A 72,089-nucleotide genomic window follows, 5' to 3' on the forward strand; every position below is an offset into this window, starting at 1 on the left:
TTATCCTGGTGTTTCCCATGTAGCTGTAGAGCCTCCCAACTCCGCCCACCGGCATCCAGCGTCTGTGTCCCAAATTGACACAGCCTCTGCGTCCCAAATTGACACAACCTTTGCGTCCCAAATTGATGAGGGGTTACGTGTTCACACTTCCAATTTGCCCCAGCCAACCTCCTCCTCCCCAGACAAATGTTTCAATTGAAATGTTTCAATTTAAAGGCAATGCTACCAAATACTAATTGAGTGTATGTAAAATTCTGACCCACTGGGAATGTGATGAAGTAAATAATTCTCTCTACTATTATTCTGACATTTCACGTTCTTAAAGTAGAGTGGTGATCCTAACTGACCTAAGACAGGGAATTTTTACTAGGATTAAATGTCAGGAATTGTGACACTGATTTTAAATGTATTTGGCTAAGGTGTATGTAAACTTCCGACTTCAACTGTATATGTTTAGCTAAAGTTTGTAACACAAAGTTGTCAAATAACTCCAAAAGTAGCCTATAGGCCAAAGACCCTTGGAACATGGTTGGAGAGCCCATAGCCTACAGAGCCTAGTGAAACGTGTTTTTATAAACCCAGTCATTGCGCAATCACGTGTGAAAACAGTTTTGACTGCCCACTATTTAAAAGCGGATCTCAGCTTTCTCGTGCTGCTATGTTTATTGGTAAATTCTTAAAAAATAAGCATAAGCACATTAATCCACTTTACAAACGATGTAGCCTACCTGGCATATTAAAAAAGTAACTGCACACAACCTCCATTAGCTATTTTGCAGCCTATGAATGTTTTTATTTTTTGTGTGGGCCATTCTAAATCAAAAATAATAGTAGGCTATATGTAAAGACCAGATTAAATTGAGAATACGGTTTGAGAATATTAAGTGTCAAATTGTGAATGAAAGACTGATTAAGCTGGTGCAGCCTGTGCAAGAAGAGCAGAGCGCTTTCCTTTCATGCAACTTAAAAAAAAATCATTTGTAGCATCATGCAGTGTAGAATGTATAAGAAATCCAAACATATAGCCTAAAGTTTGAATCACAACTAAAGTTGCATGAATAACTCTAAATTAAGCATGTAGGAGGACCTGTTTTTTTGTTGACCACTCAAAAAAATAGTCGCCTTTGCGCACTCCCTCAAATGGTTTGGGGAAAAATATCCTTTCTATTTTATTCAGCTCAATTGTATTGTTCTTACTATAAAATAATGCCACCGGAATTATAAGCAAATCTTGCTTGCTAAATAAACTAGTGTAGCCCACAGCCATATGGCATAGCCAGATCAGGGCCTAACAAAAGGATAACTCAGAATATGCTATTCTGTTCATCTGAAATAGGCTACATTTTCTTCATATCATGTTTCTTTAGACCTGCCTAAAATAAGTAATGGATTTATTGTGATGGTGTAGGCTATATTACATTTATTTATTACACTACATTTATTACACAAATGTAGATGTTCCAAAGTTTCACATCATTGGCTTGTAGGCTATGTATGGGAGCCTGAGATGCTAAACGTGTTTACGCTAATTAATGGTTAATTACCATGAAACGAGCAGTTATTTCAAATCAAAGTTTATTTGTCACGTGCGCAGAATACAACAGGTGTAGTAGACCTTACAGTGAAATGCTTACTTACAGGCTCTAACCAATAGTGCAAAAAAGGTATTAGGTGAACAATGGGTAGGTAAAGAAATAAAACAACAGTAAAAAGTCAGGCTATAAAAGTAGCAAGGCTACATACAGACACCGGTTAGTCAGGCTGATTGAGGTAGTATGTACATGTAGATATGGTTAAAGTGACTATGCATATATGATAAACAGAGTAGCAGCAGTGTAAAAAGAGGGGTTGGGGGGGCACACAATGCAAATAGTCCGGGTAGCTATTTGATTACCAATTCAGGAGTCTTATGGCGTGGGGGTAAAAACTGTTGAGAAGCCTTTTTGTCCTAGACTTGGCACTCCGGTACCGCTTGCCATGTGGTAGTAGAGAGAACAGTCTATGACTGGGTTGGCTGGGGTCTTTGACAATTTTTAGGGCCTTCCTCTGACACCGCCTGGTGGAGAGGTCCTGGATGGCAGGCAGGTTAGCCCCAGTGATGTACTGGGCCGTACGCAATACCCTCTGTAGTGCTTTGCGGTCAGAGGCCGAGCAATTGCCGTACCAGGCAGTGATGCAACCAGTCAGGATGCTCTCGATGTTGCAGCTATAGAACCTTTTGAGGATCTCAGGACCCATGCCAAATCTTTTTAGTTTCCTGAGGGGGAATAGGCATTGTCGTGCCCTCTTCACAACTGTCTTGGTGTGTTTGGACCATTCTAGTTTGTTGTTGATGTGGACACCGAGGAACTTGAAGCTCTCAACCTGCTCCACTACAGCCCCGTCGTTATCGGTGATCAGGCCTACCACTGTTGTGTTGTCTGCAAACTTAATGATGGTGTTGGAGTCGTGCCTGGCCATGCAGTCGTGGGGCTCCATTGTTGAGGATCAGCATGGCAAACGTGTTGCTGCCTACCCTCACCACCTGGGGGTGGCCCGTCAGGAAGTCCAGGATCCAGTTGCAGAGGGAGGTGTTTAGTCCCAGGATCCTTAGCTTAGTGATGAGCTTTGAGGGTACTATGGTGTTGAACGCTGAGCTGCAGTCAATGAATAGCATTCTCACAAGTGTTCCTTTTGTCCAGCTGGGAAAGGGCAGTGTGGAGTGCAATAGAGATTGCATCATCTGTGGATCTGTTTGGGCGGTATGCAAATTGGAGTGGGTTTAGGGTTTCTGGGATAATGGGATAATGGTGTTGATGTGATGTGAGCCATTACCAACCTTTCAAAGCAGTTCATGGCTACGGACGTGAGTGCTACGGGTCTGTAGTCATTTAGGCAGGTTGCCTTTGTGTTCTTGGGCACAGGGACTATGGTGGTCTGCTTGAAACATGTTGGTATTACAGACTCAATCACGGACATGTTGAAAATGTCAGTGAAGACCCCTGCCAGTTGGTCAGCACATGCCCGGAGCACACGTCCTGGTATTCCGTCTGGCCCCGCAGCCTTGTGTATGTTGACCTGTTTAAAGGTCTTATACACGTCGGCTACGGAGAGCGTGATCACACAGTCGACCGGAACAGCTGATGCTCTCATGCATGCCTCAATGTTGCTTGCCTCGAAGTGAGCATAGAAGTGATTTAGCTCGTCTGGTATGCTTGTGACACTGGGCACCTATCGGCTGTGCTTCCCTTTGTAGTATGTAAAAGTTTGCAATCCCTGCCACATAAGACGAGCGTCGGAGCCGGTGTAGTATGATTCAATCTTAGCCCTGTATTGACGCTTTGCCTGTTTGATGGTTTGTCGCAGGGCATAGCAGGATTTCATGTAAGCTTCCGGGTTAGAGTTCCGCACCTTGAAAGCGGCAGCTCTACCCTTTAGCTCAGTGCGAATGTTGCCTGTAATCCATGGCTTGTGGTTGGGGTATGTACGTATAGCCACTGTGGGGACGACGTCCTCGATACACTTATTGATAAAGCCAGTGACTGATGTGGTGTACTCCTCAATGCCATCGGAAGAATCACGGAACATGTTCCAGTCTCTGATAGCAAAACAGTCCTGTAGTTTAGCATCTGCTTCATCTGACCACTTTTTTATAGACCGAGTCACTGGTGCTTCCTGATTTTAATTTTTGCTTGTAAGCAGGAATCAGGAGGATAGAGTTGTGGTTGGATTTACCAAATGGAGGGCGATGGAGAGCTTTGTACGCATCTCTGTGTGGAGTACAGGTGATCTAGAATTTTTTCCCCCTCTGGTTGCACATTTAACATTTAAATTTGGTAGAACTGATTTAAGTTTCCCTGCATTAAAGTCTCCGGCCACTAGGAGCACCGCCTCTGGGTGAGTGGTTTCCTGTTTGCTTATTTCCTTATACAGCTGACTGAGTGCAGTCTTAGTGCCAGCATCTGTCTCTGGTGGTAAATAAACAGCCACGAAAAGTATAGCTGAAAACTCTAGTAGTGTGGCCTGCAATTTATCACAATATACTCTACTTCTGGTGAGCAAAATCTAGAGACTTCCTTAGATTTCGTGCACCAGCTGCTTACAAATATGCACAGACCGCCCCCCCCCCTCATCGGAGTGTGCTGTTCCATCTTGCTGGTGCAGCGTAATATCCCGCTAGCTGATTATCCATGTCGTCATTCAGCCACGATTCCGTGAAACATAGGATATTACAGTTTTTGATGTCCCGTTGGTAGGATATTCGTGATCGTACCTCGTCTAGTTTATTGTCCAATGATTGCACGTTGGCGAGTAGCACTGACGGTAATGGCAGCTTTCCCACCCACCTTTTCCGGGTTCTGACCAGGCATCCGGCTCTTTGTCCTCTGTACCTGCGTCGCTTCCTCTTGCAAATAACGGGGATGTTGGCCCTGTCGGATGTTTGGAGAATATCTTGTGCGTTGAAGAAAAAAATATTTGTCTAATCCGAGGTGAGTGATCACTGTTCTGATATCCAGAAGCAATTTTTTTCCGTAAGATACGGTTGCAGAAACATTACGTACAAAATAATTTACAAATAACGTGAAAAAACACAATAGCACAATTGGTTGGGCGCCCGTAAAACTGCGGCCATTTCTTCCGGCGCCATTTTGTTTCATTTGAGTGACAATCACCATCTGACAAAATTTCATGACACCCACAGCCCTAGCAACAATCAGATAAATACATAGCAAGATTCACTCTCCATTATCCCATACTGCCAGTGCCAGCACATAGCCAAATGTTTAGCTAGCTAGCAAGCTAATGTTAACATATTTGCTAGTTAGCACAACACAGCTAGCTAGTTAAGGACACTGCACTAACCAGGTTAACGTAAACTTACTCACTTTTGTACATCGCCTTGGTCCGTACAATTGACCTTATTTTAGCGCCCCAAAAACGTAATCCTTCCAGATCAACTGTAATGTCAATACCATTGTAAGCACAATTTCTCCCCTTTCCAACAGAATCAATTACATGACCCCCACGCTGCCTAATTCTGCATGATTCAAGAAGGCAATGAGCCCCGTCTGCTCTTTTTAAAAATGGCGGGTGGGGAAGCGAAACGAATGCATGATAGTGAGAAGGAGAGTGGGAAAATTGCTTTTTTCTCACTCGATCTGTCCAACTTATCACCTTATCTCCTCTAAAATGTAAATAAAACACTATAAAGAGTTTATATAATGTGTGATTACATACCTATTTGAATCGGGTTTTTAGGGCGGTGCTAAAGTGATCTTAGAAGTAAACAGCGGCTTTGAGAATGATGATCGCATGCAGTGATGACGCAAAAAATGACTAGGTATCCCCCCTTACCCCCGTCACTGTCCATTTCTTGTTTTCAAATGATGAGGGAAGTGCTACAGCTGGTGGAGAGAGATTGTAAGACAGAAATAGTTGCTTTATGCGTGTTGTACGTTACGGTATGACACGTCACGATGTAATGGAGGGTCAGTTTTTTTCAACTTTTCTCCAATACTATAGAGCCATTACCATGTCGATCAACGCTTGAATAGAAACGTAGTTCACACCCCTAATTTTGAAGTCAACACAGTCGCTACAGTCTCATTTGTTTTCTTTGTAGCTTCGTTTGAATGTTGCGGTTGCACACATTTGTACGGAATGTGGTGATTTTACGTTAGCTGTTTCATGGAAACTGATCCATTGTGATTTAATTATAGTGTCAATACTAGCTACAGTGGTTAGCTAGCTTGGAGGAAGTAGCCTAGTGTTGTGTGAATTGCATCTGTGCACTACCATCCCATAGCTTACATTCCATATGAAGTGTGACTGGCTCATGACATTTAACATGGATTTACTGGGAGAATGCCCTCTTTTTCCTTTTTGTTGTCACTCCTGTTGGCTCCCCCAAGTAGAGGCTCGTGCTCTCTGATTGGCTCAAAGTCAAGTTGTTGGCCACTGAGGAGCATTGCCATTCTACAAGTAGAAAGATCAGGTTCGTCGCTACCGGGTCGGCATGCAGCAGGTACTGCTTTTGTTCTAGCAAAAGAAGGAACGGTCTGCCACTATGATAAGTACCTATCGGCAGTGAGATTCTCGGTGTGTTTCATGCTAAGACTCCATAATGTAGGTGTTATTGAGCCGTAGTTGGTGTCATATGAAGCTTTACTTGCTCTGTAATATGAGTAGTATTTTGATTTCAATAGCCTAACACATTTCTTACAAACATTTATTAATATAAAAAAAAAACATGTTATTGAAATCAAAGTACTACTCATATTTCAGAGAAAGCGGTAAAGCTTCATATGACACCAACTTTTGCTTTGTAGCACGTACAAATTAATTAATTACGTTGTCTTAAAGGAGGCCTGGGTAAGGCCAAAATGTCACAAATACTCTAACTTCAATTAATGATTTCTCAATTATACTTTAAGCTAAACATTTTAAATATATGTTGAAAATTATTTTTCCAAAAGACCTTTCTATGGATGAAATTTAGTGAAAATCCCCAAATTGTATTTTTTTGATCTAGTTTCGTGAGGAATCATCTGATACAATATAGGTATTAAACCAATTATTTAGAGTAGAGTAGCACTCTATAGCTGCTTTCAGTGAATACTAAAGTGATGACAACTTCAAATGGATTAAACAATGTGTCACTCTGAGGATTAAAACATATAAGAAATACATGATCAAATAAGAGTTTATCTAAACCTTGTAAGATGGCTTTGTCCCATCACAGTACACAGTGTTGGTTACATCCCAGTGGGTTTGGTGTGCCGAGTCATTTCCACCTGTGCTATGTCACTGTTATAATTAACAACAACATAATGTTCCATCCAATAACTTGTGACTCTCTGCCAGACCAGGATTTGTTTACAGACAGCTTTCGTCAGTGGTGTAGTAGTGCCTGGAGAAGTGGATATACTCAAATTTTTCCAACAAATTTACAAACGCACCACCCAGCGAAGGAAAGGTGCCCTGTGTGAAAAATGATATGACAGTCACATACACTCTGAATGACCAAAAATGATAAATCCCATATTGGTCTTTCACAGGCAGGCCAACCCAAGCTGTACTGTGGAAGTAGACTAATAGTAGGCCTACAGTTGAAACAGATAAACGTAAAAGAAATCACAGGTTTCAGACTTTTCCTCATTCTTCAGGAATTTATCCTCAAAGTCACACTTTCTTAACAGAAAAACAACAAAAGTGTATGTTTTAAGTCCATAACAATGCTTAAACCACATCAGGAGACAACTTTTGAGGTCTGAGAAATATCTAAGACATTGTGATTTTTGAGTGTATTTACCTTTGATTTTAAGTGTGCAGGCATCTTTTTAGTTACAGTGGCTTGCGAAAGTATTCTCCCCCTTGGCATTTTTCCTATTTTGTTGCCTTACAACCTGGAATTAAAATAGATTTTTCGGGGGGGGGTTGTATCATTTGATTTACACAACATGCCGACCACTTTGAAGATGCAACATTTTTTATTGTGAAACAAACAAGAAATTAGTCAAACTGAAAACTTGTGCTTTCATAACTATTCACCCCCCCCCCCAAAGTCAATACTTGTAGAGCCACCTTTTGCAGCAATTACAGCTGCAAGTATCTTGGGGTATGTCTCTATAAGCTTGGCACATCTAGCCACTGGGATTTTTGCCCATTCTTCAAGGCAAAACTGCTCCAGCTCCTTCAAGTTGGATGGGTTCTGCTGGTGTACAGAAATATTTAAGTCCTACCACAGATTCTCAATTGGATTGAGGTCTGGGCTTTGACTAGGCCATTCCAAGACATTTAAATGTTTCCCTTAAACCACTCAAGTTTTGCTCTTAGCAGTATGCTTACGGTCATTGTCCTGCTGGAAGGTGAACCTCCGTCCCAGTCTCAAATCTCTGGAAGACTGAAACAGGTTTCCCTCAAGAATTTCCCTGTATTTAGCGCCATCCATCATTCCTTCAATTCTGACCAGTTTCCCAGTCCCTGCCAATGAAAAACATCCCCACGGCATGATGCTGCCACCACCATGCTTCACTGTGGGGATGGTGTCCACGGGGTAATGAGAGTTGTTGGGTGTGCGCCAGACATAGCGTTTTCCTTGATGGCCAAAAAGCTCAATTTTAGTCTCATCTGACCAGAGTACCTTCTTCCATATGTTTGGGGAGTCTACCACATGCCAAACATGTTTGCTTATTTCTTTCTTTAAGCAATGGCTTTTTTTCTGCTCACTCTTCTATAATGCCCAGCTCTGTGGAGTGTATGGCTTAAAGTGGTCTATGAACAGATACTTCAGTCTCCGCTGTGGAGCTTTGCAGCTCCTTCAGGGTTATCTTTGGTCTCTTTGTTGCCTCTCTAGTTAATGCCCTCCTTGCCTGGTCCATGAGTTTTGGTGGGCGGCCCTCTCTTGGCAGGTTTGTTGTGGTGCCATATTCTTTCCATTTTGTAATAATGGATTTAATGGTGCTCCGTGGGATGTTCAAAGTTTCTGATATTTTTTTTTATATGTACTTCTCCACAACTTTGTCCCTGACCTGTTTGGAGAGCTCCTTGGTCTTCATGGTGCTGCTTGCTTGGTGGTGCCCCTTGCTTAGTGGTGTTACAGACTCTGGGGCCTTTCAGAACAGGTGTATATAAACTCAGCAAAAAAATAAACATCAATTTTTCAGGACCCTGTCTTTCAAAGATAATTCGTAAAATCCAAATAACTTCACAGATCTTCATTGTAAAGGGTTTAAACACTGTTTCCCATGCTTGTTCAATGAACCATAAACAATTAATGAACATGCACCTGTGGAACAGTCGTTAAGACATTAACAGCTTACAGACGGTAGGCAATTAAGGTCAGTTATGAAAACTTAGGACACTAAACAGGCCTTTCTCCTGCCTCTGAAAAACACCAAAAGAAAGATGCCCTGGGTACCTGCTCATCTGCGTGAAAGTGCATGCTAAGGCATGCTGCAAGGAGGCATGAGGACTGCAGATGTGGCCAGGGCAATAAATTGCAATGTCCGTACTGTGAGACACCTAAGACAGCTCTACAGGGAGACAGGACGGACAGCTGATCGTCCTCACAGTGGCAGACCACGTGTAACAACACATGCACAGGATCGGTACGTCCGAACATCACACCTGCGGGACAGGTACAGGATGGCAACAACAACTGCCAGAGTTACACCAGGAACGCACAATCCCTCCATCAGTGCTCAGACTGTCCGCAATAGTCTGAGAGAGGCTGGACTGAGGGCTTGTAGGCCTGTTGTAAGGCAGGTCCTCACTAGACAGCACCGGCAACAACGTCGCCTATGGGCACAAACCCACCGTCGCTGGACCAGACAGGACTGGCAAAAAGTGCTCTTCACTGACGACTCGCGGTTTTGTCTCACCAGGTGTGATGGTCGGATTTGCGTTTATCGTCGAAGGAATGAGTGTTACACCGAGGCCTGTACTCTGGAGCGGGATCGATTTGGAGGTGGAGGGTCCGTCATGGTCTGGGGCGGTGTGCCACAGCATCATCGGACTGAGCTTGTTGTCATTGCAGGCAATCTCAATGCTGTGAGTTACAGGGAAGACATCCTCCTCCGACTTCATCTGTATATATTGAGATCATGTGACAGATCATGTGACCACTTAGATTGCACACAGGTGGACTTTATTTAACTAATTATGTGACTTCTGAAGGTAATTGGTTGCACCAGATCTTATTTAGTGGCTTCATAGCAAAGGGGGTGAATACACATGCACGCACCACTTAATTTTTTTGAATTTTTTGAAAGAAGTAGTTTTTTTCATTTCACTTCACCAATTTGAACTATTTTGTGTCTGTCCATTACATGAAAACCAAATTAAAAATGATTTAAATTACAGGTTGTAATGCAACAAAATAGGAAAAACGCCAAGGGGGGTGAATACTTTTGCAAGGCACTGTAGCTTATATATTTTACATATATTTAGCCTTTATATTTCATCCATACTGAGGCTTAGGTCTATAAGGCCTAGGCCATAGCCTAAAAGTATGTTATGTCCTAACCTCCAGTAGCCTTGTAAACATTTGCCAAATGTTGCCCAAATGATGAAGACCATTTCTATGTAGGGTTTTTTAACTAATGTTTAACATGGTATTGTTTTCTTATATCGTTATTGCATTGTTTGTCCCCTCTTTAGAAACACAATAAGTGAATCACAGCCCTTTTGGTTGTTTTCCAATTATGTGTGCCCTGTTAAATATATTTATTGCTGATCACAATTGGCCTTTTTAAGGATGAGATCATTGTTTCAATTTGCCTAAATGCTGATAAGCAGGACTCTAGGGATCAACAAAATATTAGTCTAATATGGAAAAATTTGAATTAATCACTATGTTCCTCAAGTATTATAACAACATGTCTGAACCAATGTTTTATAAACAAATGTCTTATAGATGAATTGCCTTACACTGTCTTTTAGGAAAACCCACATAATAGAGCCCATTACCAGAGAGAACTCCAATACATTATTAGAAGTGAAATAAGTAGGCTGTTTGAGGAACTACAGAATGACCTGTGATTCAACTGTAACTGGCAGAGGACATTTGTTGCTAGTTTATACTGCATGTATGTCATGTAGGTAAATTATAGTATATATCATGTCAGGTTTTCCTCAACTAGGCTATATAATCCAATTAAACATAAATAATTTCAGGTGTGATTTAAAGGTATATATCACCTTAACTTCATAATTTGTGAATCTTGTCTTTCGGAGTTCCAAAAAATATGGTCCTGCCAATGTTTAGTGTCCAGTCCTTAGTGAAATAGGAAGTTGAGGATGTGTATATTGTCTAAGTATAGGATTCCAGTTGCTATAATCCACAGGCAGTTCTTGGTTTGCCTCGGGGCACTCTGAACAAGAACGTTTCCAATTGAATTCGGACCCGCAGCCTCCCTGAAAAAGAAACCGTTTCTGTGATGGTTTACAAAGGGAGGAAAATGGCACTATACTATGAATTGATATGGCTATAGCTAAATAACATACCTCCATGCTTTCAAGTAACAGTTGAACAACAATAGAAATCAAAACTGGGTGGTGTTCAGAGATGTGGGAGGGGTTGTGTGAAGCTGAAGGATGGGACTTAAAACAAACAAAAGATAACTATTGTAAAATATACTGTGTCCATAAAATGTATATAGTATGTATAACCTGGAAGTAGAAGCCTAAGTGTTGTCCATTAGTTTACTCCAATTAGGGGAGGGGTGGCAGGGTTAGGGGTAAAATATATACTGTATATATTTCTTTAAAAAAAAAAATATTTTATTTATTTACTGTATATATTTACAAATAATATATGGGGTATTGGAAATGATGCAGACAATTACATTGATGGAAGCCACAATCTTTTTGCAATATTAAAGGTGATCTTACCCCCTAAAAAAAAGTGTACATCACTTGAGAGGGAAATTCTTGCACGAGATAATGCTATATGGCCTCACACCCCTGACATTGCCAAAGGTCAATGAGCTGCTATCCTGCTGCTTGGAGTTTAGCCTACATACACATCGCTTTCCCTATCAGATTCATGTCATGGGAATTTTATAAAATACAAAATAACACACAGTAATTCCCATACATGACATTGACCCTTTCATAAGAGTTTTGTTTCACTTTGTAACCATTGGCCTGTTAATCACATTACATTGTCATTTGAATATGACGTAGTTACTGTGTTATTAGTGTTAATAGTGCTATTTAGCATCAATACACAATTCAGCAATGCCTGTGTAATTTAGCTTAATTCTACACTGGTGGTGACGAAAGCCAGTAGTGTAGTGGAGGGTATACGCAGGTATACGCGTTATTCCCACTTATTTTTCCATGGGCATTGCGTATACTCACTTCTTAATCTCCACTGATATGTACCAGAATAGTGTAGTGGAAGTATAGGCAGTTTCAATTAATAAAGCTGGATGAACAGATCAGAATGTTTAGCTTAAAATGTTGATAAACTATTATTTCTTCACATTTTAAGTGCAGCAATGTACAGACGGCGGTAGGCCTTCGTGTGAATGTTATAAAATGCAACAACTATCATGGCTAGGATAATGCCTTTGGCTGCTAGACAATGAAATAAAGTTGAAAGAAAATCAATAGAACAGGAGAAAGCGTATGAGTAAGTCTTTATAAAAATAACTGCCTCCTTGTTTCTATGGTGGGATTTTGGCTATAGGCTACTTTCAAGTAAGGTAAGACATGCCTCAAAATGTGAAGTAAAATGCCAGGTTACAAACAATTAAGGAATAGATGCTAATGGTAGGCCTAACCATCTCCTGGTAGATTGAAAGGCTTTCCCAAAAACATTCTCTATTAAATGTTAACTAAAGTAGCTACAAAGTGGCCTATGCCTTCCCGTCAGAATGATAACATGATTATTTGCATCAATCCAGTAGCCATTTATTTTTGCAAACTCCATCTCATGTTCTACAGAAACACTGCTAACCAAACAGTGCTAGAGAGGATGCTCCCGAGTGGCGCAGCGGTCTAAGGCACTGCATCTCAGTGCTAGAGGCGTCACTACAGACACTCAGGTTCAAATCCAGGCTGTATCACAACCGGCTGTGATTGGGAGTCCCATAGGGCGGCGCACAATTGGCCCAGCGTCGTCTCGGTTTGGCTGGTGTAGGCCGTCATTGTAAATAAGAATTTACAGTGCCTTGCAAAAGTAACCTGTAATTTAAATGGATTTTAATTTGGATTCCATGTAATGGACATACACAAAATAGTCCAAATTGGTGATTTTTTTTTAAATAACGGAAAGGTAACGGCATATGTATTCACCCCCTTTGCTAAGAAGCTAAATAAGATCTGGTGCAACCAATTACCTTCAGAAGTCCCATAATTAGTTAGATTGCACACAGGTGGACTCTATTTAAGTGTCACATGATCTGTCACATGATCTCAATATATACAGATGAAGTCGGAAGTTTACATTCACTTAGGTGGGAGTCATTAAAACTCGTTTTTCAACCACTCCACAAATTTCTTGTTAACAAACTATAGTTTTGGCAAGTCTGTTAGGACATCTACTTTGTGCATGACACAAGTAATTTCTCCAACAATTGTTCACAGACAGATTATTTCACTTATAATTCACTGTATCACAATTCCAGTGGTTCAGAAGTTTAAACAGCTTGGAAAATTCTGGAAAATGTCATGGCTTTAGAAGCTTCTGATAGGCTAATTGACATAATTTGAGTCAATTGGAGGTGTACCTGTGGATGTATTTCAAGGCCTACCTTCAAACTCAGTGCCTCTTTGCTTAACATCATGGGAAAATCAAAAGAAATCAGCCAAGACCTCAGAAAAAAATTGTAGACCTCCACAAGTCTGGTTGATCCTTGGGATCAATTTCCACATGCCTGAAGGTACCACGTTCATCTGTACCAACAATAGTACGCAAGTATAAACACCATGGGACCACGCAGCCGTCATACCGCTCAGGAAGGAGATCTTCTAGAGATGAATGTACTTTGGTGCGGAAAGTGCAAATCATTCCCAGAACAACAGCAAAGGACCTTGTGAAGATGCTGGAGGAAAAAGGTACAAAAGTATCAATATCCACAGTAAAACGAATCCTACATCGACAACCTGAAAGGCCGCTCAGCAAGGAAGAAGCCACTGCTCTAAAACCGCCATAAAAAAGCCAGACTACGGTTCGCAACTGCACATGGGGACAAAGATCTGACTTTTTGGAGAAATGTCCTCTGATGAAACAAAAATAGAACTGTCTGGCCATAATGACCATCGTTATGTTTGGAGGAAAAAGGGGGAGGCTTGCAAGCCGAAGAAAACCATCCCAACTGCGAAGCATGGGGGTGGCAGCATCATGTTGTGAGGGTGCTTTGCTGCAGGAGGGACTGGTGCACTTCACAAAATAGATGGCATCATGAGACAGGAAAATTGTGGATATATTAAAGCAACATATCAAGACATCAGTCAGAAAGTTAAAGCTTGGTTGCAAATGGGTCTTCCAAATGGACAATCACCCCAAGCATACTTCCAAAGTTGTGGCAAAATGGCTTAAGGACAACAAGGTCAAGGTATTGGAGTGGCCATCACAAAGCCCTGACCTCTATCCTATAGAACATTTGTGGGCAGAACTGAAAAAGCGTGTGCGAGCAAGGAGGCCGACAAACCTGACTCAGTTACACCAGCTCTGTCAGGAGGAATGGGCCAAAATTCACCTAACTTATTGTGGGAAGTTTGTGGAAAGCTACCCGACACGTTTGACCCAAGTTAAACAATTTAACGGCAATGTAAACTTCTGACCCACTGGGAATGTGATGAAAGAAATAAAAGCTGAAATAAATAATTCTCTCTACTATTATTCTGGGCTCTACAAGTATTGACTTTGGGGGGGGGGGGGTGAATAGTTATGCACGCTCAAGTTTTCTGTTTTTTTGTCTTATTTCTTGTTTCACAATAAGAAGTATTTTGCATCTTCAAAGTGGTAGGAATGTTAGGTAAATCAAATGATACAAACTCCCAAAAAATCAATTTTCATTCCAGGTTGTAAGGCAACAAAATATGACAAATGCCAATGGGGGTGAATACTTTCACAAGCCACTGTAAATACAGTGCATTCAGGAAAAGCAAATTGTGTTATGTTACAGCCTTATTGTAAAATGGATTAAATATATTTTTGTTCCTCATCAATCTACACACAATATGCCATAATGACAAAGCGAAAAGATGTTTGTAGAATTATTCTTTTTTTAATTAAAAATAAACAGAAATACCTTATTTACATACAGTACCAGTCAAAAGTTTGGACACCTACTCATTCAAGGGTTTTTCTTTATTTTTGCTATTTTATACATTGTAGAATAATAGTGAAGACATCAACTATAAAATAACAAATATGGAATCATGTAGTAACCAAAAACGTGTTCAACAAATCAAAATATATTTTATAATTTAGATCCTTCACAACAGTCACCCATTGCCTTGATGACAGCTTTCCACACTCTTGGCATTCTCTCAACCAGCTTTACCTGGTCTTGAAGGTGTTCCCACATATGCTGAGCACTTGTTGGCTGTTTACCCTTGTCTCTGCCATCCAACTCATCCCAAACCATCTCAATTGGGTTGAGGTCGGGTGATTGCGGACGCCAGGATATCTGATGCAGCACTCCATCACTCTCCTTCTTGGTCAAATAGCCCTCACACAGCCTGGAGGTGTGTTGAGTCATTGTCCTGTTGAAAAACAAATTATAGTCCCATTAAGCGCAAACCAGATGGGATTGCGTATTGCTCCAGAATGCTGTTGTAGCCATGCTGGTTAAGTGTGCCTTGAATTTGAAATAAATCACAGACAGCGTCACCAGCAAGGCACCTCCACATCATTATACCTCCCCCCCATGCTTCACGGTGGGAATCACACATGCAGAGATCATCAGTTCACCTACTCTGCATCTCACAAAGACACTGCAGTTGAAACAAAAAATCTCAAATTTGGACTCATCATACCAAAGGACAGATTTCCACCGGTCTAATGTCCACTGCTTGTGTTTCTTGGCCCAAGCAAGTCTCTTCTTATTATTGGTGTCCTTTAGTACTGGTTTCTTTGCAGCAATTTGACCATGAAGGCCTGTTTCACGCAGTCTCCTCTGAACAGTTGATGTGTCTGTTACTTGAACTCTGCATTTATTTGGGCTGCAATCTGAGGTGCAGTTAACTCTAATGGACTTATCCTCTGCAGCAGAGGTAACTCTGGGTCTTCCTTTCCTGTAGCGGTCCTCATGGGAGCCAGTTTCATCATAGCCCTTGATGGTTTTTGCGACTGCAGTTGAAGAAACTTTCAAAGTTCTTAAAATTTTCCAGATTGACTGACCTTCATGTCTTAAAGTAATGATGGACTGTCATTTCTCCTTGCTTATTTGAGTTGTTTTTGCCATAATATGGACTTGGTCTTTAACCAAATAGGGCTATCGTCTGTATACCACTTCTACCTTGTCACAACACAACTGACTGGCTCAAACGCATTAAGGAGGAAAGAAATTCCACAAATTAACTTTTAACAAGGCACACCTATCAAGGCACAAGGCGAGACCCAAATTCAGACACAGGAGGCAGATGGTTGGAGTCTTACAATGTTTATTAATCCAAAGGGGTAGACAAGAGAATGGTCATGGACAGGCAAAAAGGTCAAAACCAGATCGGAGTTGAGGAGGTACAGAGTGGCAGACAGGCTCGTGGTCAAGGCAGGCAGAATGGTCAGGCAGGCGGGTACAAAGTCAAGAAACTGGCAAGGGTCATAACCGGGAGGACTAGGAAAAGGAGAATGCAAAAAGCAGGAGAAAGGGAAAAACGCTGGTTGACTTGGAAACATACAAGACGAACTGGCACAAAGAGACAGGAAACACAGAGATAAATACACTGGGGGAAATAAGCGACACCAGGAGGGGGTGGAGACAATCACAAGGACAGGTGAAACAGATCAGGGCGTGACACCTGTTCATTAAAATGCATTCCAGGTGACTAACTCATGAAGCTGGTTGAGAGAATGCCAAAGGTGTGCCTAGGTGTCATCAAGGAAAAGGGTGGCTTCTTTGAAGAATCTCAAATATAAAATATATTTTGATTTGTTTAACACTTTGTTACTCCATGATTCCATATGTGCTATTTCATAGTTTTGATGTCTTCACTACTATTCTACAATGTAGAAAATAGTACAAAAAAAGCAAAACCCTTGAATGAGTAGATGTGTCCAAACTTTTGACTGGTACTGTAAGTATTCAGACCCTTTGCTATGAGTGTCGAAATTGAGCTCCGGTGCATCCTTTTTCCATTGATCACCCATGAGATGTTTCTACAACTTGATTGGAGTCCACCTGTGGTAAATTCAATTGATTGGACATGATTTGGAAAGACACACACCTGTCTAAGGTTCCACATTTGACAGTTCATGTCACAGCATAAACCAATCCGTAAGGTCGAAGGAATTGTCCGTAGAGCTCTGAGACAGGATTGTGTCAAGGCATATATCTGGGGAAGGGTACCAAGACACTTCCTAGAGCTGTCTGCCCGGCCAAAGTGAGCAATCGCGGGAGAAGGGCCTTGGTCAGGAAGGTGACCAAGAACCAGATGGCCACTCTGACAGATCTCCAGAGTTCCTCTGTGGAGATGGAAGAACCTTTCAGAAGGACAACCATCTCTGCAGCACTCCACCAATCAGGCCTTTATGGTAGAGTGGCCAGACGGAAGCCACTCCTTAGTAAAAGGCACATGACAGCCCGCTTGGAGTTTGCCAAAAGGCACGTATTCACTCTCAGACCATGAGAAACAAGATTCTCTGGTCTGATGAAACCAAGATGGAACTCTTTGGCCTGAATGCCAAGCGCCACGTCTGGAGAAAACCTGGCACCATCCCTATGGTGAAGCATGGTGGTGGCAGCATCATGCTGTGGGGAGGTTTTTCAACTGCAAAAAATGGGAGACTAGTCAGGATCGAGGGAAAGATGAACAGAGAAAAGTACAGAGAGATCTTTGATGAAAACCTGCTCCAGATTGCTCAAGGCCTCCGACTGAGGCGAAGGTTCACCTTCCAACAGGACAACGACCCTAAGCACACAGCCAAGACAACGCAGGAGTGGCTTCAGGACAAGTCTCTGAATGTCCTTGAGTGGCCCAGCCAGAGCCTGGACTTGAACCTGATCGAACATCTCTTGAGAGATCTGAAAATGGCTGTGCATTCAACCTGACAGACATTGAGAGGATCTGCAGAGAAAAATGGGAGAAACTCCCCAAATACAGGTGTGCCAAGCTTGTAGCATCATACCCAAGAAGACTCAAAGCTGTAATCGCTGCCAACGGTGCTTCAACAAAGTACTGAGTAAATGGTTTGAATACTTATGTAAATGTGACATTTCAGGTTTGTATTTTTAATACATTTGCAAAAAAAATCTAAACCTGTTTTTGCTTTGTCATTATTGGGTATTGTGTGTAGATTGATGGGGGAAAATACTATTTAATCCATTTTAGAATAAGGCTGTACATAACAAAATGTGGAAAAAGCCAAGGTGTCTCTGTACTTTCTGAATGCACTGTGTAGGTTAAATCCCCCCAAGTATTGAAAGGTTGTTCACACAGGCCTACCTGAAATAGATACAATCTACTGCATGTAATTGAGTAGGTATTCATTGACGAGAACCAAAGTTAATGTACACAACACAGGGAACACAGTGACATCTACTTTTCCAATTTCCAACTTGGCACTGATGAGGTACATGATGGAATATATCATAAACTAACATAACATAATTGTCCTGCTCATTGAGGACTAGGCCTACTTCCAAAAACAGATGTATATGTCAGTCTCCTTGTACAACACAGAAGGAAGTGTAAATATAGATGTTATTCACACTCATGGCTGCTCAAGTGTAATAGCTTTAAGAACTTATGTTGTTGATAGTTAATTTGAAAAATAAAATGCCCATTACAAGCATTTAATGCATTGCATGTAGTATGCATGTTTTACAATGTGTAATTGTATCCATTTCACAGGCTATTACAGTAGGCTTATACTACACGTAATCCTTACCGATGACAACCTATAGGATTGGTGGTATGTTGTGACCTGAAAGCTTAAGTAACATACATCATGTCCCTGAGAGAGCTATTGAGCCTGATTTGATAGCGTCAATGTGTATCCTTGAAATATAAGAAAAACATCAACAACATACACTAGCATAAAGGCCTAGTTTTTAGCCTAGGGCCTATAACATATTGTGCATTAGGCTACACCACACTTGGTAAAACTGCCAATCTTGGTTTATGAAACAAAAATAGGACTATATGATTGGAGCACTGAGGTAAACTAACTAGAAATGTTATATATTATTCATATTTTGGTACATTTGATTGTTATTAGTCCAAAACATGGTCTACACAAAGGCCCTTGATTATGAGGCCTAAATATGACTGGATTCTGCTTTGTAAAAAAAAAGAAAAAAGAAATTAGTCTAAAAAGAAACCCCCCCAAATACATTTTCAATCTGTCAAATCTTATAATAAATGTCTCGTGCTTGATTAATCTAATTAATTGTGGCTGACAATCAATGCTCCAAATAGCCTGCTTGTTGTTATGATGATCAAGATGTGAAAATTACTATTTAAATATTATTCACCCCCCAAAATGATTTAATTTAGCCAACATAGCAAATTGAATGACATTTAATTCCACATCTCATTATTAACCTAGGCAGCCAGTATGTTACTTGATAAATTATTCCATTAAATATGACGTAGCTTAACTATCTGTCCTCCAGTAAAGCATTGAACACTTCTGAAACGCAAAGTTCAACTGTGTACTTACTGTTCCGTTTATTGGAGCTGAGCTGTTCTCGAGGACAGAGTGAGTACACTGCTGTACAGGCTGTTCCTGGTAATTGCGCTGCGCGAGCTGCGGCGGCGCTCGGAACAGAACGGGTTACAGGGTCAGGGTGTCTGCTAGAACAGTGTGTCCTCATCAGAGCGCAGCTACAGTACAGCCGGAACATTGTGTTACTTTGTGGCTACTTTCCAAGACCTGTTCGTATTTTTTACACTAAACCGCCCGCCCCCTCGCAGTTCCCCCCGCCTTCTTCCTAGTGTAATTTCAATTCTCCTCTCCTTAGGGCTCACACTCGCGTTTTGATCTTCACTAATGTCGGGGGTTTTGAGTGTAAAAAACTGCCGGCAGAACATTCAGTACCCTGTTTTGTTATGAGAGGGTGGGTTTGAAATCAGCAGCATAGCGTGCTTACTTGCGTTGCAGAGCTAGCGGTGATATACCGGCTGAAGTTAGCACGAAAGCAGCACACGAGCAATCAATAGAGAAAAGAGAAAAGATAAATAGGTAAGTTACAGCTTTATTTCTTAGTCTTGTATGGACATAGGATAACTGGTTTGCTGTCTTCTGAAAGGCTTTATTGGGCATGTTTCATCTAGCGAGACCAATGAGTATTGAGTTACATTGTATACAATTGTAGCCTAGTGTTGTATATACAATTGTAGCCTCAGAATAAGATGAAAAAGTAGATCATAAGCTATATGTTTTTAATAAGTCCAGTTTTTAAAACGTATGCTTCCGGTAATTTGGCTAATGTGTAGAATCAGTGTTCAGTGCTATTAAGTTCTGCTCTATGGTTCTTTTCCAGATACATGTAGGCTAGATCTCATGTTCTATTCCTTCATTTATCACGTGTCAATGTTTTTAATGCGAGTGAGATGAATTTACATCCATTGAAGGCTGTAATTCAATGCTACTACAACCGATTTACTATTTTTATGATTTTTCTTTCTTTCTCATACTCTCTTCACACACACACACACACACACACACACACACACACACACACACACACACACACACACACACACACACACACACACACACACACAGACACAGACAGACACACACACACACACACACACACACACACACACACACACACACACACACACACACACACACACACACACACACACACACACACACACAGCGAGAGAGAATAATATATTTAATGTCTCACTCACAATTACAATTTCTATTTAATTCAAGGAAAATCTATAATTTACCTAAAATGAATATGTAGCCCTATGTCTTAATACAGGCTTAATTCAGATAGTTTAAGAAATAGCAATATAGCAGATTTTGTATGCTAGATGTTTACATTTATTCAACATGTTTCTCCAGAACTGTTGTTTATGCAGTGAAGCATAGTATAATAAGTGTGACTATTGTTAAAAACAGTGATTTTATCCAATCATTGTTTCAGTCTAATTACTGACTAGAAGACTGGGCAGAACAGATAGAAAACTAGGACACTGTTAAAAATATGTTCATCTGTAATTTCCTTTGCATTGCGATTGCTGGATTAAATTTCAGGTTGCAGGTTGAAAGCAACCAAAGCATTTATTGCAGCACACGTTCAAGGCTTGTTATGTGTGGGGGATTAGGTGTACATACTGTACCCTCTATTATCAGACCAAGGTTTCCTCCCAAGGTCTGCTTGGCCACACAATGGTTTACTGCATGTTTATATGTGGATTAGTGTGTAGCATTGACTTGTGATAGAGAGCTTGGAGGCACAGTATGCATCTGTGTAGTGACTGTGCTGCTGGAGCTCTCAGGACTGAATGTTCTCTGCTTTGTTGTGTTCCGTCCGTGCATTTATCCACAGGGTCTCTGTTCCACTCTCTCTCTGAATAACCTTTTACTGCAGTGTGCTAAATCGGGGTCACACAGAGTGTTTCTTGATAGTCTTAAACAAATCTACTTTGAAACAAAAGTATACACCTCACAGATGGTTATGGGCTTAAAAAAGAAGACATGTACCATGTCAGAGTTGAAATGTATTACATTTTGAGTTTGCATCCCAATATTACACTTTATATACATCACAGAAGACAGAAATATAACAACATTGTTTGACATAGAAACACTGGATAAAAAAAGAAAAAAATAGTTAATTATGAAAAAAATAACATTCCACCCATGAGGCCACTAGGTCATTTGACTGCAGGCAATGGCTACGAGACGAACTAACGCACTACCGGCTGTAACACAGCTGTAACTTATATTGATAATAACATACCGAGATGGTTTATATTTCTTCATCATAAATATGAATTTAAAGACAAATTCACAAGGATTCTGAATGAATGATGTTTGGATTAAATACTGTGGTACATAATTAATAACAGTTACATTATACATCCCGCTATTAATGTTCCGTAGCCTGTTACCAAACATTTTAACACCCTCCAAACTCAGATTTGACATTTCAGCAATTCAAATAATATATATTTTTTAGTACATCTGCGTCAATCCCTGCATTTCCCCCATTAAAAGAAGATGGAATGTGTGTTAGGCTCCCCGCAACACAAATAGAGACTATTTGGATATCGCCACCCGAAGCTGATGCTGTGCTGTGACTGAGTGGGTTTCAGATTGGTGAACACCATCAGATTGTGCCAGGAATTTGGAACGGAAGAGACATAGTGTTCCCCCCCCCCCCCCCACACACCCTTAAACCTGACCTTAACCCCTAACCCTGAACCTAACCTCTAACACTAACCTGAATTGTAACTCTAAACCTAACCCCTAAACCTAAAATAGCCTTTTTCCTTGTGGGTACTGGGGAAATATTCCCACACATCGGAATTTTCCTTGTTTTACTAATTTCTGGTTCCCACAAGGATAGTAAAACCAAACACACACACACAAACAAACAAACAAACAAACTGCACAGACACATAGACAGACATACCCACACAGATGGAAACACACACTACTGCGCAGGTGGACACAAACAGAGATCGACAGAGGCAGACAGACAGAGGTGGACATAGTCAGACAGACTATTAGACAGGTTTATTTCATAATTATATTACTAGATCATTAAATCAACTAATTGTTCTTACATGTTAGTTGTGTGTATGTTTATGCATTTGGCTCTGTCAATGTGGAAACTACACATTTACAGCTCCCAGAACATGATGTTCCGTTCCAACATTTCTTAGAAGTGATATCCATATGAGGAAAGGCAGAGTCACAGAAAATAATAATAATTTGAAGATTTATTACTATGGTTATTGTTGTTTACGTTAACAATGGCAAGTGATCACAGGCTCCTTATATCATTCTGACATACTGTATGTGGGAAAAATGTGAGATTCTTACAGATCTAAATTAAGCATCAAATGTGTGTGTGAGTATGAGAGCGAGAGTGCGTGTCAGTGGAGGCAGGTGGAAGAAGCTATAGGAGGATGGGCTCATTGTAATGTCTGAAATGGAATAAATGGAACGTAGTCAAATGTGGTTTCCATATGTTTGATACCATTCCATGAATTCCATTCCAGACATTACAATGAGCCCGTCCTCCTTTAGCTCCTCCCACCAGCCTCCTGTGTGTGTGCGCGCTCTCTGTACAATATGCACCAGTATACCAATAGGTACTCTCCACCTGAGCCATGGCCTGTTTACCCCGCTACCATCTAGAAGGCGGAGACAGTACAGATTAGAGGTCGACCGATTATGATTTTTCAACGCCGATACCGATTATTGGAGGACCAAAAAAGCCGATACCGATTAATCGGACAATTTTTTTATTTGTTTGTTTGTTTGTGTTTGTTTGTTTTTTGTTTAGGAAAACCTGCAAAATCGGCAGTGTATCAAATACTTGTTCTCCCCACTGTATCATCATATCGCCCAGCCCTAGTTCACGGGCAAACTAAAGCTATAAATAGATATAGACATTCCAAAATCAACATTGACATAGTACACGTTAACTTGGCAAATATGACAGCAAAGCAGCATTTTAATACCATAGCGTTCTTTAGGTAGTCACATAGCGTCATGGTGGACTGAACTCAAATCTGGAGTTAAGATGAATGACGATGACTTTAACCCTGATTGCGTCTACCTAATTTTCTTATGTCCTAAGGTAGGGGACCAGGCCCTAATCTTATTGCCCTGAGGGGAAAATTAAGTTGTATCTTATCTCTAAAGATGCAACAGGCACTAGCGTAGCACACCCACCTGCAGCCCCCTGTCTTTTTTTGTGTGTGGAATTTTCATTAAATTAATGTGAGGAGTTTTTACAGTTAGTTCTAAACTATGTGCACTGCACAGTTGATGCTAGTATTATGGTATGACAGCAACACATTCCATGAGTTAACATGATGCATTGTGGTTTGAGAGATACAACTCATGAAGGCTCCCATTGAAAGACATCAGGATAATATTATGTTAGCTCATCATCAGAAAGCTCTTTTGGCTCTTCAACGGTGTCCCAAGAACGCACTGTGCAGCATCACAAACATTGACTGCACTGTTGCACCATCATCTCTCATATTTCATCCATCAGGGGCCAGTTTTCAGAATGAAGTAGGAACAACAATAATTTTATTTGGCCATGGAAGAAAAAGAGCTACTGTGTAAATCGCTTACCACATTGCAGTTTTGATTGAATTTAACATTTTGGCACGGTCAATAGTGAATGTGGGCATAGTATACTGCAATGAAACAGCATAGATACTGTACATGAAGACCTACAGATGTAAGATCTTAATTTGATCACCTTGTTGCAGGAGAACTTTCCTGCAATGCAGGATTTTTAACTTGTAGTGTATTTGAGGTTTAAAAAGGCATCTGGAGTTTGTAATTTCCACTTTGAAATTTCAGACTTGATTTTCCCTTATGAAAAAAGGTATAATCCCCTACAATTAATTATAATCCACATAATAATTTTGCATTTCCTGTTGCTGCCGGATTATTTCCCTGATGTAGTAAACTGACTCAAATTAAGATGCTACATGTATACGTTTTCTGGTGTCTTGACATTAGTGTGATGGTATGACTGCAGCAAGTTAACACGATGTACCATGAGTTAACACGATGTACTGTGGGCTGGGAGATAAGGCAGCCATTGAGGCACTTTCTATAGCTCATCATCAGAAAACATGTTTGGCTCTTCAATGACAACAGTCTACCAAGAACGTCTACCAAGAACGTACTGTGCTGCATGCCTCACAAAGAGGGATGGCGCAGAGTTTATTTTTCGTTAGTCAGCACCTTTATATACATTTTTGGGTGTGCGTCAGCTCATGCATTTTATCAGAATGAAGAAGAAACACAGTTGAGATGTTAGAAGCGCCATTCCCTGGCTCACATGATGTCAGAGATACTGTATAATATAGTTAACAATGTACCTACCTAAAGGTCATATGAATATCATTGATTACAGTTAAAGTGAGATTCAAGTGGTTCTGAAAGGCCTTTCTACTGGTGGCTTTGTGTGTTGGTGGGGTTTTGCGAGTGTGTTATTACATTGGTGCGTATCCCAGTTATAACAATGTTTGTGTGTGTGACTCTTTTGTGCAGGGTTAGAGTGGCATTCCCAGGTGCAGATATGACCACAGACAAGGACCAGTCCATGGATGACCAGTCTCCTGCTGTGGTCTTTGCCGTTAAGGGCATTGACGTCACTCCTAACAAAGACGAGGGAGTTCGCAAGGTAGGCTTTAACCTCATCCCACCATCCTCTGTAAAGGACCAACTCTGATTTGACATAAATTCAAATTATTATTAGGATTCAGCTCTACTTTTCATACTCTGCGTTGCTTATCATTCCATAAACATGCGTTGTTGGTTATGAAAGGGGATCTATTCAGTGTTAGGATGTGTTCTACTGTTGACATCCTCTTTTAAGCCAGGCCTGAAGCACACACACAATGTGTTCCCTTTGGCATGTTATTCAGAGAGACTTCAGAGATACTCTTCTTTCATGATTCTGCCACCACTCAAGTGTTCCTTTGTTTTGAGCACATCCTCCTGTCCAGGAGTTACCTCTAAATGTGGCAGGAAGAACAGAGCACGGCAACAAATGCATAACTGTTAGGGTTAAAAATACTAGTAGGGGTACATGAAATAAAGTCATATCGTATAAAAAACAATCACTACAGCTGTGATGGAAACAGGACGTTTCGGTACAATTTTATGAATGCCAACAGATAATTTGTTAATTTGACATTGTGTGATCATTTTGTGTCTGTAAAATCAGTTATGCGAGAAATGGTGGTGGGAACGCTTTTATGCACAAATATTGATATAATAACAATCATATGGAAGTAAACTTGGAGTCACGCGATGCTATGGTGTGTGGTCCTCCCACTACAACTCGGGACACCTTGCAGTTTATTAGGCTACAGATAAAATAAGTTATGATGAACTTCAGTGTGGTGAAAGTGCACAGTGATCTTGATGCTCCATTCCAATAAATATCAAGGGTCTTATTCTGGTGACATGATGATCGATGCTTGACTGCCCTATTGGAAGGAGAAGCACTGAGACGGTTCAGAAAAATTCAGGGCCGTCACAATTTGACAAATAAAAATATTCTTGCTCTTATCCATAATAATCTCATCATGCAGCCTACCCGCTCTGTTGGCTAGAGAGCATGTGCCAAGACCAGAGCAACATTAGGCATATTTGCTATTTAACGCAACAATTTTTATGACAAAACTATCGGTAGAGTTGAAAATGATATGGAAACACATTGAACTTTAGATTTGTATTCGGTACATGAAAACTTATGCAAAATGACGTAGTGTCCTCAAAATGACATCACACAGTGATTTTTATCCGCAACAAATCCAATTGGTGGAAACACACCACGTGAGAAAATGCACATATTTTCTTTATGCGGATTCTAGAATATATGCATGAAAATCTTTCGCCAATTGGATGTAAACCTAGCTACTGTCTAGCTATAGAAAACAAGTACTAACTAGCATGCTGAGCTGATCTTAGGGCTGACATCTGTTCTTTGTACAGGTGGTGAAAAAACAGGGAGAGGATGGGGACAGACCCATGATCGGGGACAAGGTAGCAGTGCACTACACTGGCAAACTACTCAATGGGAAGAAGTTTGACTCCAGTATGGACCGCAAGAAACCCTTCATCTTCAATCTGGGAAAAGGTATGTTCGAGTCTGCCTCTTGTTTCTGTACATCTCAGTACCTTTTAGCTGAAGATGACCGTTATCAGGATCTACAGATGTACATAGCTTTTACATCAGGTAATACTTTATATTAAGGTCCCTTAATAAACCATTTATAAACAGTTTGCAAAGTGTTTATTTGCCATTTATTAATCATTGTTCCTACATTTGTAAATGTCAATATGCAATCTCTAAATAGTCATTTACGCATTTATAAACACTATTTTTAATTATTTATTAAATTTTAATAAGATAATGAATAAGGTGTTTGATCACAGCATGTTCACAATTTGTTCATGATCAATAATGTACTACTAATGTACTTATAAACCAGTTATAAAGGCGTTATTGTGGCTCAGTTGGTTGAGCATGGCGCTTGCTACGCCAAGGTTTTTGGGCTTGATTCCCACGGGGGCCCTGTAAAAAATAAAATAAAAAATGATGCACTCTACTGTAAGTCGCTCTGGATAAGAGCGTCTGCTAAATTACTAAAATGAAAAAAATCTAATCTCTAACTCACAAGACTATTTATAAGGAATTTATTAATGATTGATTAATGTTTTTTAAAGACAAGATGGTGCCGACAGAGGGTCGCCTCACTTCTAGTCCTTAGGAAACTATGCAGTATTTCGTTTTTTTAATTTATTATTTCTTACATTGTTAGCCCATAAAATCTTATTACATACAGCCGGGAAGAAATATTGGATATCAGATTGACAACAACTTACCAACATTACGACCAGGAATACGACTTTCATGAAGCGGATCCTTTTTTCGCACCACCACCCAGGACATTTGATCTGATTCCAGAGGCCGACCCAAAACAACATCGCCGCAGAAGAGGTAGATGGAGCGGCCTTCTGGTCAGACTTCAGAGGCGTGGACACCACCCACCGCTTCTGAGTATATAACAAGGTAGACTAAATTAGGGCAAGGGTTGCTTTCCAGAGAGACATCGGGGATTGTAACATACTCTGTTTCACGGAAACATGGCTTTCTCGGGATATGTTGTCGGAGTCGGAACAGCCACCGGAATTCTTTGTGTCGGCGCCAACAGAAATAAACATCTCTCTGGGAAGAAGGGCGGGGGTGTATGCTTCATGATTAACAAATCATGGTATAATCTTAAAAACATACAAGTCCTTTTGTTCACCTGACCTAGAATAACTCTTGTTGGTTATTGTCACACCGTGTATATCCCCCCCTTAAGCCGATACCACGACGACCCTCAAGGAACTTTACTGGAAACCATATATCCTGAGGCTGCATTTATTGTAGCTGGGGATTTTAACAAAGCAAATTTGAGAACAAGGCTACCTAAATTCTAACAGCATATTGACTGTAGCACTTGTGCGGGCAATATACTGGATCACTGTTACTCTAACTTCTGCGATGCATACAAGTCTCTCCCCCGCCCTCCTTTCGGCAAATCTGACCACGACTCCATTTTACTTCTCCTGTCTATAGGCAGAAATTCAAACAGGATGTACCTGTGACAATAACTTTTCAATGCTGGTCTGACCAATCGGAATGCACACTTCAAGATTGTTTTGATCACGTGGACTGGGACATGATCCGGATAGCCTCAGAGAATAATATTGATTTGTATGCTGATTCGGTGAGTGAATTTATAAGGAAGTGCATTGGAGATGTGGATAGATGGCGGCACTTGCACAAAACTGAAAGCGTGAACCACCGCATTTAACCATGGAAAGATGACTGGGAATATGGCCGAATAAAAACAGTGTAGTTATTCCCTCCGCAAGGAAATCAAAGAAGCGAAATGTCGGTATAGAGACAAAGTGGAGTCGCAATTCAACGGCTCAGACACGACGTATGTGGCAGGGTCTACAGGCAATCACGGACTACAAAAAGGAAAAACCAGCCACGTCACGGACACTGACGTCTTGCTTCCAGACAAACTAAACACCTTCTTTACCTACTTTGAGGATAATACAGTGCAACCGACATGGCCCGCAACTGCGGCCTCTCCCTCTCCTTCTCCGTGGCCGATGTGAGTAAGACATTTAAAACCTGTTAACCCTCGCAAGGCTGCCGGCCCAGACGGCATCCCTAGCCGGGTCCTCAGAGCATGCGCAGACCAGCTGGCTGGTGTGTTTAAGGGCATATTCAATTTCTCCCTATCCCAGTCTGCTGTCCCCACATGCTTCAAGATGGCCACCATTGTTTCTGTACCCAAGAAGGCAAAGGTAAACTGATCTAAATGACTATCGCCCCGTAGCACTCATCATGAAGTGCTTTGAGAGGCTAGTCCAGGATCATATCACCTACACCTTACCTGCCACCCTAGACCAACTTCAATTTGCACCCACCCCAATAGGTCCACAGACGATGCAATCGCCATCACACTGCACACTGCACACTGCAGTCACACTGCCATCACACTGCACACTGCTATCCCATCTGGACAAGAGGAATACCTATGTAAGAATGCTGTTCATTGACTACAGCTCAGCATTCAACACCATAGTACCCTCCAAGCTCATCATTAAGCTTGAGGCCCTGGGTCTCAACGCCGCCTTGTGCAATTGGATCCTGGACTTCCTGACGGGCCACCCCCACTTCGCTGATCCTCAACACTAGGGCCCCACAATGGTGCGTGCTCAGCCCCCTCCTGTACTCCCTGTTCACCCATGACTGCATGGTCATGCATGCCTCCAACTCAATCATCAAGTTTGCAGATGAAACAACAGTAGTAGGCTTGATCACCAACAACGAGACAGCCTATAGGGAGGAGGTGAGGGCACTCGGATTATGGTGTCAGCTAAACAACCTCTCACTCAACGTCAACAAAACAAAGGAGATGATCGTGGACTTCAGGAAACAGCAGAGGGAGCACCCCCCAATCCACATCGACGGGAGAGCAGTGGAGAGGATGGAAAGTTAAGTTCCTCAGCGTACACATCACTGACAAACTGAAATGGTCCACCCACACAGACAGTGTGGTGAAGAAGGCGCAACAGCGCCTCTTTAACCACAGGAGGCTGAAGAAATTTGGCTTGTCACCCTCAAACTTTTACAGATGCACAATTGAGAGCATCCTGTCGGGCTGTATCACCGCCTGGTACGGCAACAACGCATCCCCGGGGGCAAACTACCTGCCCTCCAGGACACCTACAGCACCCGTTGTCACAAGAAGGCCAAAAAGATCATCAAGGACAACAACCACCCGAGCCACTGCCTGTTCACCCCGCTTACCATCCAGAAGGTGAGGCCAGTACAGGTGCATCAAAGCTGGGCCCGAGAGATTGAAAAACAGCTTCTATCTCAAGGCCATCAGACTGTTAAACAGCCGTCACTAACACAGAGAGGCTGCTGCCTACATACAGACTTGAAATCATTGGCCACTCTAATAAATAGATCACTAGTCACTTTAATAATGTTAACATATCTAGCATTACTCATCCCATATGTATATACACTGTATGTTTATACCATCTATTGCATCTTGCCTATGCCGCTCAGTCATCGCTCATCCATATATTTATATGTATATATTCTTATTCCACCCCTTTACTTAGATTTGTGTGTATTAGGTAGCTGTGGAATTGTTAGATTACTTGTTAGGTATTACTGCACTGTCAGGACTAGAAACACAAACATTTCGCTACACTCGCAATAACATCTGTGTATGTGACCAATAAAATTTGATTTGATGGTTTGTCTCCCCATTTATATACAGTGCATTCAGAAAGTATGCATACTCCTTGACTTATTCCACATTGTGTTGTGTTACAGCCTGAATTCAAAACCCATCTACACACAACATCCCAGAATGACAAAGTGAAAACGTGTTTAAAAAAAAACATTTTTGCAAATTTATTGAAAATGAAATACAGAAGAAAAAAAACGAATTTACATATGTATTCTCACCCGAGACAAAACGTTGTAGAAGCGCCTGTGGTATCGATTGCAACTGTGAGTCTTTCTGGATTTGTCTCTAAGAGCTTTCCTCACCTGGATTTTGCAAAATTTGCAAAAAAATTAAATACATTTGTTGAACATTGCTCGACAACCATTTGCAGATCTTGCCATAGATGCTTAAAAATATGGAGCGTGGTACGCAGTAATTTTTTCAATATTACTTTTGTGCCTTCTTGCAATCAGGATGCATGTTTTGAAAATATTTGTATTCTGTACAGGCTTCCTTTTTCATTCGGTCATTTAGGTTAGTATTGTGTTGTAACTATAATGTTGTTGACCCGTCCTCAGTGTTCTATCACAGCCATTACATTATGTAACTGTTTTAAAGTCGTCATTGGCCTCATGGTAAAATCCTGCTCAAAGGGATATTCAATGTCTACTTTTTTATTTTACCCATTTACCAATAGGTGCCCTTCTTTGTGAGGCATTGGAAAACCTCCCTGGTCTTTGTGGTTGAATCTGTGTTTAAAATGTAATGTTCGACTGAGGGACCTTACAGATAATTGTATGTGTGGGGTACAGAGATGAGAAAGTCATTCAAAAATCATGTTTTAACACTAGTCCATGCAACTTATTATGTGTCTTGTTAAGTGAATTTCTACTCCTTAACTTATTTAGGCTTGCCATAACAAAGTGGGTTGAATACTTATTGACTCAAGACATTTCAGCTTTTCATTTTCTAACTGTGACAAAAAAGAAACTACATTTATTATATTTTAAATTCAGGCTGTAACACAACAAAATGTGGAAAAATTCAAGGGGCTGTGAATACTTTCTGAAGGCACTGTACATATTTATAAATGTATATGTCATGAATGGGACATTTCTTAATTGTTAATGATTGCATTTGAAGAGCATTTGAACTATAGTCCCATTTGGTATTCATGTAATAATAAGGAATTCCCCTCGACTATGCCCACAAATTGGGGAAAACAAGCATTCTTTCTCGTTGACCCCCACTGCGAAAGAGCCACCTTCGTCGTAGATTTTTGTTATACAGAAATAACAAAACATGCTGAAAGGCTGCTATGTTGTTCAATGTACACGTAACCAGGTCAGAAATCCCAACTTGAGGTTCGCAATGCTCCCACGTAGGGAAGTCGAACCTGCGAGAAGAGCACTGTGGCTTCACGCTATTTGGTGTGGAAGAGTGGGAAATTGTGGGGACCCGTTGTCCAAGTAGGCTACACGTAGCGATGCGTGTGGAAAACATTTCATCACAGGTAAGACATGTAGTTTTGTAATTGACTAAAGCAAGCAGACAAGAAGAAAATTGGTTTGAAAAAGGTCAGGTTTTTGCTGTGAGCCAATGGGATAATTTAATTTCTAATTATAATTAATAACCAAGGTACCTTGGGTTGTTTTCCCCCACAGGCGGGTGGGGCCGCAATGTTCTATTTAATACCGACTGGTACTATATCCAACACATCTGTTTTTTTAAATCAGAAATTATATTAAAATTGTATTATTTTGTGCTATTTTATTGTGTTACTATTTCCTTTTTTATTTATAAATTTTCTTACTTTTTAGCTGCATAGTTGGGAAAGGCTTAAGCAATTCTACACTTGTATTCGACGCATGCGACAAATACAATTTGATTAGATTGTGTAAGATATTACTGTTCTCAGATTTTTTATTCATAGATTTTAGATGTGAATTAAAATGTGTTTTTGCAAAACGTAATACATCCATTGTTTAGCTGGAATGGAATGTTCATATCCCGTATATTTTACTCTATGTGGTTGTCTCATCTAGCTATCCAGGTGAGACATCACAAAACATTTCTGAGATCTGGGACTTAAAAATAGTCATCATCTCAAAACGATACATTTTGCTGATAGAATCTTATAGTTCGAAGTAAATTAAAAATCAAGGACTTGGATCTTTTTTTGACCACTTTTTCAGAAGAATGGCCTTAATGTAAGCTCTTTATGGTAAAAACAAATAAATACAGGTGTGGTGGTCCTGAGCATGCTTCAGGCCCTTAGGAAAGGCATTGCTGTTTTTGTCTTGTTCTAGATCAATACGAAAACCTCCATGGAAGAGGTATTAAACAAAAATTACAAACTTACATTTTATTGATAAAGAGCAAGTAGATACTGACTTTGGGTGTCAGAGACCACAAAAATATTTCCGTTTACTTATCCAGAGCTAAGCTTTAGCAATGTTGTTAGTTACAGTACATTCGGAAAATGTTCAGAACCCTTGACTTTTGTTACATTACAGCCTTATACTAAAATTTATATTAAAACAAACCTCAACCTACACACAAAAGCAAAAACTGGTTTTTAGACATTTTTGCAAATGTATTAAACATTTTAAACTGAAATATCACATTTACTCAGACCCTTTACTCAGTACTTTGTTAAAGCACTGACGCTACAAGCTTGGCACACCTGTATTTGGGGAGTTTCTCCCATTCTTCTCTGCAGCTCTGTCAGGTTGGATGGGGAGCGTCGCTGCACAGCTATTTTCAGGTCTATCCAGAGATGTTCGATCGGGTTCAAGTCCGGCCTCTGGCTGTGCCACTCAAGGACATTCAGAGACTTGTTCCGAAGCCACTCCTGCGTTGTCTTGGCTGTGTGCTTAGGGTCGTTGTCCTATTGGAAAGTGAACCTTCGCCCCAGTCTTAGGTCCTGAGCGCTCTGGAGCAGGTTTTGATCAAGGATCTCTCTGTACTTTGCTTCATTCATTATTCCCTCGATCCTGACTATATCCCCAAACATCCCCACAGCATTATTATTTATTTTTTACCTTTATTTAACTAAGCAAGACAGTTAAGAACAAATTCTTATTTTCAATGACGGCCTAGGAACAGTGGGTTAACTGCCTTGTTCAGGGGCAGAACAAAAGCTTGGGGATTCGATCTTGCAACCTTTCGGTTACTAGTCCAACGCTCTAACCACTTGTCTACCTTCCGCCACAGCATGATGCTGCCACCTCCATGCTTCACCGTAGGGATGGTGCCAGGTTTCCTCCAGACGTGACGCTTGGCATTCAGGCCAAAGAGTTCAATCTTGATATCATCAGACCAGAGAATCTTATTTCTCATGGTCTGAGAGTCATTAGGTGCCTTTTGGCAAACGCCAAGAGGGCTGTCATGTGCCCTTTACTGAGGTGTGGCTTCCCCCTGGCCACTCTACCATAAAGGCCTGATTGGTGGAGTGCTGCAGACATGGTTGTCCTTCTGGAACGTTCTCCCATCTCCACAGAGGAACTCTGGAGCTCTGTCAGAGTGACCATCTGGTTCTTGGTCACCTCCCTGACCAAGGCCCTTCTCCCACGATTGCTCAGTTTGGCAGGGCGGCCATCTTTAGGAAGAGTCTTTATTCTGCCCTGGAATTGCGTTCCCGTGCAGAATTAGACAGATAGCTAACAACTAAGTCTTCAATAAAACTCCCAAGGCGTGACTTTTCTTGAATGGATATATTGAAAACATTTATGTTGTGAAACTGCAAAATGCAGAAAACAATATACTCTAGTATTCAATTCACATTGACATACTGTAACTGTACATTATACTGTAATGAAACAGGTAGGGAGCAGGTCTCGAACCCTCGACCTTCTAGCCCAAAGTCCAGCACGCTATCCACTGTGCCGCAAAAGCATTCTCAAGCGGCAGAGTCGATATCCGCGCTTATAAACCCAGGGTTGTTACACTACTCCCTCCTTTCAAAGAGCGCGCCCTCGCGCTAGCTTGCGACTCTACGTCTTATAGGAACGCGCTCACCGGCCAAGCACACGCACTGTCGTGGATGCAAGGTCCGATCACTTCTGACACCAATGTAATGAAACAAGCAGGGAGCAGGTCTCGAACCCTCGACCTTCTAGCCCAAAGTCCAGCACGCTATCCACTGTGCCGCAAAAGCATTCTCAAGCGGCAGAGTCGATATCTGCACTTATAAACCCAGGGTCGTTACACTACATTTCAAGTTGAAGTTGCATAAATACAAAACAATTGCCAATGAACCATGTATCTGGCATGATGCCAAACTAGATAGCTAATTACAGTATGAGAAGCAACTAGCCAACTCTTTTCATTACTCTAATGATGTGCAAACACTTCTCTACAATAACAAAGCATATTACACTAGAAACAGTAACAAAACTACAGTATTGTATGTTTTACAATTCGTTTATATGACGCACGAGCAAACTAATACAGCTGACTGGCATACATGAAGTAAATGCAACCAACTAACATTGATAAGTAAGCAATTCTATCAATAACAATATTATCATTACTAGCAATATGCTTGAATTGAACTTACAAACAAATATTTTCAGTGGCTGAAGCGTGACAAGGAATAGCTGCACAGAAAGAACTGCACCATAGCGTTGTTTTTAGCTGCTTCTCTGCGTGCAGAATGACTACTCTACTCTGCTTTTTGTTTCTGTGCAGTCTTTCTAAGTACCAGAAAGCTCCACTAGGAGGCGATAAACACAATGGAACACAATGAAAGTTCATCTTAACCACTATAATAAAGTACTATGTTACCTTCTAACAGGATGGCAGCACAGTCTTGGTGGTTCCAAACTTCTTCCATTTAATAATGATGGAGGCCACTGTGTTCTTGGGGACCTTCAATGCTACAGAAATGTTTTGGTACCCTTCCCCAGATCTGTGCCTCGACACAATCCTGTCTCGGCGCTCTACGGACAATTCCTTCGACTTCATGGCTTGGTTTTTGCTCTGACATGCAGTGTCAACTGTGGGACCTTATATAGACAGATGTGTGCCTTACCAAATCATGTCCAAACTATTGAATTTACCACAGGTGGACTCCAATTTCGAGTCTCATAGCAAAGGTTCTGAATACTTGTGTAAATAAGTTATTTCTGTTTATATTTCTAATAATGCAAGCGTTTCTAAAAATCTGTTTTTGCTTTGTCATTATGGGGAAAAAAATAGATTTAATCCATTTTAGAATGAGGCTGTAACGTAACAAAATGTGGAAAAAGTCAAGGGGTCTGAATACTTTCTGAATGCACTGTAAATGGTGCATTCAATTCATTCATTTTTGACCTAGATAGTTTGTGTGTATGTATTGATATGTAGGCTACGTGTGCCTTTTGTTAAAAAAAATTGTTTATGTAGTTCTGTCCTTGAGTTGTTGTCTATTGATGTTCTGTATTATGTCATGTTTCATGTTTTATGTGGACCCCAGGAAGAGTAGCTGCTGCTTTTGCAACAGCTAATAGGGATCCTAATAATATACCAAAAATAATCAACCATTAACAAATGCCTTATAAATAATCTTATGAGTTGACAATAACTCCTTTAGAACTGGTTTATAAGTACATCAGTAATACATTATTAATAATTTACAAATTGTGAACATACAATGATGAAACAACTTACACATTTTCTTATAAATCATTAACACATTATTTAAAATAGTGTTTATGTATGTGTAAATTACTATTTAGAGATTTCTTATTGATATGAACAAATATAGGAATAATGATTAATACTTGATAAGTAAACTCTATACAAACTTAAAAATGGTTAATTAAGGGACTTTAATATAAATTGTTACCCTACCATCATACTTACATCTCAAAGTGTGGCATGTGTTTGACATCTGTGTGTGTTTGGGGGAGGGAGTGTGGATGGTGGGTTGTGGTAACACATCTTATTCACCTGCCGTATGTATCGCCTATATGTCACTGCATATGTAGCCTACATCTGTTCATCATGTCTCTTCTCATATATCACTCCACAGGTCAGGTGATTAAGGGCTTAGATATTGGTGTGTCGTCTATGCAGAGAGGAGAGGTGTGCATGCTCCTCTGCAAACCAGAATATGCTTATGGTTCAGCTGGATGCCCCCCCAAAATACCTCCCAATGCCATGCTACAGTTTGAGGTAGGTAAAGCAGAGTGGTTTCCAATGTGATGGTGGTATATGGGCCTTCATCTGCACATACAGTAGTTTCCCCTATACTGTATTCTGACTGTGGATTGTCCTAGATTCTCTCTCGGCATTGTGAACAAAACACATAAATAACACTGTCTCTGTCATAATTCTCATCATTATGGAATTTTATGGTTACTGTTGTGGTAAACTATGCCAACAAATGGACGTGATGTGATGTTTTTTCTGTTCTTACGTGTCTCTTCACTTCCTTTAGGTGGAGCTGCTGAGCTTCAAAGGGGAGGTGCTGACGGACGACGGCGGCATCACGAGGAGGATAAAGGTCAAAGGGGAGGGCTATAATAGTCCCAATGATGGATCAACTGTCCACGGTGAGGCAGACATGCCTTCTCTCCATTACATTAATTGTGATCTCATTAACTGTTTTAGTTGATTTTGGTACAAAGGCTTTGTCTCACATTGACTGTGATCAACATTTTATTGATTTTTGTACAGTCTCAAACAACACAAAAAAACAGTGAACATTTAAACCTACATTGTTTGTTATCTGAAGTAAAATAATATTTTTTTCCATTAAAAAAAATCGGTATATTTTCAATTGCATTCCTGTATTCCACAGTGCACCTGGAGGGTCGCTGTGGAGAGCGTCTGTTTGACTCCAGGAACGTGCACTTCGTTGTGGGCGAGTCAGAGGACATGGGTGTTCCTCTGGGTGTAGACAGGGCCATGGAGAAGATGCAGAAAGGAGAATGCTGCATGCTCTACTTAAAACCCAAGTAAGGGCCTTTACTCTACTCTACTCCCTGTCGCTGAAGTGGACCTGTTGCAACACAAAGTAGATATGCATACTCAGTCATCATCAGCAATGATTTGTAACCTTGAACAAGCATCTCTATAGAAAAGTTTCGAAATAATGTACGCCTTTCATGGAACAGGTGTGTGTCAGAAATAATGAGCCATACAATACTCTCGCTCTTGTTTTTTGTAGGTATGGCTTTGGGAAAGATGGTAGAGCACAGCATAAGATTGGACCAAACTCAGACCTGATGTATGAAGTGACTCTAAATGACTTTGAGAAGGTGAGTTCTACTTGCTGGATTAGATAGGGTAAAAAGAACATGTTCAAGTATCCTATTAGTGTCCCTGGAAGATACCAACAGATTGCTTTTATTTGAGCTGGTGGAGTTTAGACAATGAGGGTCTCAGTTAGATATTGCATGACGGCAGAGTGACCCTGGAGAAAATAATGGGAAGAAACAGGCATAATCTCATTGAAAGTCACCTTCAAATCTCCATCTCTGAAACTGATAACAGTATGTTTTTTCAAGGCCTTCTCTGAAACTGATAACAGTATGTTTTCTTTTCAAGGCCAAAGAATCCTGGGAATTGGATCTAAAGGAGAAACTGGATTTGTCTGCGAGAGCCAAACAGAAAGGGACCCAATATTTCAAGGTATAGTGCACCATCTCTGTTTTTCAGACAATAGACAAAATGTAATGACCATTGGATGCATCTGTGTATGAATATTTTAGCTAGTGATGCACCGATATGACATTTTTGGCCGATACCGATATCCGATATTTTCCTTGCCAAAAGAAACCGATACTGATAACCAATATTTAAAATTTTAGCGGCCTTTTAAACATTCTAGTACAGTTAAATAGTGAAAACACACACACATGGACGCAGCGGTCTAAGGCACTGCATCTCAGTGCAAGAGGCATCACTACAGTCCCTCGTTTGAATCCAGGCGTTATCACATCCGGCCGTGATTGGGAGTCCCATAGGGCGGTGTACAATTGGCCCAGCGTCGTCCGGGTTTGGCCGGGGTAGGCTGTCATTGTAAATAATAATTTTTTTCTTAACTGACTTGCCTAGTTAAATAAAGGTTACACACACACCACACTGACCAAAACGTTATTTTCTTGGCATTTACGTATGTCCCCTTTACCAGTAAAACATAATCAAAACATATTTCTTTCACTTACTTGCTTTGATGTTTCGTTGTTCATTTGTTCAGTCGTTTCATTCTCAACCAGGATTTCTATGGAACGCCGTTTGGTTCTTTGCATGTTATTTGACGTGTCAAAAAAGCTTGTTGACCAATCAGGACATGAATATGACTGCACGTCACATAATAATATAACGCGTTCATTGTTTTTTTTACGTAGTAATCAATTACACATTGATTACACTATCACTCGTATTTAAATGTCACACCGATTCATCGATAGGTATGCTATGATGCTGGTAAAGTTGTCTCGCGCATCTACAGTGCTGGTCATAAAGAAAGCTAGCTAGCTCATGGATGCAAACAATGTTCTTCCCAAAAAACATAGCAAAACAACATCTGTTTCACTAGCTATAGTTAGCTAACTAACTATATAGCTAGTTGTCATAATCTAAAATAATCCTAATTTATAAGACAGTTCTTATTTGATTAATGGTGGTCGTACCCATCTATGTGAAGGTAGCCACAATAAGGATTAGCCACAATAGTGGACTTTGCGGTTAGCCTTCAAAATAAAAGAATGTAACTGACAGTGATGCAAATGCATACAAATAGTAGAATTATGCCATAATTTAATAGATCATGCTAAACGAGGTTGGAATGTTGTTATATAAAATCAACAAAAGACAATAATTTGTTAATTTGACAAAAATCGGTTGAAATCACACTGGATGTATTACACTTTAGGGGGAATATTATTGGGGGAATATTATTTCACTGTACAGCCTTACCTATGGATTGTGGATCAATGACATGGGGTATCAGTCTACTCAGTGACACCCAGAGAACATTAGCATCATAGCCCTTATTGTAGGACTCTGAAACAACTGTGAATTGAGCCACATTTATTGTCAAAATATTCCCGAGGAATATTCCCGAAGAAAAACAATACTGTGTTGATGTTTTGGAGTCTGATAACTCTGAGGAGGACTGTCACGTTCTGACCTTAGTTCCTTTTTTATGTCTTTATTTTAGTTTGGTCAGGGCATGAGTTGGGGTGGGCATTCTATGTTGTTTTTCTATGTTTTGTTCTGTTGGTAGATTTCAATGTGTTGGGCCTAATATGGTTCTCAATCAGAGGCAGGTGTCAGTCGTTGTCTCTGATTGGGAGCCATATTTAGGTAGCCTGTTTTTCATTGTGTGTTGTGGGTGATTGTTTCCTGTTGTAGTGTTTGTTTTCACATTTCAGGACCGTTTCGGTTTTCGGTATTATTCACTTTGTTATTTTGTATTTTTTCAGTGTTCAGTTTTAATAGATTAAAATGGACACTTACCACGCTGCGTATTGGTCCGATCCTTGCTACTCCTCAGAGGAAGAGGACGAGAACCGTTACAAGGACATTGGGAAAAAATATATATAGGGTATTGAGTAGACTGTTAAACCATTTCATTGATCCCCAATCCTTAGGTAAAGCTGTACAGTGCAATATGAATGTCAATACACACAGTAGGCTGACTGGGGAGGTGATGTCACAGTCCCACGATAACGCTAATATTTGTGTAAACTCTTCACAGTTGTGTTCTGTGGGTGTCACCGAGTAGACTGATAACCCATTTCATTGCTTCACATTCCAACCTTGTTTAACATTATCTAGTCTAAATATGATTCCACCAATTGTAACCTTCTGCATCACTTTCAAAGAGGTACTTTTTTTTAAGGCAAACTGAAAATTCCACTATTGTGCCGAATCCTTATTGTGGCTAGCTTCACAACACATAACCCGGTCTGGTCGAGCCTTGCTAGCCAGATGAAGCTAGCTGGCTGCTTATAACGTTAGCTTTGGACAACAGGGTTAAGTAGCTGGCTAGCTATTTATTTTCATGAACTGAAGTTCAATTTCAATAGGCGAAGAACAAGTGGCTACCTAGCTAATACTTACACACAAGGATTCCCAAATCATTGCTAAGAATAGTGAAAATGACCAGTAGTTTCTACTGGTCATTGTTTTCAGGCTGGTTGTATTGGTGCTAGCTAGGTACCAAGCTAAAGCTAGCTAGCTACCCCAGAATTGGCTGTCAAACAAATAATGCTTTATTACCAATACGGTATTGTAAACACGCCGTTCGTGGCCGGTGTTTGCAGATTTTTTTGTACAGCTACTGATAGTAGTGGTGGCGCTTGGCTTGCATGTGCAAATTCAGAACACACAACATTCTATAATAGAACTGTGTTATTTGACGTGTCAAATTAAAAGCTTATTTAACACATCAAATAGTGTTATTGTCAAATATTGTTATTTGACATGTATTTCTTTTGACGCGCAAAGACCCAAACGGCGTGTCGTGTAGCTAATAGCAGTGACGCTATTACTGTGTAACTCTGGTAGGGCAACATCTGAACAATAGTGCACTTGGTAACGTTAGTGTGTACCGGTGCTCGACCAGTCACGAAAGCCAACATCACCCACGACAGAGTGGAACAGTGGCAATGAATTCCATTATCTTGGTGTTAATGGATTTCGCCTTTGAGTTGTCTCACTGAAATTTTCTTACTCTTTCAAATGACTGCTCGACTTGACTGCTCGATCCACACAGCAGACATTGTGAGCTAGGTTAGGAATGCTATGTTGCAGGTGTAGTGCCAAATTTTACCGCCAAAATGTATCTACATTATATAGGTATGCACGTCAGCTTTGACATTGGTTTTTCACATTGGCGTTAAACTAGACATCAGGCCGATACCGATGTTTGCATTTTTAGCTAATATCGTCCAATTCCGATATGTTCACCGATTTATATCGTGCATCCCTAATTTTAGCCAGGTCACCCGTGATACAAGTCAGTATTCAATGTCCATCCATGTCTGAGGACATCCGGAGATGACGTGGAAACCGGCCACTTGGGGCAACAGTGAGCGCTGTTACCTTCAACTAGGTTTCGGGTTTTGCTAGGACATGGATGAGCATAAGCATCTGCCTCTGATTCCAAAGGATGCAAGTTCAAATCGAGTGATAAAAAGTCGTTTTTGAGATTTTTGTTTTTAGCCATCCCAAACCTTAACCCTTACCTTAACCATTCGGAGTTAATACCTAAACTTAACTCTAACCTTTAAATGAGTTAATGCCTAAACTTAACCTAAACTGAGAGATTGTAATAATGCTTACTGTATTTGTTGTACTTTTCACAAGGGTTGTGTACAAAACATTTTGGTCGGTAGGTTTTTATTTATTTAACTAGGCAAGTCAGTTAAGAACAAATTCTCATTTACAATGACGGCCTAGGAACAGTGGGTTAACTGCCTTGTTCAGGGGCAGAACGACAGATTTTTACCTTGTCAGCTCAGGGATTCAATCCTTTTGGTTACTGGCCCAACGCTCTAACCACCAGGCTACCTGCCACCCCAGGTGCTCAAACTATAAAAAGGGAACCCCCGTAAAAAGAAATTCTGCAACCGCGGTCACAGACTCATTGAGTAATTATGACTTTGATTATTTAGTTACATAAAAACAATAGATGGCCGCATCTTAATGGCTATTTAAATGACACATTTAACGATGGTGGGTTCAGAACAACAACGACAAAACTGTATACAGTTAACAGTTCGTTTTTTGTATAATTTTTTTCCTGAAATATTGTAACAAAATATGCAAATGAGACCATATATAATGAGTGTACAAAACATTAAAAACACCTTCTTAATGTTGAGTTGCATCTGGGCATGGACTCTACAAGGTGTTAAAAGCATTCCACAGGGCTACTGGCCCATGTTGACTCCAATGCTTCCCACAGTTGTGTCAAGTTGGCTGGATGTCCTTTGGGTGGTGGACCGTTCTTGATACACACGGGAAACTGTTGAGCGTGAAAAACCCAGCAGTTTTGCAGTTCTTGACACAAACCTGCGCGCCTGGCACCTACTACCATACCCCATTCAAAGGCACTTCAATCTTTTGTATTCACCCTCTGAATGGCACACATACACACTCCATTTATGGCTCCTGAGTGGCGCTGCGGTCTAAGGCACTGCATCTCAATACACGAGGCATCACTGCAGTCCCTGATTCAAATCTAGACTGCATCACATCCAGCTGTGATTAGGAGTCTCATAGGGTGGTGTACAATTGGCCCAGTGTCGCTGGGGTAGGCTGTCATTTTAAATATGTTTTTTCTTAACTAACTTACCTAGTTAAATAAAGGTTAAATAAAAAAAATAAAAAAATAAATGTCTCAACTGGCTTAAAAATCCCTCTTTAACCTGCCTCCTCCCCTTCATCTACACTTAGTGAAGTGGATTTAATAAGTGACATCAATAAGGGATCATTGCTTTCTTTCACCTGGATTCACCTTGTCAGTTTATGTCATGGAAAGAGCAGGTGTTCATAATGTTTTGTACAGTCACTGTGTGTGTATATATATATATATATATATATATATATATATATATATATATATATATATTGTCGTGTCTTTGGCTATGCCGGATTAAGTGATATGACATGCTATTCTATAAAATAATTTCTATGTAATTCATATTACCTGATTCAGCCAATCAGGTGAATGTAATTAACTAGAAAGTCGGGGCACCACGAAATAATGTTTATAGAGCTGTTATCTTCCGAATAAACTCTTAAAGACCTAGTAATCTTTTACATCAATAGCAGTCTATATTTAATCGTCACCTTGTTTAGTCTCATCTGAAAGTTGTAAATTCTTGGTTATCTTCACGAACCCTGGATAACAAGTTGAATCAGCAATACACAATTTGGTTTAATTATTTATTTACTAAATACCTAAATAATCACATAGAATTACATATACACAGAATGTATCATACATTGATTACAAATTATGTCATAAAGGAAAACGTCCCTAGCGGACGGAACAGATATGACAGCTGGTTACACAAAGAAAGGGGGTGGGGTTTTGAATGAAAGAACGGGAAGACTGAGGAACAAAGGGAGATGCTATGTCTCTATCGGGCCGTAGGCAGCTATGCTATCGTATATATAGTATCTTATGCATTCTAAATTACCGCCCATTTGAAAAAGGAAAATGCAATAAATATTTACTCTGAGCTGCGCTTCGATCGGTTGGTCGTAGATGGGAGGCTGGGTTGTCCTTTGAAGAATGTCTGATGGTAGAATGAATACTTGGTAGTACTGTCGTCTTGTGGTAGAACAAATACTCTGTCCGTCCTCTCCTAGCCCACGTCTACAGTTGCTGCGCTAACGCGACGGCTAGGAGGTATCACTTCTTTAGTGAATAAGAGTTCAAAATTCATACCAAGTTGCTATGCTAATATGCTCATGCTATATTCTGGCTGGTATAGTCAAAATTCATCCTTCCGGCGTGTAGGTCGTCACCTTCACATTGAAATTCAACGCTAATTTCGTTAGGTTCTCTAAGGTTGGCTTAGTTCTGTAGGTGGTTGTCCTTTCAACGTGGGGACCTCAAGTCCACAAGTCCTTGGAACAGGAAGTTACATTTTCGTCAAGGGGCTTATATAGGATTGGGAGAGAGGACCGTGTTTCATAGTTTACAACCACTGTCTGTTCACATGGGCGGGGCCACTGAGTTGGCAGAGTTTACTCTATGACAAACCGTTCTCTCATTAAGAAGCTAAATTACATTTCATCTTTTCATATTTAAACATTTAAATTGCACAACAATTCCATGTGAATCTGATAACTATAATGTGTAGACTTTCCAAGATACAGTTTATGTCATCCTATCATTAGTAATAATGTCTCAGATGACAACTGATCTGGCATCATATTCTTTAAGTACCAACGCATATTTTCAGCTGGTTGGATTACCAAAATATGGTTCCTTTCCCCACCCTTTTGATGTTATAAGACTCTCTCTATGTTAACAAAGGACATTCCAAGAGTCACTCTGTAGAGTAGGGAGAGAGAAAAGGGGAAAGGTATTTATGGGGGTCATAAACCTCCCACCATCAGGCCAACGTCATGACTATATACATTGGGGAGAACAAGTATTTGATACACTGCCGATTTTGCAGGTTTTCCTACTTACAAAGCATGTAGAGGTCTGTAATTTTTTATCATAGGTACACTTCGACGGTGAGAGACGGAATCTAAAACAAAAATCCAGAAAATCACATTGTATGATTTTTAAGTAATTAATTTGCATTTGAGGAACTTTCAAGTTTTTTACATTTTCCGGATTGACTGATCTTCATGTTTTAAAGTAATAAGGTAAGGATGGACTGTCGTTTCTCTTTGCTTTTTGAGCTGTTCGTGCCATAAAATGGACTTGGTATTTTACCATATAGGGTTATCTTCTGTATACAGAAGATATGTATACATATATGTCACAACACAACAGACTGGCTCAAACGCATTAAGAAGGAAAGAAATTCCACAAATTAACTTTTAACAAGGCACACCTGTTGATTGAAATGCAGTCCAGGTGACTACCTCATGAGGCTGGCTGAGAGAATGCCAAGATTGTGCAAAGCTGTCATCAAGGCAAAGGGTGGCTACTTTGAAGAATCTCAAATCTCAAATATATTTTGATTTGTTTAAACACTTTTTCGGTTACTACATGATTCCATATGTGTTATGTCATAGTTTTGTTGTCTTCACTGTTATTCTACAATGTAGAAAATAGTAAAAAATTAAGAAAAACCTTGAATGAGTAGGTGTGTCCAAACATTTGACTGGTACTGTATACTTTTTTTATAACCCAATACAAAAGGGAACTTTAGAGATTGGAAGGGCAAAGGGGCATGTGCTCTGCATTGGTAGAGCCCTATCTGTGTACGTGCCTGCTTTGCACATTTCTTTTGCGCTATTAAATGTTGCTTATAATCTTTTTTGCATGAGAGACCTGCAAAACCTACTCCATGTGTTGTCCCTGGTTCTAGGCAGGGTGTTTCCTGCAGGCGGTGGTCCAATACCAGCGTATTGTGTCGTTGCTCGAGATGGAGTTTGGTGTAGGGAAGGAACAGCAGCAGATGATCCAGGACTTCCTACTGGTCGCCCAGCTCAACCTGGCAATGTGCTACCTGAGGCTGAGAGAGTATGCACTGGTTGTGGAGAACTGCAACAAGGTACAATCTCAATGCATACCTGGCTGCACGCATGGGATCCCCACACACATATACACGTATACCATATTCTGAAGCCGAACAGAGCATGCAGCTAGCGCCTGTGCATGGAATAGCATACAGTTGTGTGTGTCTTTAACTCTTTGCTCTGGGTCAGTGGGGTTGTATACCTATGTACATTTTATATACACTGCTCAAAAAAATAAAGGGAACACTTAAACAACACAATGTAACTCCAAGTCAATCACACTTCTGTGAAATCAAACTGTCCACTTACACTGATTGACAATAAATTTCACATGCTGTTGTGCAAATGGAATAGACAACAGGTGGAAATTATAGGCAATTAGCAAGACACCCCCAATAAAGGAGTGGTTCTGCAGGTGGTGACCACAGACCACTTCTCAGTTCCTATGCTTCCTGGCTGATGTTTTGGTCACTTTTGAATGCTGGCGGTGCTTTCACTCTAGTGGTAGCATGAGACGGAGTCTACAACCCACACAAGTGGCTCAGGTAGTGCAGCTCATCCAGGATGGCACATCAATGCGAGCTGTGGCAAGAAGGTTTGCTGTGTCTGTCAGCGTAGTGTCCAGAGCATGGAGGCGCTACCAGGAGACAGGCCAGTACATCAGGAGACGTGGAGGAGGCCGTAGGAGGGCAACAACCCAGCAACAGGACCGCTACCTCCGCCTTTGTGCAAGGAGGAGCAGGAGGAGCACTGCCAGAGCCCTGCAAAATGACCTCCAGCAGGCCACAAATGTGCATGTGTCTGCTCAAACGGTCAGAAACAGACTCCATGAGGGTGGTATGAGGGCCCGACACATCTGGGACATCATGTCTCGCTCCATCCACCAACACCACGTTGCACCACAGACTGTCCAGGAGTTGGCGGATGCTTTAGTCCAGGTCTGGGAGGAGATCCCTCAGGAGACCATCCGCCACCTAATCAGGAGCATGCCCAGGCGTTGTAGGGAGGTCATACAGGCACGTGGAGGCCACACACACTACTGAGCCTCATTTTGACTTGTTTTAAGGATATTACATCAAAGTTGGATCAGCCTGTAGTGTGGTTTTCCACTTTAATTTTGAGTTTGACTCCAAATCCAGACCTCCATGGGTTGATACATTTGATTTCCATTGATAATTTTTGTGATTTTGTTGTCAGCACATTCAACTATGTAAAGAAAAAAGTATTTAATAAGAATATTTCATTCATTCAGATCTAGGATGTGTTATTTTAGTGTTCCCTATATTTTTTTGAGCAGTGTATATATATATATATATATATATATATATATATATATATATATATATATATATATATATATATATATATATGTAACGGATGTGAAATGGCTAGCTAGTTAGCGGTAGTGCGCGCTAATAGCCTTTCAATCGGTTACGTCACTCGCTTTGAGACCTTGAAGTAGTGGTTCCCCTTGCTCTGCAAGAGCCACGGCTTTTGTGGAGCGATGGGTAACGATGCTTCGTGGGTGATTGTTGTTGATGTGTGCAGAGGGTCCCTGGTTCGCGCCCGGGTATGGGCGAGGGGACGGACGTAAAGTTAAAATGTTACATGTATGTATATATATATACTATATATGCACTATATATACACTATATTTACAAAAATATCTGGACACTACTTGAAATTAGTGGATTCAGCTATTTCAGCCACACCTGTGGCTGACAGGTATATAAAATCGAGCACACAGCCATGCAGTCTCCATAGACAAACATTGGCAGTAGAATGGCCATACTGAAGAGCTCAGTGACTTTCAACATGGCACAATCATAGGATGCCACTTTTCCAACAAGTCAGTTTGTAAAATGTCTTCCTTGCTAGAGCTGTCCCGGTCATCTGTATGTCTAGGAGCAACGACGGCTCAGCCGCGAAGTGGTAGGCCACATAAGCTCACAGAACAGGACTGCCGAGTGCTGTAGCGCATATTGTGTAAAAAGTATCTATACTCGGTTGCAACACTCACTACCGAGTTCCAAACTGCTTCTGGATGCAACTTCAGCAAAATAACTGTTCGTCGGGAGCTTCATGAAATGGGTTTCCATTGCTGAGCAGCCGCACACAAGCCTAAGATCACCATGCATAATGTCAAGCGTCGCCTGGAGTGGTGTAAAGCTCACCGCCATTGGACTCTGGGGCAGTGGACATGCGTTCTCTGGAGTGACAGACGAATCTGGGTTTAGCGGATGCCAGGAGAATGCTACCTGCCCCAATGCATAGTGCCAACTAAAGTTTGGTGGAGGAAGAATAATGGTCTGGGGCTGTATTTCATGGTTCGGGCTAGACCCCTTAGTTCCAGTGAAGTGAAATCTTAACGCTACAGCATACAATGACATTCTTGACGATTCTGTGCTTCCAACTTTGTGGCAACAGTTTGGGGAAGGCCCATTCATGTTTCAGCATGACAATGCCCCCGTGCACAAAGCGAGGTCCATACATAAATGGTTTGTCGAGATCGGTGTGGAAGAACTTGACTGACCTGCACAGAGCCCTGACCTCAACCCCATCGAACACCTTTGGGTTGAATTGGAATGCCGACTGCGAGCCAGGCTTAATTGTCCAACATCAGTGCCCGACCTCACTAATGTTCTAGTGGCTGAATGGAAGCAAGTGGAAAGCCTTCCCAGAATAGTGGAGGCTGTTGCAGCAAAGGGGGGACCAGCTCCATATTAATGTCCATAATTCTTGAATGAGACGTTCGAGGAGAAGGTGTCCACATACTTTTGTTCATGTAGTGTATGTATTAATCTGTTCAGCAAGTGTTTAAAAAATAATCACACAATTTCAACCATTCTGTTATTATTTTTTTAACAGCTTTATAAACTAATAATTTGCTTTTTAAAACTATTTATAAAGCCCTTTATAAATCCCTGTAGGTATACCTTAATGTAAAATGTTACCAATGTAGTTGTGTGTCTGTGTGTATCTCGCAGGTGATAGAATTGGATGGGAAGAATGAGAAGGCTCTGTACCGGCGTGGGGAGGCTCGTCTCTTCCGTAACGAGTTCAGCCTGGCCATGTCTGACTTTAAACTGGTGCTGCAGGTCAACCCCTCCAACCGGGCGGCACACGGTCAAGTCTCTATCTGTCAACGCAAAATCCGGGAACACCATGAAAGGGACAAGAAGATCTATGCCAACATGTTCCAGAAGTTTGCTGAACATGACGTCAAGGTCTGTAACAACATCTTTCACAGTCTGGATGGGGTGCATCCCAAACTGCAACTTATTCCCTATATAGTGCACTACTTTTGAACAGAGCGCAATCGGTCCTCGTCAAAAGTAGTGAACTATATTGGGAATAGGGTACCATTTGGGATGCAATATGGATGTGTAATCAGTTTTACAATCTGACCTTGTTCACTGTTTGAGTAATTTGATACATGTGATATGAGATGTTTATCTATTTCAATAATCTGTGCTGTGCTGCTGACTGACTGTGGTCCATCGTTCATGATTTAGAGCAGTGGTTCTCAACTGTGTTTTTAGTTTCATCCCAGGTTTTTTTTACAATCTTATTGTTGTTTTATATGACAAGGGAACACATTTCCCACATCTTGCATTATTAATTATTCCATATTGATCATGTTTTTCATGACAAATGTTGGCAAGCTTACTGGTTCGACCACACAATTAACGAAATCCAATAGCGCTGCTATTGAAATCTCTGTGATTCAAGAAAAATTGTTTAGATCAAATGATTGGTCCATTATCATTTCTACACACTTTCTATCTGGTTTTAGTAATTTAAGTTCAGACTGGAGTATTTATTTCAGGGGGAAAGAATCCATATTTTTAAAATATTTTTTTGACAATTAAAAGTGATAGTTTTTTACTCAGGAAAGCTAATTTGGGTTGTGACCCACCAGTAGAGAATCGCTGGTTTATAGTTTCACGTTTAGTGGTAGTAGGCTGACATCTAGTGGTAGTACTGAATAGCTACTTTATTTGAACTTTTGTTCTCTGTTTATAATATATGCCATTTTGCAGACGCTTTTATCGAAAGGACTCATGCCCAAGCGTATGGGTGGTTGTCTGAATCGAATCCACTATCCTGCCGTTGTAAGAGCCATGCTCTTACAAACTGAGCTACAGAGGGCCACTCATTACCACTCGATGCTTCCTTTTTACTCCATAATCTAATATAATAAATATTATACTCATTAATATTGCAAAACAAAACGTATAAAAAGTGATTTATTTTTGCACAATGGAAGAAATCTAAACATTTAAAAGTCCCTTTCCTTTGTATTTGTGTGCTCAACAGGCAGGGAAGGGGAAGAGGAGGAGGGGGGAGGACAATGGAGCGATGAACGAGAACCATCAAGTGGCCATTAAGAGACGCCGCAGGAGTCAGGACCACGGCCAGGACTGTCCTTGATGCTCCAGAGGAGGCCAGGGGGGCAGGTCTCCCCTTGCTACGCACACAGAGGCAGGGACCAGACGGGGCCGGACCACACCCCTCCACCCTGACCTCATCATCCCCTACCTACCCCCCACCATATGTGCTGTCCCCTGCACGACAGACAGGGGGCGTGAGTGAGTGGGGAAGGCTGCAGGCCAAACAGCATTCCTTCTTTCAGTCCATAACATGGAATCCAGTCCAGGTCTAGTCCTGAACCTTTGCATTGCACAATGCCTCCAAATGCACACCTCAACTTAACTCAAACCCACAGTCTGCATTCTGATGTTGATAATCAAATATAATTTTGCCTTTGCATCTTCTCGTTTTGCACAATACAGATGAGCAACAGGTATCATTCTATTTTGGTAGCTTCAATCTATTGGTTGAGTTGGCTGGGGTTGCCTTGCACCTTGTGCTTAGTCACAATTGTAATCCTCAATATACATCATTTGGCAATGTGGAAGTGGTGACACTGTGACACTATAACAGACAAAACAGCTGGCGTCATCGTCACTTAATTGTCATAACACCCACAGTCCCAGAAGACTACTTATGTTAAGACAATGAGTCATACAGTATATTTGCAGTGGCTGAAGAACCCCCCACTCTTTACTCTTGAACATGGAGAATAAACAAGTACAGACTCATCCCAGATAGACCCTTGCATGCTACAGATGCTACATACTGTTCTGTGTGTGCTACTGTCTTTGACTGCCCAAATCAATGCAAGTCCAATAATGAAGCTTTAAGTCTCAGCTTTCCAAGCTGCTGTCCAGTCCTCTCTGACTTCAACCTTGCATTCTCTCCTGGACAAATGCTTTTTTCACAGTACACTGTTTGAATTTAAATTATGTGACTGATAACTAGGGCAGGTTTTTATTTAACCTTTATTTTGACAGGGAGTCATGCTGGGACCAAAGTCTCCCCGTAATTACAAAAAAGGTTCTAGTCTCGTAGTTCTCTTCCTCCTGGAATGGGTGACTGTACTGTCTGACTCGTCTTATTTCCTTTTAATAAAAGAGTGTTAAATTATGGACAAGGATGCACCTCGATCTTCAGCTAAGATTGTAAAATCACCGATGTTGTCTTTTTATGAACAATAACGCCTTGGATAAAATCTGGGTTTTCGTTTTTTTGCATTCATTGGACATCTGCCCTTGGGTTGTCTTAATGATTTTATAATTGTTAAAGAAAATAAGGGAGGCTTATGCTCTCAATATAAAAAGAAGCCATTGACTCATTGTGTGTGTGTTTCTTTTATTGAAACGTATGTTTCATTTAAAATGTATCTCTGTACCCAACACTATTTATTGGAGGGTAGTTACCTTAACCCACAAGGTTAGGATTTAAGTGTAGTGTTGCCAGGACTAGATATCACAGCATATAAACCTTATCAAGAGTTTCTATGCTAATAATGTTTGTTCACCAAAGCTCTGGATACAAATGACCTGCTTCTATTCATACTGACCCAACTATAAATGTTATTGGACTACACTGAGCGTTAGACATAAGAGTCTTACAGTGTTATAATACTATATGATAATTAGCATTAGTCAGTGCGCTAACGCTATTTAGCACTGGCTTGCGAAACTAGCTCTATCTTCCTTCATACTGGTCACAGAGAGATACAAATGGTATCCATGAGTTCATGACTCTGGGGAACTAGATAAAGGTCCTCACTGCCAAAATCTCAAAGTATCCCTTTAAGTATTCACTCTCTCTGGTAAATGTGCAAATGCAGGCATTAGAGATTACATTTTTAGTTTACATTGGCCTGCCCAACCCCAACTGGACTTTTAGTGATGCATATTCTTTATCTACCACGGGACATTAGTGAAACAAGTGACTGGATCTCCATGGTGATTTTCAGTCAGAGGATCATGATGATGTCCTATGTGTAAACATAAAATAGACCTCCTGCATTTAAAGACTTGAAAAGGAACAAAGGAAACCCCAGTCATAAAGCCCCAATATCAAATTGCTGTAAACATAACTTGAAATAGTTATTTCGTACCCTCATTTCAACAAAATTCTGTATGAGTTAAGTAATATCATGATTTTAAACAATAAAACATTAAAAATTATATTACTTGAGGTGTCAAACAAGGGGAAGTAGTAGTTGCACTCTTATTCGTCTCAGGTCTCTTCTCGCCTGAAATATATACAGAAAGGGGGCATTGACATTTGACACATGAATGCAGTAGGAACTTCTCACTCATAACAGGCACACTCTCACTGAAAGTCTAACAGAGTGATCTCATTTTTCCGCATAGGCATGTTGTACAACCTGATAACTGGCACACTTTAAATAGACATTGTCTTATCTTGCAACAACAAACTTGTTAATTTCATATTTGAAATGGGTCACACTTTATTTGGATAGTCCATCTGTAGATGCTCTACAAATAGTTTGTTGATAGAATGACCATCTGTCAATAAGCAATTGCTTGCTACGGTTAGGTATAGAATAAGAGTAAAGGTTAAGTTTAGGCTTAGAGCTAGGTTTAGTATAAGGGTTAAGTTCAGTGTTAGGAAAGTAAGGGTTAGGGTTAGTAGATAGTTGAAATGTTGATTAAAACTTCCCACCCTCTCCACTACTGTCCCGTCAATGTAGATAGGGGCTGCTCCCTCTGCTGTTTCCTGAAGACCACGATCATCTCTTTTGTTTTGTTGACATTGAGTGTGAGGTTATTTTCCTGACACCACGCTCCGAGGGCCCTCACCTCCTCCCTGTAGGCCGTCTCGTCGTTGTTGGTAATCAAGCCTACCACTGTAGTGTCGTCTGCAAACTTGATGATTGAGTTGGAGGCGTGCATGGCCACGCAGTCGTGGGTGAACAGGGAGTACAGGAGAGGGCTCAGAACGCACCCTTGTGGGGCCCCAGTGTTGAGGATCAGCGGGGTGGAGATGTTGTTACCTACCCTCACCACCTGGGGGCGGCCCGTCAGGATGTCCAGTACCCAGTTCCACAGGGCGGGGTCGAGACCCAGGGTCTCGAGCTTGATGACGAGTTTGGAGGGTACTATGGTGTTAAATGCTGAGCTGTAGTCGATGAACAGCATTCTCACATAGGTATTCCTCTTGTCCAGATGGGTTAGGGCAGTGTGCAGTGTGATGGCGATTGCGTCGTCTGTGGACCTATTGGGGCGGTAAGCAAATTGGAGTGGGTCTGTGGTGTCAGGTAGGGTGGAGGTGATATGGTCCTTGACTAGTCTCTCAAAGCACTTCATGATGACGGAAGTGAGTGCTACAGGGCGGTAGTCATTTAGCTCAGTTACCTTAGCTTTCTTGGCAACAGGAACAATTGTGGCCCTCTTGAAGCATGTATGAACAGCAGACTGGGATAGGGATTGATTGAATATGCCCGTAAACACAACAGCCAGCTGGTCTGCGCATGCTCTGAGGACGCGGCGGGGGATGCCGTCTGGGCCTGCAGCCTTGCGAGGGTTAACACGTTTAAATGTTTTACTCCGGTTGGCTACAGTGAAGGAGAGCCCGCAGCCTTTGGTAGCGGGCCGTGTCGGTGGCACTGTATTGTCCTCAAAGCGAGCAAAAAAGTTGTTTAGTTTGTCTGGGAGCAAGACATCGTGGTCTGCGACGGGGCTGGTTTTCGTTTTGTAGTCCGTGATTGACTGTAGACCCTGCCACATACCTCTCGTGCCTGAGCCGTTGAATTGCGACTCCACTTTGTCTCTATACTGAACCTTAGCTTGTTTGATTGTGTTACGGAGGGAATAGCTACACTGTTTGTATTCGGTCATGTTTCCGGTCACCTTGCCCTGATTAAAAGCAGTGGTTCGCACTTTCAGTTTTGCGCGAATGCTGCCATCAATCCACGGTTTCTGGTTGGGGAATGTTTTAATAGACGCTGTGGGTACAACATCACCGATGCACTTGCTAATAAACTCGCTCACCGAATCAGCGTATTCGCCAATGTTATTGTTTGCCGCAATGCGGAACATGTCCCAGTCCACGTGATCGAAGCCAACTTGAAGCGTGGAATCCAATTGGTCGGACCAGCGTTGAACAGACCTGATCCCGGGTGCTTCCTGTTTTAGTTTCTTTCTATAGGCTGGGAGGAACAAAATAGAGTCGTATTCAGCTTTTCCGAAGGGAGGGCGGGGGAGGGCCTTATATGCATCATGGAAGTTAGAATAACAGTGATCTAGGGTTTTGCCAGCACAATCGATATGCTGACAGAATTTGGGGAGCCTTGTTTTCAGATTAGCCTTGTTAAAATCCCCAGCTACAATAAATGCAGCCTCAGGATGTGTGGTTTCCAGTTTACATAGAGTCGAATGAAGTTCTTTCAGGGCTGTCGATATGTCTGCTTGGGGGGGGAATATACATGACTGTGATTATGATCGAAGAGAATTATCTTGGTAGATAATGCGGTCGGCATTGGATTGTGAGGAATTCTAAGTCAGGTGAACAAAAGGACTTAAGTTCCTGTATGTTGTTATGATCACACCATGTCTCGTTAATCATAAGGCATACACCCCCTCCCTTCCTACCAGAGAGATGCTTGTTTCTGTCGGTGCGATGCGTGAAGGTACCAGGTGGCTGTACCGACTCAGATGGCGTCTCGAGTGAGCCAGGTTTCCGTGAAACAAAGAACGTTACCGTCTCTGATGTCTCTCTGGAATGCTACCCTTGCTTGGATTTCGTCTACCTTGTTGTCAAGAGACTGGACATTGGCGAGTAGTATGCTCGGGAGCGGTGCGCCCGTCTATGGAGCCTGACCAGAAGACCGCTCCGTATGCCCCTTCTACGGCGCCGTTGTTTTGGGTCGCCGGCTGCGATCCGATCCATTGGTAGAGGATCCGCTTCGGGAAAGTCATATTCCTGGTCGTAATGATGGTGAGTCCTCCCGACTGTATGTAATAAAACCTAAGATTTCCTGGGGTAACATTGTAAGAAATAACACATAAAAAAACTAAATAATGCATAGTTTCCTAGGAACGCGAAGCGAGGCGGCCATCTCTGTCTGCACCATCACGGACAAACTGAAATGGTCCACCCACACAAACAGTCTGGTGAACAAGGCGGCAGGTAGCCTAGTGATTAGAGCGTTGGACTAGTAACCAAAAGGTTGCAAGATCGAATCCCCAAGCTGACAAGGTAAGCTTGAGGATTGGGGACAAATTAATAATGTCGTTCTGCCCCTGAACAAGGCAGTTAACCCACTGTTCCTAGGCGGTCAGTGAAAATAAGAATTTGTTCTTAACTGATTTGCCTAGTTAAATAAAGGTAAAAAAAAAAAAACTCAACCTCAGGAGGCTGAAGAAATGTGGTTTGTCACCTAAAACCCTCAAACTTTTACAGATGCACAATTGAGAACATCCTGTTGGGCTGTATCACCGCCTGGTACGGCAACTGCACTGCCACAACCGCAAGGCTCTCCAGAGGGTGGTGCGGTCTGCACAACGCATCACCGGGGGCAAACTACATGCCCTCCAGGACACCTACAGCACCCGATGTCACAGGAAGGCCAAAAAGATCATCAAGGACAACAACCACCCGAGCCACTGCCTGTTCACCCCGCTACCATCCAGAGTGCGAGGTCAGTACAGGTGCATCAAAGCTGGGACAGAGAGACTGAAAAACAGCTTCCGTCTCAAGGCCATCAGACTGTTAAACAGCCATCACTAACACAGAGAGGCTGCTGCCAACATACAGACTTGAAATCATTGGCCACTTCAATAAATGGATCACTAGTCACTTTAATAATGGCACTTTAATAATGTTAACATATCTTGCATTACTCATCTCATATGTATATACTGTATTTTATACCACCTATTACATCTTGCCTATGCCTCTGTCATTGCTCATCCATATATTTATATATTCTTATTCCATTCCTTACTTAGATGTGTGTATTAGGTAGTTGTTGTGGAATTGTTAGATATTGCTGCACTGACGGAACTAGAAGCACAAGCATTTCACTACACTCGCAATAACATCCGCTAACCATGTGTATGCGACCAATAAAATTTGATTTGGTTCACCACCCCGTTCACGTTAATTGGTTAGCTCTTACAGACAGTGGGTCACGTGGGCTGCTATATAAAACAGGCAGACATGCATGAGGCATTCAGTTACTGTTCGATCAAACGTTAGAATGGGCAAAACGAGGGACCTAAGCGACTTTGAGTGTGGTATGATCGTCGGGGCCAGGCGCGTTGGTTCCAGTACCTCAGAAAGGTCTGCCCTCTTGGGTTTCACGCACGACTGTGTATAGGGTTTACAGAGAATGGTGCGACAAAAAACACATCCAGTCAGTGGCAGTCCTGCGGGCAAAACAGCTCGAAGAGAGATGTCGAAGGAGAATGGCAGGAATTGTGCAAGCTAACAGGTGGGCCACAAACAGGCAAATAACGGCGCAGTACAACAGTGGTTTGCAGAATGGCATCTCAGAATATACAAATCATCGGTCCTTGTCATGGATGCATGGATTGCAGCAGACGACCACACAGGGTTCCCCTCCTGTCAGCTAAAAACAAGAAGCGGCTCCAGTGGGCACTCAAACACCAATACTGGACAATTGAGGAGTGGAAAAACATTGTCTGGTCCGTCAAATCCTGGTTTTGAAAATCCTGGTTTCTGCGTCATGCTGATGACAGAGTCAGAATGGGGAATAAGCATGGTCCCATCCTACCTGGTGTCAACAGTACTGGCTGGTGGCGTAATGATGTGGGGAATGTTTACCAGGTGAATGTTAGGTCCCTTGAGAAATTGACAAACTTTTCCATGTCCCGAAGAATTCAGGCTGTTCTGGAGGCAAAGGGGGGTCCAACCCAGTACTAGATGGGTGCACCCAATAAACTGGCCACAGTGTATATACACACACATGCACAATCCCTTCGTCAACTATGGATATTATCACAAATGTCATACTTAACAAAGTACTAGTAAAAAAAACGGTCTGATTTTTAAACCTACACAAATCAAATATTACCATTCTTTATTAAAAAGAGTTTGATCAGATGTATATACAGAATCATTTAACCAACTGAGACCAAGAGCATGATCATCATATGCCTTTGTTTCCACTATGTTCGGTGACAGAAAGTCATCAATTTCGATGAAATACTGTGTCCTACATGACCAAAGTCCTGGTTAAAGCACAACTTCAAAGGTCCATCTTTTGTGCTGGACCTTTCTCACTCTCATTTCAGTGTGTTCTGGTCCAAACTATTTCCACATCAAGACTTTCCCAGAACCAGTGCTGCTACGTCTCCTTAATGCTACACACAGGAAGTAGTGTGTGTTTTGGAAGAACTTGCCCACAACGCTCTCCCAAGAAAAAGGCCTGTGGTGGATGATATATACTTTCCTAACCCACTCAGACCAAACAGTGTCACACAGTCTCTGTTACACAATGGAAAGTATTTGTATTGTTTAGATCAGGACCTTTAGGAGAGTGAGTGACTGGCTGGACCTGCTTGTCTCCAGGCCTGTAGGGATGGTGGGTGAGCGAGAGAGTGTCTCTGAGATTGTGGCCCCAGGCTGGTATCTCCATGTCCCCCAGAGGTCTGTCCTGCTCAGACTGCTTGGCCAGGAGGGCCTTTTTCTGGGCCTTGGTAATAGGGAGATCCTCTGAGGGCGTGGTGAGGATAGACAGTCTCTGAGGAAGGAGAGACAATAACTGGTGATGTTTGGAGAGCATGGATTTTTCACTTATTTTTTTGGTAAAATAAACATCAGTGGAAGCTCGGGAGGACCATCCTCCTCAGTGAATTTAATAAAATGTTTAGAGCTCTTGCAGTATGAACTGACATATTGTCCATCCAATCAAAGGATCAGAGAATGAATCTAGTACTGAAAGCATAATGTAGAATAATGTAGGCTACAGCGAGCTAGCACTGCAGTGCTTAAACTGTGGTGAGGAGTTGACTCAGAGAGAAAGACAATAATTGAACAAATACATTCTTTCAAAAATTACAGAAAAGCAGTAGTATTGAGAGTTTCTTTCACTTACTTAGCAAATGCAGCTAATTTAGCCTACTCAAACAAAGAGGAATACTATTTATGTTAGCTAGCTGGCTAAGGCTATTCAACACTGACTCTTCCAAGGCAGGGTAAGCGTTCGGTTTTATTAATTTATTCGGGGCGGCAGTTAGTCGTGGTTAGAGCGTTGGGCCAGTAACTGAAAGGTTGCTGGATCAAATCCCCAAGCTGACAATTTAAAAATCTGTTGTTCTGCCCCTGAACAAGGCAGTTAAACCCACTGTTCCCTGGTAGGCTGTCATTGTAAATAAGAATTTGTTCTTAACTGACTTGCCTAGTTAAATAAATATAAATCCCACCAGGGCCTAACTGTGTAACTGCTAAACTGATTGTACACATTAACTGTGGGTTTAGCTCTAGTTTGTTGACAAATATGTAGGTTGTGTAGCAGTTATGGTATGAAGGTTTGGCTTGGAGAGGTTATTGGTCAGACAGCTGTTGTGTTGTGCAATGAAGTCCACAAGCGAAGGAGAGAGGATGCGAGAAGGAATTATACAACGAGCAAAGTGATGAGCTGGGTGAATGGAATATGAATATGCTGTAATATAAATATATTAGTATATCATTGTATTTACAGAGAGACACAACTAGCGATCTCTATCAATTGACCTACCTAGCTAGGCTTCCCATGATATATTACTTGTTTTTGTTGCTTTGAGATGTTTTTCTGTTATGAAAAAATGCTATAGAAGTTTAACAAAGTAACTATTTACCTGTCGCAGTGTACCAGGAGTGACGCTCACAATGTACACCATCCACAGAGGAACTATGAGTGTGGAGGAGAGGGTGAACCACCAGCCAATGGCGTAACCCCACCAAGTATACTCAAATGTGTTGTTGAACTTTAGCGGGGTAAACCTAATCAAGGAGAAGACAAACATAGCCTAGAACAAAAATATACGGAGGGAGGTTTTTTTAAAAACACAATGTATTTTCAGAGAGCATTGTACTAATTATAATATAGTAGAGTAACAGTGAGGCTTGAGTGAGGACAGAGAGAACAAGGTTACCGTTTCAGTACTTTTAGGTCAGGTTTATGGTGAAACATTTATATTGAACGTAAAGGAAGGATTCTCTACTTTACATAGGTTACACAGACATCCATTTGATTTCTATTTCTATGTATTGTCAACTTATTAACTTTTGTTTGTCTGTAAATCACTTGTATTACTGTGACATCAACGTCATGTTTACTACAGATATAGGATCTTAATTTGATCAACCTGTTGCAGGAGAACTTTCCTGCAATGCAAGAAATACAAAACTTGTAGTGTATTTAAGGTTTACAAAAAGGCTTCTGAAGCTGTTTAATTTCCACTTTGACATTTCCGACTTGATTTTCTCTTACGAAAAATGTATCAACCTCTACAAAAATGGCCATTAATTATAATCCACATAATAATTACACATATAATGTTGCTGCACAATTATTCCTCTGCTGTAGCAAATTTGTTCAAATGAAGATCCTACATCTGTATAACAATAGTCTGAAAAATAACTAATGAATTTGCTGTTGAGAGTAGGGTGTTAAGTAATACTTACAGTGCAGATGACTGGAGTGATATACTTCAAACAGTACTTAATGAGGGGTAATGGTCGATAACCGATCATGTCCTCTATATTATCGTACAGACGATCTGCACCTGTGGAGTAAACATAAGAGGCTCAATCACAGCAGTCAAGGAAAGGATTTGGTCAGTTGGTCAGTCAAGTACCCTCCAGGTAAACCTTTTCAAACCACCAAGTGACAAACAGGTTCAAGCAATTGCAGATTGGGAAACCCGGACGACAGGTTCACTTTTTTGATACTGTTTTAGACAGGTGTCGTTTCTCATCGATGTCCAAAATGCGAATGTCTGCAAGAGGAAAAGCTTGGATAACGCCATTAACACCGCTAAGAGAAACCTCCTGAGGGAACCTGATCTGTGAATGATCCTTTTTTTACATTTTAAATGTAAGCTTTATTTAACTAGGCAAGTCAGTTAAGAACAAATTCTTATTTACAATGATGGCCCACCCCGGCCAAGCCTGGACGATGCTGGGCCAATTGTGCGCTGCCCTATGGGACTCCCAATCACGGCCGGTTGTGATACAGCCTGGAATCGAACCAGGGTCTGTAATGACTCCTCTTGCACTGAGATGCTGTGCCACTATCTGTGATTGATGGAATGGGGCCATGCAGGGTCTTTTAACATGATGTTTTCATAAGACCTACAAGGATAGCGGTAACACTTTACAATAACTTACATGGAAATGCCTTCATAAATGTTTGTATATATATATATATATAAATGTTTATAAATGGTTTATAAAGTAATATAAAGGCACGACATTAAAGGTGTCCGCATGCTTCCTATCCAAAACAGTTCAGAACAGTTTGTGCATATTACGATGACATTTTGTGACGTTTTTGTTCATTTTGGTCTTCGGCAAAGGTTTTTTCGGCTGTTCATGCACACAAATTTTTATCTCAAGGCTAGCCGAAGTCTACGCCCCTTTGCCAGTGATTGGTCAACAGTAGTGATTCTTCAAGTGTTTGTTGTCATTCAACGAGAGACTAATCGTTTATGCAAATTTTTGCACTTGACAAATACTGCACTAAACATCTTAGTTGGATGTAAAATTGTGCGACTAAGATCTCCTCTGCAAAAACGTCAAAATGAATGATAGATTTCTTAAGCTATCTTAGATTAATTAGGGCTATGTTGATGAAGTGTATACTGGCTACGGCGATGGACAAACAGAACTATTGCTGCTTTATCGTTTTTCATCAAGCAAAGGCGTTTTAAGTATTAGTATACGAGCACACTCGCTCAGTCGAACCGAAGCATGCCTTAAGAGCTACGGAAGCAGGCAGGACTAACTCACCATAAACCCTGCTGACAAACACTGACTGTAGTACAGCGAAGAGAAGGAGAGTCATCCCACTGCAGGCATAGTAATCAAACAGCTGGAAGATATACAGGCCTCCCTGCAAACAGAGGAGCGTGTGGAGAGAAATAATTTATAAAGTACATTCTTATTGAGAACAACAAGACTCTATAATCTACCTCAAGAGTGTACAAAAAAAACCCTCAGACAATGATCTTAGGTGTGTACAGTGGCCCAAGTCCTTATGGAATAAGTAGAATCTGCCAACAATTCTGCAGAACGAGTTATGTCCCCCAAAGTGTGGTATGCTGAAACACAGGGATATGTTGAAACACTTGGGAGGTAGATTATCAATCATATACCTGGTTACTGTCATGATTGATCTAATAACGATGCCTTTGAAATTCCTTATATAATAATGACTTCAGATGACCTCTCACCTCTGTGACCATGACCAGGCCGATGAAGAAGCTGCCCACACTGATGATGAGAATTTTACGCCGATGACCAACCAGGAAGAAGGAGGGATACATGTCATCAGAGCCTCCAGACCTACGAACTGAAGCAGAGATGATCAAATCAAACTTTATTTGTCACATGCGTCGAATACAACAAGTCGAGACCATACTGTGACATGCTTACTTACAAGCCCTTAACCAGCATTGCAGTTCAAGAAGAGTTAAGAAAATATTTACCAAATAAACAAAAGAAAAAAAAGAAAAATAGCACAATAAAATAAAAATAACAAGGGTATATACAGGGGGTACCGTTACCGAGTCAGTGTGCGGGGGTACAGGTTAGTTGAGGTAATTTTGTACATGTAGGTAGGTGTAACAGCTGTTGGAAGGAGAGGACCAAGGTGCAGAGTGGTACGTGTCCATATTTATTTAATGAACACTGAAATAACAAAAATAACAAAGAGAACGACCGAAACAGTTCTGGCTGGTGCAGACACACAACAGAAAAACAACTACCCACAAACACAGGTGGGAACAGGCTACCTAAGTATGGTTCTCAATCACAGACAACTGCCTCTGAGAACCACACCCGGCCAAACACATAGAAAATGACTTTTTGGTCTAAACTCCACTCGCCGTGTTTGGAGGAAGAAGAAGGATGACTACAACCCCAAGAACACCATCCCAACCGTGAAGCATGGAGGTGGAAACATCATTCTTTGGGGATGCTTTTCTGCAAAGGGGACAGGACGACTGCACCGTATTGAGGGGAGGATGGATGGGGCCATGTATCGCGAGATCTTGGTCTTTGAAAAGGGAGTTGGAAAATTGTTTTTTTTGTCTTAAAGGGGCAGTGTTACGGTCTTAAATAAGCTAAGTAGCCAATAGGCAGAAGGTATCATCATTTGTCTGATTCTTTATAATAATGGTATGGGAATAATAATGTATTTTATTTTGTAAAGTGTTATTTTTTTGCATCAAACAACAACATTTTCAGTAATTTCCTTGTCACTTCCTTGTCTGAAGGACAAGTGGATGAACAGGTTAATGTCAAACCGTGCATGTTTTTTTCAAAAGTCTCATGGAGTCTCAGTAGTCCTATATTGAACACCACACATTGGCTTCTACTGTAGGCTGAATGATAGAACAGATATTTCCATGTTAAAATGTTATGGGATGCATTTTCTCCATTGTTTTTGATGATATGCCACTCTGGTAGGCCTACATTATGATCAAATAGCCACAGTAGCCTAATTGATCACTGTCTGTAACTTAAAGCGGACATAGCCTCAGTGTTCACAGTAAACGCAAGCTGGAAGGTGCACAGAATTTTCACAATGTTCAAGTTTGCAGACAGCAGACTTGAAATTTGCTCAGTGACTAACATCTTTTGAGGGAACATTGAGTCCTGCACATGTGTCTCTCCTCAATTGGAAAGCCTGCTCACTGATGTCAATACCAAAGCTGATCAAAGCTGATCAAGCTGATGATTGAATTGGAATGATGTGAGTAAAAGTAATAATGATGATAGTGAGAGGCCAGTATACTCTAACAATTTAATCATAGGCTATTGTCACTTTGTGTCTTTAAACTCACAATGTTTCCATTTCTATAGTCATGTGACAAAGTATTTTATATTTGAAACGTCCAAATGTCGGCCTTTTGCCAGATAATTTTTTTCAGCATGAAATGTTCTATTTTCATAACTGATCAAAATTCGGTATGCTATACTGCCCTACCAAGCAAAAAGGCAGTAACTGCTAATTTGGTTGAAAATAAGTTAGTCATTTTTGCTACAATAAATACATATTCATGTATACATTGAGTGTGCGAGGGGGTCTTTGCGCTGCGTAGTACCTTCCACAAAAAGTTTTTCCTCGACAAAAAGACAAAATTCCGAAAAATTGTGGTGTCGTTCAAGTAAATCTTCCAAGTTGGAAAATCGTATTTACATGAATTCTGACAGTATGTGAACCCACCATACAACATGAATGCATTAAAGTGTTTTTGAAGCAGAACCACTCTTTAACTAATGAGATTGTAGCTAGATGGCTAAGCTAGCTAGCCTTTCTAATAATACATTTAGCTAAGTATCAAACCAAAGACTACAGTGCATTCAGAAAGCATTCAGACCCCTTGACTTTTTCCACATTTTGTTACGTTACAGCCTTATTAAAACATTGATTAAATTGTTTTGTTTTTTTCCACAATTTATACACAATTCCCCATAATGACAAAAACAGCATTTATAATATATATATATTTTCAGGTCTCTCAAGAGATGTTTGATAAGGTTCAAGTCCGGGCTCTGGCTGGGCCACTCAAGGACATTCAGAGACTTGTCCCGAAGCCACTCCTGCGTTGTCTTAGCTGTGTGCTTAGGGTCGTTGTCCTGTTGGGCCGTAAACATCTGGAGCAGGTTTTCATCAAGGATCTCGCTGTAAATTGCTCCGTTCATCTTTCCTTTGATCCTGACGTATCCCAGTCGCTGCCGCTGAAAAACATCCCCACAGCATGATGCTGCCACCACGATGCTTCACCATAGGGATGGTGACGTGACGCTTGGCATTCAGGCCAAAGAGTTCAATCTTGGTTTTATCAGACCAGAGAATCTTGTTTCTGAGAGTCCTTTAGATGCCTTTTGGCAAACTCCAAGTGAGCTGTCTTGTGCCTTGTGGCTTCCGTCTGGCCATTCTACCAAAAAGGGCTGATTGATGGAATGCTGCAGAGATGGTTGTCCTTCTGGAAGGTTCTCTCATTTCCACAGAGGAACTCTGGAGCTCTGTCAGAGTGACCATCGGGTTCTGGGTCACCTCCCTGACCATGGCCCTTCTCCCTTGATTGCTCAGTTTGGCCAGGCAGCCAGCTCTAGGAAGTCTTGGTGGTTCCAAACTTCTTCTATTTAAGAATGATGGATGCCACTTTGTTCTTGGGGATGTTCAATGCTGCAGAATTTTGTTGGTACCCTTCCCCAGATCTGTGCCTCGACACAATGCTGTCTCGGAGCTCTATGGACAATTTCTTCGACCTCATAGCTTTGTTTTTGCTCTGACATGCACTGTCAACTGTGGGGCCTTATATAGACAAGTGTGTGCCTTTCGAAATCATGTCCAATCAATTGAATTGACCACATGTGGACCAATCAAGTTGTAGAAACATCAAGGATGATCAATGGAAACAGGATGCACCTTAGCTCAATTTCGAGTTTCATAGCAAAGAGTCTGAATGCTTATGTAAATTAGGTCTTTTTTTTATTATACATTTACAAAAAAATCGAAACTTGTTTTCGCTTTGTCATTATGGGGTATGATGTGTAGATTGACGAGGAAAATATTTATTTAATCCATTTTAGAATAAAGCTGTAACGTAACAAAATGTGGAAAAAGTCGAAGGATCTGTATACTTTTGGAATGCACTGTATATGGGTCAAACTGCTCCATTTCCATATTATTTATGAATCTATGAGCCTTTTGACAGACCTGTGGGTCAAACTAAGTAACATAATAAAACAATCCCCATCAAAATCTGACACTTTAAGGTAGACATATGTTTTTTGCATGGGCTGCATCTCAAGCCACTGCATCCGCCTCTGTCTGCCTTCCGCATCTGCAGTGGAAATGGCCGAGCTACAGCGATGTTTGTCAGACCATGAGACATCCCAAAAATCGGTCTTCTCACAAAAACTGCTCCATACTCCACATTATTTATGAAGGTTGTAAATGGGTTTGTTTTACCATATTTTGGTGGAAGAGTTGAAAGGTCTGTGATGAAACGTCACAACCTGTTAACTTTGGTATCGTCATTCTGATTATTCAAGTTTCCCACTTGGAACTCCTTCTTGGAAGGCCGTTCTAGTGTTTTTTTCCCCCCAACTCGGGAACTCGGATCTCCATTCGAAGGCACCATTACTTTCAACAGTTTGCCTGTCAATCAATCACTGTAGGTGGGGTTGTTAGGGAAGGGGACAGGATGTTTGTGAGTCACAGTTGGTTGGGTTTCAGACTTATCAATCACTGTTGGTGGGATTTTCAGTGAAGGGGCATGTTTGTGAGAGGCTTTGTTGACAGGTAAAACAGTTCGAACTAGTAGGGTTTACTGAAACCAGGATGGCCACAATGGCAGTTGAGATTTAACCTGAACAACACCTGCATCAAAATATTTTGAGATATATGTTTACGCTATGCAAACCAGGAAATTCAGACGGGACCAATTTGCAAACGTTTTAGCGCTATCCCAACAAACCAATAGCATTCTCAGGACATTAGCTAACATTCCAATTAGGTTCTAGCTAGCTAATGACAACAGCCCAAAAACATTATTTGAATGTTTCTAAGAAAATGTTTGAGATTAAATATCGGGGGAACGTTCTGACATTCACGAAAATGTAACAACTACCACAGAACATAAGTTTCTTATTTTTTGAAAAATGAATGACAGGTCGCCCTGAATGACAGGTCGCCACAGGAGGCTATGCTTGGTATTTAATCAAACAAAATGGGGAAAAACATTAGTGTTTTTAATTGCAAAGTATACAGGCACAAAAAGCACATCTTGTTGCATGTAGACAGCGTGAATCAAGGCTGGGTAGGCTGCATTTCTGCTGTCCAAATTCATGAATGACCAACTGCGTTACCGCTAAAACCAGCTTTTGGTTGGTCCTACCAGTGCTACCTGAAATTAGCACTTTGGATCATGTTTTTAGGATACACCTAAAAAATTACCATGCCTCTCATCTGAGCACAATCATGATAAATGTTAGACAGGTAAATTGATGAACCTGGCGTTTGGGCTGGAAAATACCACTGTGACAGTTTTTACATGACGAAATTGCAAACTAACGTGCGTTTGACACTAGTCAAAAATAGAGCCCTAAATGCATAAACAATTTAGTATTTATGTTAGTCTCATCCCCGTGGTGCTTTGGATTAATTTAAGCGATAAACCTCCAAAAGGTCCCCATTTCGATTCCCCCTTGCGGCTATCAACAAAAAAGGTAAAACTATGTTTGCAGAATATTAATCTAATAAAATGTAATGAGATTACAATTTTTTTTGTGTATTTCTACATCAACTGTTGTACAACAAACTTCCTCAACAGAAAGATGGCAATATACATAAAAGAAACCTCAATGGACTCTTATTTGTATCATTATATGAACATAGGACTAACTTTCTAACAACATTGAGGGAATGGTTGTAAAATCTACATATAATATGTCGGGAACCTATAAAGCAGAGGTGTCAAACTCATTCCATGGAGGGCCTAGTGTCTGCAGGTTTTTGTTTTTTCCTTTCAATGAAGCCATCGCAAACCAGGTGTGGGGAGTTCCTTACTAATTAGTGACCTCTATTCATTAATTAAGTGGCAGCTGCCACTTCATTAAAGCCGTTAGATGCCGTTTTCATAGTATACTGTGTTTTTAAGGGTGACAGTTTTAGTACTCATCACTGCATTGTCTACCAGAAAGTTGGTTGGCCCTCTTCGATGTCAAGTTGGTTATTACATTACTAGGTTTTCATTTATAAAGCCCTTTTATAAAAAGTCCTACTGTACCTAACATCACCCAGACAGGGATGGCTAACTCTGTAAATTCCTTTGGTCTCTGAGTTAACTAAAAGCTGATTTACCTTTCTTGCTCCTTAATTGTGGAACAAGTTTCAACATGTCCTTAAATTTGATGTTCTGGTGCCTCGAGGGCAATTCAGAAATTCGATTGAGGACCTTATTACTGTTGAATGTGTTTGTTTATTATGACAGTATTTTTCTTTCTGCTTGCATTTTGTATTTATATTTTGTGTGAATTGTCTGTAATTCATGTAATTCAGGTATCATCTGTAAAAGAGACATTGGTCTCAGTATGACTCTGATAAAATAAAGGTTAAAAAAGTGGAAGTACAAGGGAGGAGCGAAAACCCTCCCTCCTTGGAATGAGTTTGACACCTGTGCTTTAAAGAATACATAAAATGTATTTGAACATTCTTGCAACAGAAGGGCAATGTTTTGTGCACCCTGATAGAAACATTGTATGAATGTCGGCACAACAGGACAGATGTTGTGTTTCGGGAACCTCTCGTGTAATATCCCCACATGGTTCTCACAACCTAATAAAATGTTTTGGGAACTTTTAAGAACACAAATATGGTTGTGTTCTGTTAACATTCTTGCCACATCAGAGGAATGTTTTGTATACCCGAATACAAAAATGGTTTCATCATCAGCACAACTGGACACATTGTGTTATTAGTAGCTTGGGGGAATGTTTTTACACCTTTCCCACAACTAAAGGAAATGTTTTGGGAACATTCACAGAACCAGTTTTGGTTGGCTGGGTGGGCTTTTTAAATCCATTGTATTCTTCACAAAATGAAAACACTGTAAGAGTACATTTCCTCAGAAATTTGTCACCTGAACATGCAGAGCTGATGTGGTGGGTCAGTAACCCTGTGATCGTAATAATCTCCTTAGGCCCACAACATGCTACACAACAATGTTACCGAGGAACAATATACAAGTGTGTGGGTTGGCGGCCGGCTGCTATCTTATTTCATGACCTCAATAAAAGCACCACCACCTCTCTCAACACATCCATCTAGCTCACTTGATCTCCTGCTCGCTCTCACTTACTAACTCAAGTTGTATTGGAAGCAAACAGCATAGTCCAAGGATTTGAGAAATCTTCAAACAGACACTTGACGGTTTACTGATCTGCTGCATGAGGTACAGTATGTGCTTTTACATTGACATTTTGAAATGTGCAGTTTCTCATCAGTCAAACTGTCATCTGTGAGATAAATAGGATGGCAGTATTAAAGGCTTTATTTTAAAGATGTAATGATATCATCAGATTAACTAAACATTTTAAATTGGATGAACTCTAATAGGTGTTTGTTAAAATATGGAATTTCGGGTTATTGGCAGATGGCTGTTATATTTTTTTATTTGGTGGAAACAAGTATATTCATATTTTACCTAGAGTTCCGCTTGACTCCTTCCAGTTTCAGTCACGATCCAATGAATGGACAAGTTAGTGGATTCTTTCAAATCTGCTATGACATACTGACTAACTATAGACCAGTTAAACAGGTAAAACAATCTCACTAATGGTTAGAACAAATCAACTTACTGTTTTGCTAGATCTGGTTTAATGCATCATTTTTCAGCCTCTGAAATAAATGTTTTAGTTGTAAACTGCTCCCTGACATGTAAATGGACTAAAATAAAGTCAAAACTATTTTCCGAAAAGGCACACAGGGTAGTATGTTAAGTTGCACTATAAGCTAAATAAACCTCTTGGCGCACAGATCCCTTTAGCGGGATCATTTTCGTAAACATCCGCCTAATTGCAGAGCGCCAAATTCCCCAAAAATTACAAAAAATATTTAATTTCATGAAATCACAAGTGCAATATACCAAAACACAGCTTAGCTTGTTGTTAATCGACCTGTCGTGTCAGATTTTGAAAATATGCTTTACAGCGAAAGCAATCCAAGCGTTTGTGAGTTTATCGATCACTAGACAAAACATTACGAACAGCTAGCAGCAATGTAGATTGGTCACGAAAGTCAGAAAAGCAATCAAATTAATCGCTTACCTTTGATGAACTTCGGATGTTTGCACTCACGAGACTCCCAGTTACACAATAAATGTTCCTTTTGTTCGATAAAGATTATTTTTATATCCAAAAACCTCCATTTGGTTGGCGCGTTATGTTCAGAAATCCACAGGCTCGAGCAGTCATGAAGGGCAGACGAAAATTCCAAATAGTATCCGTAAAGTTCGTAGAAACATGTCAAACGTTTTTTATAATCAATCCTCAGGTTGTTTTTAACATAAATAATCAATAATATTTAAACCGGACGGTAAACTATTCAATACAAGAGATAAAGAAAATGTCGAGCTAATACTTTCGCGCGCAGGAACTAATCAAAGGACATCTGGCAGTCCACTGACGCGGTTTGATATATCTCGCTCATTTTTCAGAATAAAAGCTTGAAACTATGTCTAAAGACTGTTCACAACCTGTGGAAGCCATTGGAAAATGAATCTGGTTGATATCCCTTTAAATGGAGGAAAGGCAGGCAATGGAACAGGGATTTCTTCAAAATAAGAGGCACTTCCGGGTTGGATTTCCTCAGGTTTTCGCCTGCAAAGTCAGTTCTGTTATACTCACAGACAACATTTTGACAGTTTTGGAAACTTTAGTGTTTTCTATCCTAATCTGTCAATTATATGCATATTCTAGCATCTGGGCCTGAGAAATAGGCAGCTTACATTGGGAACGTTATTTTTCCAAACATAAAAATACTGCCCTTTAGCTTCAAGAGGTTTTAACAAAGCAAACTTAAGTTTACTCAATATTGCTTTTCAATTTCAAGTACATTGAAAGAAAAAAAAAACGTTGGGTTAGCGGAGAATTCCAGGTCAACATTTTCACAATTTTAAGTCCAGCCAACTTGGATATTTAAGCAACATATTTTTATTTACAGTGTAGTAATCATGCTTTAGATATTCACCACAATGTTAAGACATTAAAACAAAAGCCTTATTTTCAACATAATATATTACTTACATTTTCAAAAGTAGTGCTTCAAAACAATAACTTTGGTATGGTATGCAACATTTCAGGACACTGTAATAGACTTTCAAAGGCTGAAATGGAGCGTACATATGAGACAGAGGTGAAGCTGAAGTTGATGAGTTCAGGAGCCAAGGCGAACGTAGAACTCCCTGATCCCAAGCCCCAGGACAGGGGCAAGTGGGGCAGCAAAACGGAGTTCTTATTGGCAGTAGCTGGACACATTGTCGGTCTGGGAAATGTATGGAGGTTCCCATACTTGTGCTATAAAAATGGAGGAGGTGAGCATCACACCACATCTTTATGTGGTCATATACATTTTAACACGCATAATGAAATTGCTCCTATATAAAAGTGTTTTACTTTGATTTTTTCAGATAAGGCTAAACTCTTAAATAATGAAACTTATTCCGCTGTAAATTAAAACGTTATTTACTTAAAGGGGCAATCTGGGATTGGTATATACAGATGAAGTCGGAAGTTTACATACACTTATGTTGGAGTCATTAAAACTCATTTTTCAACCACTCCACAAATTTCTTGTTAACAAACTATAGTTTTGGCAAGTCGGTTCGGACATCTACTTCGTGCATGACACAAGTACATTTTCCAAAAATTGTTTACAGACAGATTATTTCACTTATAATTCACTGTATCACAATTCCAGTGGGTCAGAAGTTTACATACACTAAGTTGACTGTGCCTATAAACAGCTTGGAAAATTCCAGAAAATTATGTCATGGCTTTAGAAGCTTCTGATAGGCTAATTGACATCATTTAAGTCACTTGGGGGTGTACCTGTGGATGTATTTCAAGGCCTACCTTCAAACTCAGTGCCTCTTTGCTTGACATCATTAGAAAATCAAAAGAAATCCGCCAGACCTCAGATAAAAAATTGTAGACCTCCACAAGTCTGGTTCATCCTTGGGAGCAATTTCCAAATGCCTGAAGGTACCACGTTCATCTGTACAAACAATAGTACGCAAGTATAAACGCCATGGGACCACGCAGGCGTCATACCGAAATACATCCACAGGTACACCTCCAATTGACACAAATGATGTCAATTAGCCTATCAGAAGCCTCTAAAGCCATGACATTTTCTGGAATTTTCCAAGCTGTTTAAAGGCACAGTCAACTTAGTGTATGGTAACTTCTGACCCACTGGAATTGTGATACAGTGAATTATAAGTGAAATAATCTGTCTAAACAATTGTTGGAAAAATTACTTGTGTCATGCATAAAGTAGATGTCCTTAACCGACTTGCCAAAACTATAGTTTGTTGACAAGAAATTTGTGGAGTGGTTGAAAAATGAGTCTCCAACCTAAGTGTATGTAAACTTCTGACATCAATTGTATTTTAAACTTTTAATTTAAGATATATATCCATTGATTCTTGAAGAATATAACGTAAGTGCTCATAAGCTTAGTTAAACTGTCTGTACCCCATCAACTCTAACCACAGCTGCTTTACTAGCATGTGACTTATGTGGTGATGTGTGATAGAAGACTAAGTATAAATGTACAATTTCCCTGACTTTGACAGTGGTTCAAAATGCATAGTCAATTTCAGTGTTTCATGCAAATCACTTATTAATCATTACTCCAAAAAGGGGTTTTCTTTGTCCCCTATATTTTGTTCCTGTTCACCTGCGGTATTCCCCTCTTCTTCCTGGAGATATCATTGGGCCAGTACACTAGTCAGGGTGGAATCACTTGCTGGAGGAAAATCTGCCCACTTTTTGAAGGTAAGTCAAACCTTGTTTCAAAAAACAGATAAAGCAACACCTCACGGCACAACGACTCTCCCCTATTTGACCTAGATAGTTTGTGTGTATGCATTGATATGTTGGCTACGTGTGCCTTTTTTTTATTTTTTACGTAGTTCTGTCCTTGAGCTGTTCTTGTCTATTGATGTTCTGTATTATGTCATGTTTCATGTTTTGTGTGGACCCTAGGAAGAGTAGCTGCTGCTTTTGCAACAGCTAATGGGGCTCCTAATAAAATACCAAATACCAAGTCTTAAGGATTACCTAAATTGTATCTTTATCATTGGTAGCAGAGCTCCAGACTATATGAAGCTGTCAATTAACATTTGTATGAAGTAGCCCGGTTATTGATGCCAACGAGATAGTGCTAATATGGATATACTGGTAATATGAACCTTTTGTCAAGGTTGAGGACATTTCCATTTCAATTCAGGAAGTCATTATCCTCAATTCAGGAAGTATTTCCTCATTGATAAGCCCCCCATATCAGACCCCAAATTCGTTATGTTTTCTATGTTGTCGTTTTATGATGTTGACCTCTCTCAATAGGCCTGGGCTATGGAAGCCAAGTGGTGGTTTTGTACACTGGAGTGTATTACATCATCATTCTGGCTTGGGCGTTCCTATACCTCTTCTCTTCC

The 72,089-nt window shown here is 40.8% G+C and overlaps 2 protein-coding genes across 2 annotated transcripts in view; both read left to right on the forward strand.

The window, feature by feature from the left end:
* Positions 1 to 19,617: 19,617 nt before the first annotated feature.
* LOC120065316 (peptidyl-prolyl cis-trans isomerase FKBP5-like) lies at positions 19,618 to 51,001 on the forward strand. The gene is made up of 11 exons (XM_039016216.1): positions 19,618 to 19,843; positions 24,875 to 25,007; positions 26,327 to 26,471; positions 36,164 to 36,306; positions 36,572 to 36,686; positions 36,935 to 37,091; positions 37,304 to 37,394; positions 37,684 to 37,767; positions 45,153 to 45,338; positions 48,291 to 48,530; positions 49,624 to 51,001. The coding sequence occupies exons 2-11, from the start codon at positions 24,903 to 24,905 to the stop codon at positions 49,735 to 49,737; spliced, it is 1,380 nt and encodes a 459-aa protein (XP_038872144.1). The 5' UTR covers positions 19,618 to 19,843; positions 24,875 to 24,902; the 3' UTR covers positions 49,738 to 51,001.
* Positions 51,002 to 69,757: 18,756 nt separating this feature from the next.
* slc6a22.2 (solute carrier family 6 member 22, tandem duplicate 2) overlaps positions 69,758 to 72,089 on the forward strand; it is a 23,749-nt gene continuing 21,417 nt past the window's right edge. Inside the window, exons 1-3 of the mRNA XM_039015208.1 lie at positions 69,758 to 69,959; positions 71,293 to 71,427; positions 71,998 to 72,089. The exon at positions 71,998 to 72,089 is cut by the window's right edge and continues 49 nt beyond it. Coding sequence (XP_038871136.1) covers positions 69,758 to 69,959; positions 71,293 to 71,427; positions 71,998 to 72,089 — 429 coding nt within the window. The remainder of the gene's footprint in view (positions 69,960 to 71,292; positions 71,428 to 71,997) is intronic.

The sequence above is a fragment of the Salvelinus namaycush genome, chromosome 20 (genome assembly GCF_016432855.1).
Source record: "Salvelinus namaycush isolate Seneca chromosome 20, SaNama_1.0, whole genome shotgun sequence".
NCBI lineage: Eukaryota > Metazoa > Chordata > Actinopteri > Salmoniformes > Salmonidae > Salvelinus > Salvelinus namaycush.

What these genes read in the sequence shown, in the direction of transcription:
- LOC120065316 (XM_039016216.1), top strand. Translation starts at nt 24,903, where the DNA reads ATGACCACAGACAAGGACCAGTCCATGGATGACCAGTCTCCTGCTGTG. An exon ending in ATGCCATGCTACAGTTTGAG is followed by an intron (nt 36,307 to 36,571) that starts GTAGGTAAAGCA and finishes CACTTCCTTTAG; the next exon opens with GTGGAGCTGCTGAGCTTCAA. An exon ending in TTGCTGAACATGACGTCAAG is followed by an intron (nt 48,531 to 49,623) that starts GTCTGTAACAAC and finishes TGTGCTCAACAG; the next exon opens with GCAGGGAAGGGGAAGAGGAG.